Below are 72089 nucleotides of genomic sequence, written 5' to 3' on the forward strand. Positions count from 1 at the left end.
CCGCCCACCAAAACTCACGGACCAGGCAAGGAGGGCATTAATCAGAGAGGCAACAAAGAGACCAAAGATAACCCTGAAGGAGCTGCAAAGCTCCACAGCAGAGATTGGAGTATCTGTCCATAGGACCACTTTAAGCTGTACACTCCACAGAGCTGGGCTTTATGGAAAAGTGGCCAGAAAAAAGCCATTGCTTGAAGAAAAAAATAAGCAAACACGTTTGGTGTTCGCCAAGAGGCATGTGGGAGACTCCCCAAACATATGGAAGAAGGTACTCTGGTCAGATGAAATTGAGCTTTTTGGCCATCAAGGAAAACTATACGTCTGGCGCAAACCCAACACCTCTCATCACCCTGAGAACACCATCCCCACAGTGAAGCATGGTGGGGATGTTTTTCATCGGCAGGGACTGGGAAACTAGTCAGAATTGAAGGAATGATGGATGGTGCTAAATACAGGGAAATACTTGAGGGAAAGTCTTCCAGAGATTTGAGACTGGGACGGAGGTTCACCTTCCAGCAGGACAATGACCCTAAGCATACCGCTAAAGCAACACTCGAGTGGTTTATGGGGAAACATTTAAATGTCTTGGAATGGCCTAGTCAAAGCCCAGACCTCAATCTAATTGAGAATCTGTGGTATGACTTAAAGATTGCTGTACACCAGCAGAACCCATCCAACTTGAAGGAGCTGGAGCAATTTTTCCTTGAAGAATGGGCAAGAATCCCAGTAGCTAGATGTGCCAAGCTTATAGAGACATACCCCAAGAGACTTGCAGCTGTAAATGCTTCAAAAGGTGGCTCTACAAAGTATTGTCTTTGGGGGGGTGAATAGTTATGCACTCTCAAGTTTTCTGTTTTTTTGTCTTATTTCTCGTTTGTTTCACAAAAAAATATATTTTGCATCTTCAAAGTGGTAGGCATGTTGTGTAAATGAAATGATAGACATTTTAATTCCAGGTTGTAAGGCAACAAAATAGAAAAAATGCCAAGGGGGGTGAATACTTTCGCAAGCCACTGTACAGTGGGGAAAAAAAGTATTTAGTCAGCCACCAATTGTGCAAGTTTTCCCACTTAAAGAGATGAGAGAGGCCTGTAATTTTCATCATAGGTACACGTCAACTATGACAGACAAAATGAGGGAAAAAAATCCAGAAAATCACCGTAGGATTATTTATGAATTTATTTGCAAATGTGTGTGTGTGTGTGTGTGTGTGTGTGTGTGTGTGTGTGTGTGTGTGTGTGTGTGTGTGTGTGTGTGTGTGTGTGTGTGTGTGTGTGTGTGTGTGTGTGTGTGTGTGTGTGTGTGTGTGTGTGTGTGTCTGCCTGTCTGCCTGCCTGCCTGCCTGCCTGCCTGCCTGCCTGCCTGCCTGCCTGCCTGCCTGTTAGTTACAGAGACATGGTTGTTCAATTCATCAATTTTCAGTCCTATGGAGTTCACCAAGTGAGATCCTAAGCGAATATGTTATCATAATTTGTTTAAATGATTTAACACAATACCATGCATATTTCATAAAGTCTCATTTTGAGGGCCTAGTTTTACCCAACAGGGGCCTGAAGCTCATACACATCACCGCGAACCAAAACCACACTCATCATTATCGTATTTCCCAGCATGCTCAATGTTTTTTTTATTTGTTTTATTTTTGTATATCTATGTTTGTACATTAATTGATGACTTAATCTTATGCTACTGAAACATAAATGACATACATTTTCTAAAATAATCCAATATTGTACTTGGACGTATTGAACCCATTACTGAAATGGTTGTTCCAGTTTAGATGCTTTAGGTAGTCTCATATGTTAGTCTTCCCAATCCTGGCAGTCATTCAGAATGCAGGTTGCCGGGTGATAAGAAATGCCAAATGTTGGACATCCCCATTGGCTGGATTCCAATAGGAATTAAGCATCACTTTTGCAACCCTACCTGCAAGTCACATTATGCTGGTTTGCAAAGTGATGTGTAATTTCTGTTTGGAATCCACCCAGTTAGGATAGCCAACACCTGGAACTTTTATTCACCTGCAACTTGCACTCAGAATGACTGCCAGGGTTAGGAACATTATGAGAAGACTACGCAAGCCATTCAAACTGGAACCACCATTTCAGTAACAGGTGCAAAAAAAATCTCTAACTTGATTGGATTAGTTTAGAGAAATGTATGTTATTTATCTTTGTGTAGCATAAGATTAACCAATCAATCAACATTAATCAAGCAAAAACAATCACATGTTAATGTATTATTATTTTTTGATCTACCTGCAGTACAGCATGCTGGGAAATGTGATAATGATGGGTGTGGTTTTGGTTCAAAATGATGTGTATGAGTTTCAGGCCCCTTTATTACAGTAAAAGTAGGCCCTCAAAATAAGGCCTTATCAAATGTGTATGGTATTGTGTTAAAAATACAATACAATTATGATAGCATATTCACTTAGGATCTCACTTTGTGAGTTCCATAGGACTGAAAATGGATGAATTGAACAACCATGTCTCTGTCACTAACAAATACAGTCTGATCTCCATCACCTAGGACTTGACATAGGTTAATACAATTTCACGTTTTTGTCAATTTTTGCTCAATCTTGCATGCTTTCTCAAACAGCTGTAACTGTACATGCACTCGTAAATCAGGTCCTTTCTTGAGTTGGGCTCTGGGATGTAACAACCGTTGAGCATCTGAGCTTATGTTGATTGTGGAGGAAAAGGGTTGAGTGTGTTAGAGAATGTGTGTGTGTGTGTGTGTGTGTGTGTGTCCCACATTTGTTGTAAGGGGGTAAGGATGTTAGGGAGAATATAGGATGAGCCACAATAATGTAATGTAATACAATGGCAATCCGGGTTATAGTTAACAATCCTTCACATGAACTGCCGACATTATTACGCATATTAATTGATAATGATGGAAATTAAGATATGCAAGATATTTGAATAGATATATATTTTTAATAGCTATATATATATATTGAGATGAGATCATTGGAAATGCTTTTGGTGGTTGACCTGCTTCTGTTTTGTGGGTGGCACTGCGTGCTGTTTTCGAAGGATAGGTCCTGGCCTCTCGGGGGGCCTAGGGATCCGGGGGGACGGGGGTGGTAAGCCGATCACTGGGATGACAATCCAACTTGGGATGGGGAGAGTCTTTAGCGGAGGGAATAGTGGAGAACAATTGGAGGGTTACTTAGTAGCAATGCAAATATCATGGTACAGCTATATGGACACTCAATCACTATGGTATTTTTTTATTGGTAAATTTACAAACATATATTATGATAAATAGATTTGAAACTTGTATCTCATTATGGTAAGTGGTGAAATAAGTATAGCCAGTTATAATTGTAATGGCTTAGCAGATAATAACAAAAGAAGAACAAAATGTACATGGCTCAAAGAGAAGGACTATAATATATATTGTTTACAGGAAACTCATTCAACAATTCTAGATGAAGTTGTTTGGAAAAAGGAGGGGGGGCGAAATATACTTCTCCCATGGGCTAAGAAACTCAAAAGGGGTGATGATATTAATTAACAGTAATTTTGATCCGAATGTGCAAATTGTCCAAACAGATCCACAAGGAAGATGGATGATTTTAAATATGTTATTGGAACATAAACCGATATGGCTCATTAACCTTTACGGACCAAATAATGATGATCCACACTTCTTTGACAATATATATAATAAATTATCAACCCTGCAAGCAATACAATACTCTATTATCATGGTGGGAGATTATAATACTGTTTTAATGTAAAAAATGTAAATGTTTTAAATAGCTCAATGTTTTAAATAGCTCAATGGACCGTAAAGGAAATCACACTACAATCTATCACCCTCATGCTCTTAAGGAAATCATGAATGTCATGGATACATTAGAACTAGTAGATATATGGAGGCTTAAATATCCTGACCTAGTGAGACATACATGGCAGAGACTCAATCAAGCTAGCCGTCTTGACTTCTTTCTTATGTCATTCTCGTTGGCACCAAAAGTTTAAAAAGTGTTGATAGGGGACAGAATGCGGTCGGACCATCATATAATTGGCATGCACATTACCCTTACTGAATTTCCACGTGGGCGAGGATATTGGACATTTAATCAAAGCCTATTGGATGATAACATGTTTTTAACTAGGACAGAGGAATTTATAACAGATTTTTTCAGACATAACATAGGTACAGCAAATGCCCTTATTGTATGGGACACTTTTAAATGTGCCTTTAGAGGCCATGCAATTCAGTACTCATCTCGAAAACAAAAACAATTTAGGTCAAAAGAGTCCATACTAACAAAGGAAATAGTCTAACAGAACAGATAGATAGCAATAAAAACTGTAACATTGAGGCTCAGAATGAATTAGAGGAAAAACAAAAAGAATTGGAGAAAATTATTCAAGAAAGATCAAGTGTAATATATTATAAAAATAAAGCAAACTGGATGGAATATGGGGAAAAATGCACCACATTTTAATCTTCAACATAGAAATGCTACCAAAAAGAATTTACTGAAACTGGTTACAAATGACGGAGTCACCCATGATTCACCAAATTATATTTTGAAGGAGGAAGCAAAGTACTTTAAGCATTGTTTTCTTTTCAGTCGCCTCCATCTCCTCTAACTGAAGCTAATTGTAGGGATTTTTTTTCTATTGATAATGTAAAATTAACAGCCATAAAGAAAGAGGAGGAACTTCTGGATGCAATTAAGGACTTTAAGTCTTGGAAAACTCCAGGGTTGGATGGCGTACCAGTCGAGGTATACCAAACCTTTTTTGATATACTCAGAGGGCCGATATTTGCATGTTTTAACCACTCCTATGTAAATGGTAGATTATCAGACATGCAAGGAGGTCTGATTTCATTATTACTGAAACAGGATACAAGTGGGAAATATAAAGATCCAGTCCATTAAAAAAATTGGAGGCCCATTACACTTCAGTGTTGTGATGCAAAAATTCTACCAAAATGTATAGCGCATAGAATTAAAAAGGTATTGTCGGACATTATTCATTCTAATCAGATAGGTATTTTACATGGACGATACATTGGAGATAATATAAGGCAAGTACTGGAAACAATAGAACACTATGAAAAATCTGGTAAACCAGGCCTGCTATTCATAGCAGACTTTGAAAAGGCATTTGATAATGTACGACTGGAGTTTATATATAAATGCCTGGAACATTTCAATTTTGGAGAATCTCTTATAAAATGGGTTAAAATCATGTATAGTAACCCTAGGTGTAAAATAATAAATAATGGCTATTTCTCAGAAAGTTTTAAACTGTCAAGAGGAGTAAAACAAGGTTGTCCACTATCGGCATATCTATTTATTATGGCAATCGAAATGTTAGCTATTAAAATCATATCAAACAATAATATCAAGGGATTAGAAATCCAGGGCTTAAAAACAAAGGTGTAATTGTCCTCTGATGATTCATGTTTTCTTTTAAATCCACAACTTGAATCCCTCCACAGCCTCATAGAGGATCTAGATACATTTTCTAACCTCTCTGGATTACAACCGAATTATGATAAATGTACTATATTACGTATTGGATCACTAAAAAATAAAGATTTTACATTACCATGTAGTTTACCAATAAAATGGTCTGATGGTGATGTGGATATACTAGGAATACATATCCCAAATGAAATAAATGATCTCATTCCAATACATTTTAATAGAAAGATCTTGCTATCATGGAAAGGTAAATACCTGTCTATTTGTGGAAAAATCACCCTGATTAACTCTTTAGTATTATCCCAGTTTACCTATTTGCTTTTGGTCTTGCCTACGCCTAGCACACAGTTTTTTAAATTAAATTAGAAAAAAATATTCAATTTTATTTGGAACGGCAAGCCAGACCAAATTATATAATGAATTATATAAGAAATGTTAAATATTAAAGCATTAGACCCAGCACTAAAAGCTTCAGTCATACAAAAGTTATACTTAAATCCGAACTGGTTCTCTAGCAAATTAGTAAGATTGTCTCACCCAATGTTCAATAATGGCCTTTTCCCCTTTATTCAGATTACAACCTCTCACTTCCAGTTATTTGAAAAGGAAATAATCTCCCAAATATCACTATTTCTAAAACAAGCCATAGAAAGTTGGTTGCAATTTAAATGTAATCCTCCAGAAACGTCAGAACAAATAATGCAACAAATAGTGTGGTTAAACTCAACTATACTAACTGATAAAAAAAACATTATTATTTTGCCCAAAATAAACAATAGGTGTAATCTTCGTAAATTATATCAAAGGCAGGACTGGTGGAGTTATGTCGCACATGCAGCTAACAAAAACATATGGAAATGTCTGCTCTACCCAAAATTACAACCGAATAATTGCAGCATTACCGCAAAAATGGAAGAAGAAAGTGGAAGGGGGAAAAAGTAAGGAACTTGTCTGTCGGCCCTGCATTAAAGAACATAATTGGTTAAAGAAAATTGTGATAAATAAAAAAGTATACCTGTTTAATTTAAGGACCAAAGGATTGACAGCCGTCCCATATAGATTGCAAAATAGTTAGGAAGAGATTTTTGACGTACCGATTCCATGGCATAGTGTTTATGAACTGATACGCAAAACAACGCCGGATTCAAAACTTAGAATTTTTCAATTTAAATTGTTATACAAAATTCTTGCTACCAATAGAATGTTATTAATATGGGGGATACAATCTTCCCAGCTCTGCAGATTTTGCTGCGAAGAGACAGAATCATTAGATCATTTGTTTTGGTACTGTCCATTTGTAGCTTGTTTTTGGTCACAGGTCCAGGAATGGCTGAAGGATTGCAATATTTACCTGGAGCTAACCCTGCAGATAGCATTACTGGGTGATCTGAAAACTCATAGTCAATCAATCAATAATATAATAATACATTTAGCAAAAAAAAATATTTTCAATTTACAATCTGTAGAAACAATGAGAATAGAAGGGTTCAGAACTTTTGTGAAACATCACAGTACAGTTGAAAAATATATGGCAAATAGAAATCCAATATGGATGGTGTCTAGAGATAGATGGGAGGTGTTGAAGGATGGGACTAATAATAATAATAATATAATATGCCATTTAGCAGACGCTTTTATCCAAAGCGACTTACAGTCATGCGTGCATACATTTTTGTGTATGGGTGGTCCCGGGGATCGAACCCACTACCTTGGCGTTACAAGCGCCGTGCTCTACCAGCTGAGCTACAGAGGACCACTCTAAAAACAACTAACAACAACTAATAACAATAAGATAACTAATGTAAAGCATACTGTGTCCATAATAAGTATATAGGTTATAGGTTGAGAGCTTTTGTGAAAGAGCACAGTAAGAAAGATATGGCATATAGAAGCAAACCGGATGGACATCATGAAAATGATTGGAGAGGTTGAGGGTAGAGGAAGTTCAGGAGTAAAAACAAACAAAATATAATTATTGTCAAATTGACTGTGTCCATAAAATGTATATAGTATGTATAAGCTGGAAGTAGAGGCCTAAGCATTGTTGTTCACTAGTTTACTCCAATTAGGGAATGGGGGGTGGGGTTGGAAAGTAATAAAGGGAAATATATATATTTTTTAATTACATAGAAAAAAAAATACAGTTATGGGTGGTAACTCTACAAATCACTCGAAAGGAAAGGCACTCTGGGAAATATTCAAATAAGGTGTTACACTAAGTAGTGTGTTAATGTAACACTGGTTCCAGTGTGTATATGGTCCCACTCTTTCAGTGCTGATTTAACACTGGATAATTTGCTGTGTGTGTGTGTGTGTGTGTGTGTGTGTGTGTGTGTGTGTGTGTGTGCGCTTGCGTGTAACCCCAGCTCAGCCCCAGCCCTATGTCACCCCAGCTGTGGGTCATTTAGTCGGGATCGGTGGGGAATTGTGTTTATGTACTAATCTTTGGTCCCCATATCCACAGGCATGAAAAACACCTTAGAGTGAGAGAGAGAGGAGAGGAGAGGAGAGGAGAAGAGAAGAGAAGAGAAGAGAAGAGAAGAGAAGAGAAGAGAAGAGAAGAGAAGAGAAGAGAAGAGAAGAGAAGAGAAGAGAAGAGAAGAGAAGAGAAGAGAAGAGAAGAGAAGAGAAGAGAAGAGAAGAGAAGAGAAGAGAAGAGAAGAGAGAGAGAGAGAGAGAGAGAGAGAGAGAGAGAGAGAGAGAGAGAGAGAGAACGGACAGTGATGTCATCCCACAAGTATTCCCCTTCATTTCTGGGCAACAGGGTCAGCCATGATGTTTTCATTTCTGACAGAATTTTTGGGGGGCGGTTTGCATCAGCGCTCCTCTCCTACGGTGAGGAGAGACAGTAAGCAGAGAGACCTGTGAGCCGATGACCCCTGACCTCCAGATAAGAGACTTCAGGTGTCTCACTAAGGTATCCATGCTGCACATGTAGCTCCTTAGACCACGTGTCAATCTCATTCCACGGAGGGCCGAGTGTCTGCAGGTTTTTGTTTTTTCCTTTCAATTAAGACCTAGACAACCAGGTGAGGGGAGTTCCTTACTAATTAGTGACCTTAATTAATCAATCAAGCAAGGGAGGAGCGAGAACCCACAGCCACTCGGCCCTACGTGGAATGAGTTACAGGAGCTACATGTGCAGCATGGATACCTTAGTGAGTCACAATCAAATTGTCATAGCGGCTCATACATCATTTGACAGTGTATTCAACAAAATAAATGTATCCATGGCATATTGTGGGTATAAAAGAGGCTCAGCTGAAATATGAATGGTTATGCACCAAATCGTCAACATTAAGATGCCTCCTTTGAGATGAAGTCTCCTGATGGAGGTGTAAAGGAACACTTCGTTTCTTGGAGTGGACACTGCTCAGAACTGACCCCAACTCTGTATAACACACACACACAGGCACTGGATTAAAGCACTGGAGAGAAGGTCAACAATGAATGTGACCCAGCTGAGGGCTTCAAGTGCTACATGTTCCCTTTGAGGACCTGTGTGTGTGTGTGTGTGTGTGTGTGTGTGTGTGTGTGTGTGTGTTGGATCGTGTGTGTTTGTCATTTAGCTCTACTTGCATGATATCAATCACTCAACAAATCCCCCAGTAAGACATGGCTGGAATGTTCTCACCACCCAAACTTCTCTCTGTCTCAACCTCATGTTTACTCCAAGCATTGTGTCTGTTGAGTGTGAATGAAGGTCATGAAATCTCCCTACAGTCTTCTCTAAGTGGCAAGCGGCCTCTACACTGGTCTGCTGGGAGATTTCACTGCTCGTAAAACCTGCATTCTCAAGGGCTTATCACTGACCCCTCATGTTCCTCTCTCTCGCAGAGTTGACCTGGAGTTCACATACCATACGACGTCAACCCCTATTCCTTCACAATGGGGCTCAGATAGCTCACCTGGCCCTGCTGACAATAGCCCAGGTCTGACTCTGGTCAGCCCACACTGACCCCAGTCAGCCCCTCACATATCCCATTGTTCAGGAGCAGGAGCGAGGCCTAGACCTGCCTTTACAAACGTTTACCAACCGGCCCCTCTCTAAACTAACCAAACAAAGGATGCCTTTATTACTGCTGCTGTGCTTGAATGTAACCGCACACACACAGCGGTGGAAAAAGTACTAAATTGTCATACTGGAGTAAAAGTAAAGATATCTTAATAGAAAATGACTAATGTAAAAGTGAAAGTCACAGAGTAAAATACTACTTGAGTAAAAGTCTGAAAGTATCTGGTTTTAAATGTACTTGTAACGGAGACACAGGGAGTCAGGAAGCAGGTGCAGTCAGTGAGTTTAATAGCAACGAACATGGAGTGAATACAAAAACAGGAGTAGAGTCTAAACATGAAAACCGGAAACAATACTACCTAATGGGTGTTACAACGTCCTAGATATAGGGGAAGTAATCAGGGAGTGATGGAGTCCAGGTGTGCTTCATGATGGTTTGCCAGGTGTGCGTAATGATGGGTTGCCAGGTGTGCATAATGATGGGTTGCCAGGACCGGTGGTTAGTAGACCGGCGACGTCGAGCGTCGGAGCGGGGGAGCGGGATTTGATGAGATAGTACCCCCCCCCCCGACGCGTTGCTCCAGCCGCAGGACGAAGCCGGCCGGGGGGATGGCCCTGAGGGCGAGGAGCGGGCCACTCCCGTCGGCGAAGGTGGAAATCTCGGATGATGTTGGGATCTAGAATGTCGTCCACCAGAAGCCAACACCGCTACTCTGGGCCATACCCCTCCCAGTCCGCCAGGTACTGGTGCCGACCCCACGACGTCGGGAGTCCAGGATGGACCTCAATGTCCAGGGGAGGTGGAGGGGTGTCGTGTGGGACGGCATCAGCCAGGGGACCCGAAACCACCACCAAAGCACGGGGACAACGATTCGGGAGGGCAGTATGATGGGGGCACTCAGGACCGGAACCTTTCCCGAATCGTGGAGACGGGACGGGGCATCGGCTTTGATGTTCTTTAAACCTGGGCGGTATGACAGGGTGATGTTGAATCTGGTAAAGAAAAGGGCCCACCTTGCTTGGCACGGGTTTAGCCGCCTCGCTGTCCATATGTACTCCGGGTTCCGATGGTTGGTGAGGATGAGAAATGGGTCCTGGGCGCCCTCCAGCCAGTGTCTCCACTCCTCTAATGCCAACTTCACTGCCAGGAGCTCCCGAACACCAACGTCATAGTTCCTTTCTGCAGGAGACAGTTTTTTAGAGTAGTATGCCCATGGATACAATGTTTGTGGATTACCTTGATGTGTGACAGGACGGCCCCCACACTCGATATACACGACCACCTGATGCCCAAGCATGTCCCGAAACACCTCGTTAGCGAATGCCTGGAACACTGACGGAGCATTGGCTAATCCATAAGGCATCACCATGTACTAGTAGTGCCCAGACATCATGCTGAAGGCAGTCTTCCATTCATCCCCCTCCCGGATGTGGATCAAATTGTAGGCACTCCGCAGGTCCAGCTTGGTAAAGAAAACAGGCCCAGCGGAGCTGTTCAATGGCAGCCGGCACCAACGGGAGGGGATAGCGGACCTCCTTCCCTCAGCCAGGGCATTGAAAATGGGTTGTGGATGGGTATTCCAGCATGACAATGACCCAAAACACATGGCCAAGGCAACAAAGGAGTGGCTCAAGAAGAAGCACATTAAGGTCCTGGAGTGGCCTAGCCAGTCTCCAGACCTTAATCCCAGAGAAAATCTGTGGAGGGAGCTGAAGGTTCGAGTTGCCAAACGTCAGCCTCGAAACCTTAATGACTTGGTGATGATCTGCAAAGAGGAGTGGAACAAAATCCCTCCTGAGATGTGTGCAAACCTGGTGGCCAACTACAAGAAACGTCTGACCTCTGTGATTGCCAACAAGGGTTTTGCCACCAAGTACTAAGTCATGTTTTGCAGAGGGGTCAAATACTTATTTCCCTCATTAAAATGCAAATCAATTTATAACATTTTTGACATGCAATTGTTTTGTTTTGTTATTCTGTCTTCACTGTTCAAATAAACCTACCATTTAAATGATAGACTGATCATGTCTTTGTCAGTGGGCAAACTTACAAAATCAGCAAGGGATCAAATACTTTTTTCCCTCACTGTATCTATCCTCCCTTATTGTGACATCCGCCCCTAAAACCCTCCCCTGCATCCCTACCATAGTGCCCTCCACCTTCACCTCCCTATTCCCAGACAGAATCCCTACCCCCGATGAGTGCACCCCCACCCCTATACCCTAAACCCACTCTCCCTTGTCCCACTCCCTCTTAAATCTTAAAACATCCCCACTATCCCTTAGGTGAACCTCCTGTATAAAACAAACATCAAAACCCACCCCCTCTAAATACCCCAAAAACCCGCCCTTCTCTTAACATCCTCCCTTATCCCCCTCACATTTAAAGTAACAAAAATAATCCCTGCCATAATACATTTCCCAAATTAAAACCTGATGCTCCCCTGCTCCATCTCCTCCTGTAGAGACTCCGACTCCCCCCCAGATGCCCCCCACTTCCCTCCATCTCTCCAACCCAGGATGCAGGAATGGTGTTTGGCTCCTGGGTTCCCTGCATCCTGTGCTCACCACCATCCGGTTCCAAAACCCCAACCCCGAAACAGGTTGGGAACAGTGCAGGGGATCCTGAGTCCTCCCTCCCCTGTGCGTTGGGGGGTAGGGGGGGGCAGTGAGGACACAGGAGATTCTTCCCCCACAGCGCCCTTCTCCCCATGACACGCTTGGCACCCCCCCCCTCTCCCCCCACCACCCATTTCCCTCTTCCTGTCCGAGGATCTACCCCTCCTCTTCCCTCTCTTCTTTGGAGACGCCGGCAGTGGGGAGACCCAGCCCCCCTTGATTTCCAGCTCCTCCATCATCTCCCTCACCTCATCCCCCTGGGCACTCGACATCCCGCTTTCCCCCCACTCCGGCCCCCCCTCTCCCCCTTTCTGCTCTCCTCCCAGGGCTGTGGCTGGCTCCTCCCCGACCTCCTCTCCCTCCGCTGCCTCCGTCTCCGGCACCTCCTCTCCCACACTCCCCTTCATCTCCGTCTCCGACACCACCTCTCCTTCCGGACCTGCTACGGCAGTCCCCTGCCCGTCCCCCTCTCCTCCTGCGGCTGTCCTCGGCTCCTCCTCCGTTGTCGATGGTATTGCCTGTGCTTGTGTCTAGAAACTCTCCTCCTCTTCCTCCTCCATCCCCTTCTCCAGCCCCTGCTCCCCTACCAGCTGCAGCTGCATACGACTTGTGACGAGCCGCACATTCCCTCCACAGGTGTGCTGACGATCCACACCAGTGGCACTTCTTTGACTCGTCACAGTCCCTCGCCATAGGCCATGCATCGTCTGCAGAAAGGGGGCTGACGGGCATAATACAACGTCCCCCTGTCAGCCCCCCAGGGAGAACAGAGCTGGAGGATGAAGGTAACCTCCCAGGCCCTTTGGGTCTTCCCTCAACAGAGCCTGGAAGCTTCTCCTCCCCGTTCCAGAACCCTAGCGAGTCTTTGAGGAGCCTTGCCGAGGAGACATTGTCCATATACCTCACCATGAAAGCCCTCACCTCCTCGTCCTTAACATGCGGGCTGTACATGTTCACAGTCACTACCCTGAAATTGTTCCTCGCCAAACTCGTCACCTCCATAGTGACACATTGGTCTTGCCTTCTCCACCTCCCTCGCCCTTCTCATGACCTCTCTCATGTTTCCCCTCCGTGTGAAAAAACACATCATAAGCCCCTTCCAAGGGGTTCGCCTGGAGGCACATCACGTCCTTTACCGCCAGCTTTAACACTCCCATCAACAAAGTCCTCCCAAATGTTTCCCTTCCAAAAGGTCCTTCTCCTTCCACGCAAACCTAACTGCGTTCGTGATCCCAATCCTGGGAATCGCCCTAAAATGCACATTTTTCGCCATCTCCGCAAGGAGAATAGTGCCAGCACCACTGCTCCAACTCTTCTCTATATTAGTTACAAACAATTTTTTACTATTTTAATTTATTTAAACCACCGCTAGCTTCCTTCATAGACAGTCGTAGTACTGCTGAGCATAGAGAAACTAGCAGAGAAAATTGAGCAAAGGAACACAGGGAAGTGAGGGCATAAATACACAGGTGAACAGGTAGACACAGGTGACACCAATAGGATACTGATTAGACCAGACTGTGAGGAGGAGCCTAAGGTTGTCGGAGGATGACACCTAGTGGGTCACTACGGCACTGCGACCCCCTCTCTCTCTTCTCTCTCTCTCTCTCTCTCTCTCTCTCTCTCTCTCTCTCTCTCTCTCTCTCTCTCTCTCTCTCTCTCTCTCTCTCTCTCTCTCTCTCTCTCTCTCTCTCTCTCTCTCTCTCTCTCTCTCTCTCTCTGTGTGTGTGCACATGTAAAATGGTCACTGCATTCTCTCTTGACTTTTTCTTATATATTTTTGAAGGGATCAAAGCTTGTAAGTGAGAATTTGGTATTCCTGTGCATATCCAAATAAATGTATGTCCCATTTCCAACCCTTTCACCCACATGGCTCAGTTGTTGATTGGACTTGACTTCTCATCAATAAAGTGGCAGAAAAAAACATTGACCCTTTCTGCCACTACCGGACACGACTATGACCGTGAGAGCTAATGCAGTGCCATATCTGAAGTACATTGCATGAAACATTTATAACATCCTTATGATGCCTTGTTAAACATCAACATATTTATGATGCCTTATTAAACATTAATAACATATTTATGATGCCTTATTAAACGTTAATAACATAATTATTAAGCGTTAATTACACATGCTTCATGCTTCAGAGGGCCTGGTCCTGCAGATCAAATTGATCAGTGTTGATTATTCAGTGTAACATTTCTAGTGTTGATTCAAGAGTTAAATTAACTCTGTAAGAGTGACATTAGTGGTGTAAAAGAACCAGAGTTATTGTTTTACACTGTGGAGAGCCACCAGTGTTGACGTTAATAACCAGAGTTATTGTTTTACACTGTGGAGAGCCACCAGTGTTGACGTTAATAACCAGAGTTATTGTTTTACACTGTGGAGAGCCACCAGTGTTGACGTTAATAACCAGAGTTATTGTTTTACACTGTGGAGAGCCACCAGTGTTGACGTTAATAACCAGAGTTATTGTTTTGACTGTGGAGAACCACCAGTGTTGACATTAATAACCAGAGTTATTGTTTTACACTGTGGAGAGCCACCAGTGTTGACGTTAATAACCAGAGTTATTGTTTTACACTGTGGAGAGCCACCAGTGTTGACGTTAATAACCAGAGTTATTGTTTTACACTGTGGAGAGCCACCATTGTTGACGTTAATAACCAGAGTTATTGTTTTACACTGTGGAGAGCCACCAGTGTTGACGTTAATAACCAGAGTTATTGTTTTGACTGTGGAGAGCCACCAGTGTTGACGTTAATAACCAGAGTTATTGTTTTGACTGTGGAGAACCACCAGTGTTGACGTTAATAACCAGAGTTATTGTTTTACACTGTGGAGAACCCCCAGTGTTGACGTTAATAACCAGAGTTATTGTTTTACACTGTGGAGAGCCACCAGTGTTGACGTTAATAACCAGAGTTATTGTTTTACACTGTGGAGAGCCACCAGTGTTGACGTTAATAACCAGAGTTATTGTTTTACACTGTGGAGAGCCACCAGTGTTGACGTTAATAACCAGAGTTATTGTTTTACACTGTGGAGAGCCACCAGTGTTGACGTTAATAACCCGAGTTATTGTTTTACGCTGTGGAGAGCCACCAGTGTTGACGTTAATAACCAGAGTTATTGTTTTACACTGTGGAGAGCCACCAGTGTTGACGTTAATAACCAGAGTTATTGTTTTACACTGTGGAGAGTAAACCAGTCCAATGAAAACCACACCCATCATTATTATATTTCCCAGCATACTCGACAGCAGGTAGATCTTTTAGGATTGTTTTAATCTTATGCTACACAAAAATAAATAATATACATTTTTCTAAACTAATCCAATCAGTTAGTTAGATCTTATTTTCTTTATTCGGTTTAAATGTTTAAATGGTTTAAATGGTTGAGGTATTTCCTAACCCTGACAGTCATTCTGAATGCAGGTTGCAGTTTTACACTGTAGGTGTTGCGTATTACTAGAGCTATGCAAACACCACAATCAAGTTCCTTTGAACACTTTAAGAGGAAAATGGGGAACACTGCAACAGAGTTACATATTTAACACTTTCAAAAGTGTTATTTTAACACCAGTACAGTCAGACTCATATGTAAACAATATATAGTGTACATTTTATACTTTCAGAGTTAAATGTACACCATTGATTTTGCTGTGTGCTGTTCCCTGACTCTACCAGCCACTCTTCTAATAATTAAGGAGAGGTGAGGAGGATGTCACTAATAAATAGTTTTTTTACTTAGTAAAAAAGCAGTAATTGTAGGCAGAAATGACTGAACTGAGGTCAACCTACTCTTTAATTTCAATAAAAAAATAAACCTTGAATTCGAGTTTATTATACACAGAACAGACGAGTGAAACGTTGATGACAATGCTTGAAATGCTTGAAATAACTCTATAAAATGTTTGATGCAGAATTTACACAACTCAGTAGAAAATTGGTCTGTTGTCGTAATAAGGTGTAAATAAATATTGCCCTCTGGTGGTATGATTTAGAACTGGTCATTTATACAATATTACACTCCTGGACTGTAGGTGGCAGTATACACTTGTAGTTGGTCACCAAACGCCACTAATTAAGACAGAAGAAGACATATGAGGAAGTTTTGCCTTTTTTTTTCCTTTGTTTTGGATCTTCAAGTGCATATTTGTCATACTTCGGAAACCTTTAGCTAGCGTACAAATAACGAGCTTATAGTCTACAACGCAACTTCATGCAATTTTATGATTTTGTTTTGATTGAACACGTGAGTTAGTTTAGTATACATCATTTCTGTCGACTACTAACGTAACGGTAGCTAGCTAGTTAGCAAATACAGTCAGGAGCATTTCTTGATGTCAATCTCCGAAGGCTTGCTCAAATCATGACGGTGAGTGCCAGCTATCCATAACCCACTGCACTGCTGGAAAGTAAACCATTTATTAATCAATGTACATGTTGTATGGGTTGTGTCAGTTAACTCTTAATCATGACTCCAATTCCATTGCATTACGTTGAGCCATTGGACGTCCCCTAGGTGTTTTTAGTAACGCAGGTGTATTAACTAGTACACTAGCGTTGCTTTCAATTGTATTGGTTTGCACAAAAACCGTCTGTGGGAAGCCAGAAGTTAAATACAATTACATTTCAAGTTACTGTGCTGGTGGGCAGGACGGTTGGTCATTGAGACAAAATATCTAAAGGATCATATTATTAAACAGACTTTCCAAACATGAGTCTGATGTAGAACCACTTTCTCTCTTCTTACCTTGTGTCAAAATAAAAGTCCCCACAAGTTATTCATTTTTTGTCCAAATATGGCGCATATGCAGGACTTTTATTTTGACATGACGTAAGAAGAGAGGAAGTGGGTCTAAAACAGACCCACCTTTGGAAACAGTTTAATAATCGATCCTTTAGATATTTTGTATCAAATTCCCCTGTCATAATGACCAACTGTCCTGCCCACCAGCATTGAATCAGATGGCTCATTCATCACAAAACCAACTGATATTGCCAACTACTTTAATACTTTTTTCATTGGCAAGATTAGCAAACTTAGGCATGACATGCCAGCAACAATTGCTGACACTACACATCCATGTATATCTGACCAAATGATGAAAGACAAGGACTGTCATTTTAAATCCTGTAAAGTGAGTGTGGAAGAGGTGAAAAAAGTATTGTTGTCTATTAACAATGACAAGCCACCGGGGTCTGACAACTTGGATGGAAAATTGCTGAGGATAATAGCGGACGATATTGCCACTCCTATTTGCCATATTTTCAATTTAAGCCTACTAGAAAGTGTGTGCCCCCAGGCCTGGAGGGAAGCAAAAGTCATTCCGCCACCTAAGAATAGTAAAGCCCCCTTCACTGGCTCAAATAGCCGACCAATTAGCCTGTTACCAACCCTTAGTAAACTATTGGAAAAAAATTGTGTTTGACCAGATACAATGCTATTTTACTGTAAACAAATTGTCAACAAACTTCCAGCATGCTTATAGAGAAGGACATTCAACAAGCACAGCACTTACACAAATGACTGATGATTGGCTGAGAGAAATTGATGATAAAAAGATTGTGGGGGCTGTTTTGTTAGACTTCAGTGCGGCTTTTGACATTATCGATCATAGTCTGCTGCTGGAAAAACGTATGTGTTATGGCTTTACACCCCCTGCTATAATGAGGATAAAGAGTTACTTGTCTAACAGAACACAGAGTAGAGTCAGGCATTCCCCAAGGCAGCTGTCTAGGCCCCTTGCTTTTTTCCATCTTTACTAACGACATGCCACTGGCTTTGAGTAAAGCCAGTGTGTCTATGTATGCGGATGACTCAACACTATACACGTCAGCTACCACAGCGACTGAAATGACAGCAACACTTAACAAAGAGCTGCAGTTAGTTTCAGAATGGGTGGCAAGGAATAAGTTAGTCCTAAATATTTCTAAAACTAAAAGCAATGTATTTGGGACAAATCATTCACTAAACTCTAAACCTCAACTAAATCTTGTAATGAATAATGTGGAAATTGAGCATGTTGAGGAGACTAAACTGCTTGGAGTAACCCTGGATTGTAAACTGTCATGGTCAAAACATATTGATATAACAGTAGCTAGGATGGGGAGAAGTCTGTCTATAATAAAGCGCTGCTCTGCATTCTTAACAGCACTATCAACAAGGCAGGTCCTACAAGCCCTACTTTTGTCGCACCTGGACTACTGTTCAGTCGTGTGGTCAGATGCCACAAAGAGGGACTTAGGAAAATTGCAATTGACTCAGAACAGGGCAGCATGGCTGGCCCTTAAAAGTACATGGAGAACTAACATTAATGACATGCATGTTAGTCTCTCCTGGCTCAGAGTGGAAGAGAGATTGACTTCATCACTGCTTGTTTTTGTAAGAGGTGTTGACAAGCTGAATGTACCGAACTGTCTGTTTGGAATACTGGCACACAGCTCGGACACCCATGCACACCCCACAAGACATGCCACCAGAGGTCTCTTCACAGTCCCCAAGTCCAGAACAGACTATGGGAGGTGCACAGTACTACATAGAGCCATGACTACAGGGAACTCTGTTCCTCATCAGGTAACTGATGCAAGCAGTAGAATCAGATTTAAAAAAAAACCAGGTAAAAATACACCTTATGGAACAACAGGGACTGTGAAGAGACACACACAAGGGTATAGACACATGCATACGCACACATTGTGATATTGTTGTATGGTGGTATTAAACATTTTGTATTGTAGATAGGTAGTGGTGTAATAATGTCATATGATGTACTGTTTTATATTTTGTTTTATATGCAATGTAAGTGCTTTAATATGTTTGGACCCCAGGAAGAGCAGCAGCTAATGGGGATCCCTAATAAATACAAATACAGTAAGCTGAAATGGAATTGTATTTAACTTCTGGCTTCCTACAGACAGTTTTGTGCAACACAATACAATTGAAAGCGACTCTAGTGTATGTAAATACACCTGCGTTGCTAAGCACCTAGACATCCCCTTTAGCCTTGTGAGGATAAATGGCCCGACGCTGCCCAAATGCTCTGTCTAAAAGCAAATACGCCTAGTTTTGGAAACATTTGGAACTTAACTTTCATATAAGCAAGAAATCATTTTTCAAATACAAAACAATACACTTACTGTATGCAGTTTATGAAAGTTGCACCTGGCTGTATTTTGAAAACACATGCGATCCAGCTGGAAATGTGGAATGGAATGGTCCAATGGAAATGCGAGCACAAGGTGAGAGGAGGTGTCGAAGCCGAGGCAGTGTGTGAAAACAGCCGGGTACAACTTCGCTAAACTGCGCACAGTAAGTGTATATTTTGTATTTGAAATATTATTTGTTACAATTAAGTTCCAAAGGTTTCCAAAACCGTATCGCTAGTGATGATGAATAACATTTCTAAATGTTAAAACAGAGCGTTGGGATTGTAGTTCAGCTGTCCTCCATAACATCAGCTGAGAACCCAAGACGAGGACCTGCTGTAAGCCACCTTGAACCCCCTTGGGTTCTCGAGAGCTTGTTTGCAGTATGCCTGAAACCCTAAAATAGAAGCCATTAAAATCTGTTCAGTGTTCACACTTTTCTGATAGGCATATGTTTATATTCAGAGATTACCAGAGACATGTCCTCATGTCCAACATACCAGCTAATAGCAGCTATTTGAATTACATAATAGTCATACATTTCATATTTTTACTTGGGATGCGCGTCTGATCTTTATTTTAGGATGATGAGAACAAACCCGGCCTGCCGCTCTCCTTTACCGAACCCAAATCTGAGGGTTCTGATTGTAACAGTGGAGCCCAGAGTGAACAGCAGGCTCCAGAGATGGCGTCAGTGAAGCTGGAAGACTGCAGTCAAACACTGGAGCTGAATGTCAACGTTAAAGATGAAGTAAAGGAGGAAGAGATTGAAACATTTGTGTATCATGGTAAGAACAGAGCATAGCCTGTTTTCACAGTCTCAGAGTAGGACTGTAGGAGTGCTGATGTAGGGTCAGTTTAGCCTTTTAGATCATAATGGATACGATTATATGGACTGCAGGGACCTGACCCTAGATCAGCGCACCTATTCTGCTTCCCTTTAGGTCCAGGTAAAGTGACTAGGCTAATGCTCCTGTTTCAATGAGAGGTAGCCTAGATGGTATCTCATGCTGCTCACCTGATTTGCCGTCAACATTTTTATATTTGTCTTCTTCACTGTAATGTTTAAACGACATCGTTAACGTTTAGAAAAGATTCCGTAACCAAAAAAAATGTTTTTTTTTCTCTCACAAAATTCTAAATCACAATGCAGTTATCACAAAACCTATGATTTTCTGTGTTATAACCTAACTACAGTAGATGATTAGTGTAACTTAAATAAAACCAGAGAGGAAGAAGTGAACTTTAGACTGCTTTGGTGAATATTGTGAGATCCAGATGACCGAGACCTTTCTGCCTGCCCCATCCTCTCTGTCGTGGTTTAAACCATGTAGCTGCGCTTGTCATCCGGGGACAGTCCCGTATTTCAGCCCCCTTTCAGGTGTCTTCACTTCACTTCTTCACAAGACATTGTGAGATCCAGATGACCAAGACATTCTTTCTGCCTGGCCCCCTCCTCTCTCTCCCTCACGCTGGCTCACCTGCTCTTTATCCTTTGCTAATGTGAGTGTGTGTTCATGTACATTTTAGTCATTTAGCAGACGCTCTTATCCAGAGCGACTTACAGTTAGTGAGTGGATACATTTTCATACTGTCAGTCTTCGGTCTGTTGCATGTAGAATATCCTAGCCTATTCGTTGATGATGGGGTCCTGTTTTACTGAAGTTGCGAGAGACAGATTTTGATTACCGATAGATGGGCCTAGTGAACGGTTCTGACTGTCTGTCTGGTGGCTGACCTGCCTGTACTGATAGATGGGCCTAGTGAACAGTTCTGACTGTCTGTCTGGTGGCTGACCTGCCTATACTGATAGATGGGCCTAGTGAACAGTTCTGACTGTCTGTCTGGTGGCTGACCTGCCTATACTGATAGATGGGCCTAGTGAACAGTTCTGACTGTCTGTCTGGTGGCTGACCTGCCTATACTGTGCCCCTCCCCTCTCTCTCTGTCCCTCGCTAGCTCGCTATGAAAGATGTAAGTGTTTGTGTTCTCGGAAGTACGGCAACTAATCAGTCTCATCCAAAATACTGAATCTTAGGAGTCGAGGAGTCGATTCCTAGCTGAATCTAATCTTGACACTCAGAAATGGGAGTTGACAATGAGATTCGACATGCAAGGGAATCAATTATTTTGGAGTCGACTCTCCACCACTACGTCATCGTCGTTAACAGTTGGAAAAATGTCAGAGAAAGGCCAGCGACAGCAGAGAAGTCATGTATGGTGGCGATACTTTGAGAAGTTAAATGAGAAGGTGATGAAATGCAAATCTGAAAGGGACGCACCATTTGACCCAGGGACGAAGTAGCCGTGACTGCGGTGGATGGAACTGCATACGCAGGACCCTTTTGCCTTGTGAATTAACATGTAATTGTATTATTTTTGTTGTATCGTTTAAACCTGGAAAAATATATATACTGTTTAAACATGAAAAAAAAATAAAAAAATCACATCCCTATTCTTCACCATAGGGCCGCCTGGAGAGATCAAAGAAGAGATGGAAGAACAGAAAGTCTTACTACTCAAAGGTATGTGTTTTCTTTCTTGTCACACATGGAACATTTAAAGCAACAGTTCAGAGTCTGGCCAGAATTCAAACCAACATGGATAACCGACACCGCTCAGCAACTGCCCTTTAGAATGTTTGCTCCAGCCTGCCTTGTTTCATGGGGCTGGACACCCAATGACAAACAATACCTTGATACTATCAATGTTATGGAAAAGTACACATGATTTTATGATGCATGCAGAACCATCGGGCTAATGGCATTCACCTGGATGCTGTACTCCGTCCAAGAGATACACTGAGTGTACAAAACATTAGGAACACCTTCCTAATATTGAGTTACTGTCACTGGGGTATGCATTTTCTTTCTTTCTTGATTATGCCATGTTCAAATGATATCTGTGTGAGAGTGACTAACAAAAGTGATGGGGGCCCCCCTGGACGTCAGGGCACCTGAGCGCATGCCCTGCGGTCGGTAATTTGGTGATGATTACTACAAGGTTTAGATGGCTGGCTAGACTACCTTACCTAGCAATCTAAAACATTTTAGCTGACATGGGCTAATTGAGTGACTGACATAAGTGGGAAAACTGACGATGCACTACCAAATTTCGAAATAGCACCTTGCGTATTCTACTTTTATAAATCTCAACAGTAAGTTGTGACCCCGACTGAGTTCGTAAAAAACGGGGGCCCCCTGGTGGCTGCGGGGCCCTACGCGCAGCGTGTAGTCTGCGTGTAGGAAGAGGCGGCACTGAATGGGACCATTGGAGGAGAGCTGGCCATAATAGTCTCCAGGGAAAGATTGTCTGAAATGTATCGGACATTTAACTCTGAAACAGAACCAACCCCTCAAAGGACCAACAAGTTCAGATGGGATTCTATTCAACATGTTGCAGCAGGATTATTTCTGGAAAAAGTTACTGTGAAAAATCCAGACTAACTAGAAGCTAGGCTATCATTCTGGAGAGGATTTACTGGCTCATTTTGCTGTAGACTTTCATAGCAAAAGATGCCAGTTTTGACTGAGCAGTATTGTAAATCCTACTGTGCAATAGATTAGGTGCATTAACTTGAGTTATTAAGTAGGCAAATAACTTGCTTGTTGCAAATTACTTGTTTTTCTGTTGTCATTTACACAGGAGAAGGACCTGACTCCGCTGAACTTGAGGTTGAAACGTCCAGAGAGCAACACCAGGAAGAAAGCAAAGCTAAGGGGTCTAACCACTGTCCTCACTGTGAGAAGAGTTTCCCATTCCCATCATATCTTCAAAGACACCTGCGGAAACATACTGGAGAGAAGCCTTATTCCTGCCCTGAATGTGGGAAGTGCTTCAGAACGTCAACTCATTTAACCACTCACCGGGGAGTTCACACAGGGGAGAGACCTTACTCCTGCTCTGACTGTGGGAAGTGCTTCTCTCTTATAAGTAACTTTAAACAACATCAGCGAACACATTCTGGAGAGAAGCCTTACTCCTGCTCTGATTGTGGGGACAGTTTCTCACAACATGGTAACATGCGCCGTCACCAGAAAAGACATTCTGGAGAGAAGCCTTACTCCTGCTCTGATTGTGGCAAGAGTTTTATTACAACATCTGAATTAATCAGTCACCAGAGAGTGCACACAGGAGAGAAGCCTTTCCACTGTTCTGTCTGTGGGCAGAATTACTTTAGCCTGAGTAACTTAATACGCCACCAGAGAATACATACCTAGGAGAGAAGCCGTATTCCTGCTTGACTGTGTGAAGGGCTTCAAAACATAATCTGAGCTAGTGGTCTTCACAGATCAACCTGTACCCGAATACTGTTCCGGGGCCTGAACGGGCCTGGATCTAGAATTATAAATAATGTAATGGGTCTGGGTCGGATCTGATTTGATTGTCATGGGTCTCGAGTATGTGTAATTTTACTTTAAGTGACTTGTTCGGAAGGGCCTGTGAATGAATGAGTGAGTGAGAGAGAGAGAGAGAGAATCATTGATGCCGCTGCTCTTTGCTTTTCACCAGAGTGGAGAGTGGCGTGTGCAACTTGTTTTTGGCCAATCATAAGTCATAAAAGCGGCAATAGGCCCCAGTCATAGAGCCTCCATGTGTGGCAAAAGTTAAGAGATATCTAATCAATGGAAGATGGAATTAAAATGATGGAATTAAAAGTTAAAGGAGAAGGATAGGCTACAACGACCAAGAGCCAACAGGTAGGCTGCTACTTAATATTCTGAATGGAGTTGTTGTTATTTGTTAATAATCTGAATGAAGTTATTTGTAACTGTAGGATGAGAAAGCGCATGCAGCCTCAATTAGCCTAGCTAACGCTAGCTAGCTTAACTAGCTTCTTCTGGGTTTGCTGCAGTCCAAGACAGGAAGTAGTAATCATATTTGATGATAAATAACCTAGCTATGGCAGCTATTAGTCTACAATAGCGCGAGTCGGCTTGGTTGGTTGCTGTCTCTTGTCTCTCCCTCCTTCCTCCCCATTTCACTCGCTCACAGTATGGCCCCTCCCCCGCCTGCTAGAGCGGCACCTCTCACCCTCCTCTCACACTTTTATCAGCTCCGGTTAATAAAGTAGTTTAAAACATGTATTTTCTGCTGCTTCCATCACTGATCGGATCAGACCGTGTCTGGATCCAACCAGGTCTATACGGAATGGGCCTAGTTGTCCTCGTATCCGTTCGGAATAGGTCTCTATATTTGAACATTTGATTTATGCATATCGGGTCCGGGTGGGAAAGCCCCAGGTCCATTTAGGAATGGGTACAACTTTTTGGACCCTTGAAGACATCTAATCTGAACTAACCCTTCATCGGAAAATGCACACAGGGGAGAAATCTTCCTGCTGCTCTGACTGGGAGGGGATTCACTCAAATCGGTTAAGAATTCATTTGTGCGTACACAACACAAGCACAATTCATAGAGAATTAATTAATTCAGAAAAGGGTACAAGTTCTGCTTCCGGGTGATTGGGAGGTGCAATGGCGGCTCGCTGCTAAGATACCCCAAACCTTTGCGGCTGAGCCGTTGTTGCTTCTACACGTTTCCACTTCACAATAACAGCACTTACAGTTGACCGGGGCAGCTCTAGCAGGGCAGAAATTTGACGAACTGACTTGTTGGAAAGGTGGCATCCTATGACGGTGCCACGTTGAAAGTCACTGAGCTCTTCAGTAAGGCCATTCTACTGTCAATGTTTGTCTATGGAGATTGCATGGCTGTGTGCTCGATTTTATACGCCTGTCAGCAACGGGTGTGGCTGAAATAGCCGAATCCACTCATTTGAAGGGCGTCCACATACTTTTGACCATGTAGTGTAGCTTACATTCTCTTTTTTTGTTCTAGTATTTTGATTTTGAGTACTGCACTGTTGGGAAGGGCTTGTAAGTTAAGCATTTCACTGTATTTGACCCAATAAAACTTGAAAATCAACATTGTGCAATGGCCATCTCAGTCTCCGGACCCCGTTGAAAACCTGTGGTTTCGAATTGAAGAAGGCATTCTATAATTATGCGCAGACGAAGGATATCAAGGATCTGGAAAGATTATGTATGGAGGAATGGTCGAAGATTCTTCAATCTCATAAAATATTTTAGAAAAAGGCTCAGTGTCGTTCTCCTTGCAAGGTGAGGAGGTTGCTGGAGTATTGAAAACAGGGGATTCAATCATTTTGACCCGTATCTGTTTTAGATTTTTTTGTATTGTTAAACAGAGCATACAATATAGCTCTGTATTTGTATTATTTATTTTATAGTCTTTTTTTCTCATCTTTATCAAGGGATCCAATCAATTTGGACCCTGTGGTACATACAGTACAATGGGAGAGGGGTGTGGCACGTCCAGGAGGTTGAACTCAGACCACTATGGAGGACTGGGATTCTCTTATCTAGAGACTTCCACTTCCATGCCAAGGAACTTCTAGCCAGCAATCTTCAAGTGCAGTGGATTTCAAGAGTTTCATTCCATCTTTGTTTGAACCTCTCATGAGTTTATGCTATGGTGAGTCATGGAGCAACAGCTGTATTCTCATATTAGGTGTCTGTTTATTTGTTAAACAGAAGCAGATTAATTTACAGTTCATGGAAAAGCTTATCGTACTATTTTTCACCCAAATGAGCCTGTTGTAATCAGGTGTAAAGCAATATTGCCCTCTGGTGGTATGACTTGGAACTGGTAATTTACCCACATTACATGGCGCGTTCAAGTGCTAGTCAGACCTAGGGAACTCGGAAATGTACGATTTTCCATCTCAAAAATTAGGCAGAAGTGAAGGCTTTGATTTCTGGATAAACAGATGGAAAAGGGGTCTTAGAAAACCTCTACCATAAAGTCTTAAGGCATCAAATGCATCAAAACAATAATGTTGACGTAAAGACCGCTGCCAACTAATATCAACACTAAACTTGAGTTTTTTAGAAATTGTTTACCTTCTGTAAGTTTATGAAATTTTGCCTTGTAATTCCGTTACCAAAAACCGACATCTTTAAGATATTTTCAAATTTCTCTCCCTCATGAGGGGGGAGGATAATGAAAGTTCAAGTAACAAGTAATGGTAGACCTACCAATTAGTTATAGTGATTTTACTGATTTTAAATTTTTGAATTATTAAGTGTAACACAACAAAATGTGGAAAACGTCACTGAAAGCACTGTATTTGTATTACATAAGTCATACATTTCATTAATGTTTTACTTAGAATGTGTCTGATCTTTATTTTAGGATGATGAGAACAAACCCGGCCTGCCGCTCTCCTTTACCGAACCCAAATCTGAGGGTTCTGGTTGTAACCGTGGAGCCCAGAGTGTACAGCAGGCTCCAGAGATGGCGTCAGTGAAGCTGGAAGACTGCAGTCAAACACTGGAGCTGAATGTCAACGTTAAAGATGAAGTAAAGGAGGAAGAGATTGAAACATTTGTGTATCATGGTAAGAACAGAGCACAGCCTGTTTTCACAGTCTCCGAGTAGGACTGTAGGAGTGCTGATGTAGGGTCAGTTTAGCCTTTTAGATCATAATGGATACGATTATATGGACTGCAGGGACCTGACCCTAGATCAGCGCACCTAATCTGCTTCCCTTTAGGTCCAGGTAAAGTGACTAGGCTAATGCTCCTGTTTCAATGAGAGGTAGCCTAGATGGTATCTCATGCTACTCACCGGATTTTTTTTCTCTCCCATCAACATGTTATATTTCTCTTCTTCACCATAGAGCCGCTCAATAGAAGAGACGGAAGAACAGAAAGTCTTACTACTCAAAGGTATCAGGACCCGGGTGGGGGGGGGGATGACATCTCATCACAATTCAATGTCTGAAATTGAAATGAGAAGAACAGGAGAAAGTAAGTAAGCTATATACAGGGTCAGTTCCAATCAAATCAAATGTTATTTGCCACATGCACAAAATACAACAGGTGTAGACATTACAGTGAAATGCTTACTTACAAGCCCTTAACCAACAATGCAGTTTTTTAAAAGAAAAAAGTAAAAGAAAAAAAGTGTTAAGTAAAATAAAATAAAAGAAAATAACTAAAGAGCAGCAGTAAAATCAAATAACAGTAGGGAGGCTATATACAGGGGGGTACCGGTGTAGAGTCAATGTGCGGGGGCACCGGCTAGTCGAGGTAAATGAGGTAATATGTACATGTGGGTAGAGTTAAAGTGACTATGCATAAATAATAAACAGAGTAGCAGCAGCGTAAAAGAGGGGGGTGGGGTGGGGTGGGGGTCAGTGGAAATAGTCTGGGTAGCCATGATTAGCTGTTCAGTAGTCTTATGGCTTAGGGGTAGAAGCTGTTGAGAAGCCTTTTGGACCTAGACTTGGCGCTCCGGTACCGCTTGCCGTGTGGTAGCAGAGAGAACAGTCTATGACTAGGGTGGCTGGTGTCTTTGACAATTTTTAGGGCCTTCCTCTGACACCGCCTGGTATAGAGGTCCTGGATGGCAGGAAGCTTGGCCCCAGTGATGTACTGGGCCGTACGCACTACCCTCTGTAGTGCCTTGCGGTCGGAGTCCGAGCAGTTGCCATACCAGGCGGTGATGCAACCAGTCAGGATGCTCTCGATGGTGCAGCTGTAGAATTTTTTGAGGATCTGAGGACCCATGCCAAATCTTTTCAGTCTCCTTAGGGGGAATAGGTTTTGTCGTGCCCTCTTCACGACTGTCTTGGTGTGCTTGGACCATGTTAGTTTGTTGGTGATGTGGACACCAAGGAACTTGTAGCTCTCAACCTGCTCCACTACAGCCCCGTCGATGAGAATGGGGTTGTGCTCGGTACTCTTCTTTTTCCTGTAGTCCACAATCATCTCATTTGTCTATAGGGAGAGGTTGTTATCCTGGCACCACACGGCCAGGTCTCTGACGACCTCCCAATAGGCTGTCTCGTCGTTGTCGGTGATCAGGCCTACCACTGTTGTGTCATCGGCAAACTTAATGATGGTGTTGGAGTTGTGCCTGGCCATGCAGTCATGAGTGAACAGGGAGGACAGGAGGGGACTAAGCACGCACCCCTGAGGGGCCCCCGTGTTGAGGATCAGTGTGGCGGATGTGTTGTTACCTACCCTTACCACCTGGGGGCGGCCCGTCAGGAAGTCCAGGATCTAGTTGGGGGAGGTGTTTAGTCCCAGGGTCCTTAGCTTAGTGCTGAGCTTTGAGGGCACTATGGTGTTGAACACTGAGCTGTAGTCAATGAATAGCATTCTCACATAGGTGTTCCTTTTGTCCAGGTGTGAAAGGGCAGTGTGGAGCGCAATATAGATTGCATCATCTGTTGGGGCGATATGCAAATTGAGGTGGTTCTAGGGTTTCTGGGATAATGGTGTTGATGTGAGCCATGACCAGCCTTTCAAAGCACTTCATGGCTACAGACGTGAGTGCTACGGGTTGGTAGTCATTTAGGCAGGTTACCTTAGTGTTCTTGGGCACAGGGACTATGGTGGTCTGCTTGAAACATGTTGGTATTACAGACTCAGACAGGGAGAGGTTGAAAATGTCAGTGAAGACACTTGCCAGTTGGTCAGCACATGCTCGGAGTACACGTCCTGGTAGTCCGTGTGAATGTTGACCTGTTTAAAGGTCTTACTCACATTGACTACGGAGAGCATGATCACAAAGTCGTCCGGAACAGCTGATGCTCTCATGCATGTTTCAGTGTTACTTGTCTCGAAGCTAGCATAGAAGTAATTTAGCTCGTCTGGTAGGCTCGTGTCACTGGGCAGCTCACGGCTGTGCTTCCCTTTTGTAGTCTGTAATAGTTTGCAAGCCCTGCCACATCTGACGAGCGTCGGGGCGAATGTAGTACGATTCGATCTTAGTCCTATATTGACACTTTGCCTGTTCGGTGGTACCAATACCATATTTACAATGTGAAGGGATAGGGGCAGATACACTATACAGTGGGGAGAACAAGTATTTGATACACTGCACATTTTTTTCCTGTAGAAAAAAGATTTTTTTTGCATGTAGAGGTCTGTAATTTTTATCATAGGTACACTTCAACTGTGAGAGACTGAATCTAAAACAAAAATCCAGAAAATCACATTGTATGATTTTTAAGTAATTAATTTGCATTTAATTGCATGACATAAGTATTTGATACATCAGAAAAGCAGAAGTTAATATTTGGTTCATAAACCTTTCTTTGCAATTACAGAGATCTTACGTTTCCTGTAGGTCTTGACCAGGTTTGCACACACTGCAGCAGGGATTTTGGCCCACTCCTCCATACATACCTTCTCCAGATCCTTCAGGTTTCGGAGCTGTCGCTGGGCAATACGGACTTTCAGCTCCCTCCAAATTGGGTTCAGGTCTGGAGTCTGGCTAGGCCACTCCAGGACCTTGAGATGCTTCTTACAGAGCCACTCCTTAGTTGCCCTGGCTGTGTGTTTCGGGTCGTTGTCATGCTGGAAGACCCAGCCACGACCCATCTTCAATGCTCTTACTGACGGAAGGAGGTTGTTGGCCAAGATATAATAATAATAATAATAATATAATAATATGCCATTTAGCAGACGCTTTTATCCAAAGCGACTTACAGTCATGCGTGCATACATTTTTGTGTATGGGTGGTCCCGGGGATCGAACCCACTACCTTGGCGTTACAAGCGCCGTGCTCTACCAGCTGAGCTACAGAGGACCACAAGAGGACCACAAGATCTCGCGATACATGGCCCCATCCATCCTCCCCTCAATACGGTGCAGTCGTCCTGTCCCCTTTGCAGAAAAGCATCCCCAAAGAATGATGTTTCCACCTCCATGCTTCACGGTTGGGATGGTGTTCTTGGGGTTGTACTCATCCTTCTTCTTCCTCCAAACACGGCGAGTGGAGTTTAGACCAAAAAGCTCTGTTTTTGTCTCATCAGACCACATGACCTTCTCCCATTCCTCCTCTGGATCATCCAGATGGTCATTGGCGAACTTCAGATGGGCCTGGGCATGCACTGGCTTGAGCAGGGGGACCTTGCGTGCGCTGCAGGATTTTAATCCATGACAGCGTAGTGTGTTACTAATGGTTTTCTTTGAGACTGTGGTCCCAGCTCTCTTCAGGTCATTGACCAGGTCCTGCCGTGTAGTTCTGGGCTGATCCCTCACCTTCCTCATGATCATTGATGCCCCACGAGGTGAGATCTTGCATGGAGCCCCAGACCGAGGGTGATTGACCGTCATCTTGAACTTCTTCCATTTTCTAATAATTGCGCCAACAGTTGTTGCCTTCTCACCAAGCTGCTTGCCTATTGTCCTGTAGCCCATCCCAGCCTTGTGCAGGTCTACAATTTTATCCCTGATGTCCTTACACAGCTCTCTGGTCTTGGCCATTGTGGAGAGGTTGGAGTCTGTTTGATTGAGTGTGTGGACAGGTGTCTTTTATACAGGTAACGAGTTCAAACAGGTGCAGTTAATACAGGGAATGAGTGGAGAACAGGAGGGCTTCTTAAAGAAAAACTAACAGGTCTGTGAGAGCCGGAATTCTTACTGGTTGGTAGGTGATCAAATACTCATGTCATGCAATAAAATGCAAATTAATTACTTAAAAATGACAATGTGATTTTCTGGATTTTGTACGTTTGCCCACTGACAAAGAAATGATCAGTCTATAATTTTAATGGTAGGTTTATTTGAACAGTGAGAGACAGAATAACAACAACAAAATCCAGAAAAACGAATGTCAAAAATGTTATTAATTGATTTGCATTTTAATGAGGGGAATAAGTATTTGACCCCCTCTCAATCAGAAAGATTTCTGGCTCCCAGGTGTCTTTTTATACAGGTAATGAGCTGAGATTAGGAGCACACTCTTAAAGGGAGTGCTCCTAATCTCAGCTTGTTACCTGTATAAAAGACACCTGTCCACAGAAGCAATCAATCAATCAGATTCCAAACTCTCCACCATGGCCAAGACCAAAGAGCTCTCCAAGGATGTCAGGATCAAGATTGTAGACCTACCCAAGGCTGGAATGGGCTACAAGACCATCGCCAAGCAGCTTGGTGAGAAGGTGACAACAGTTGGTGCGATTATTCGCAAATGGAAGAAACACAAAAGAACTGTCAATCTCCCTCGGCCTGGGGCTCCATGCAAGATCTCACCTCGTGGAGTTGCAATGATCATGAGAACGGTGAGGAATCAGCCCAGAACTACACGGGAGGATCTTGTCAATGATCTCAAGGCAGCTGGGACCATAGTCACCAAGAAAACAATTTGTAACACACTATGCCGTGAAAGACTGAAATCCTGCAGCGCCTGCAAGGTCCCCCTGCTCAAGAAAGCACATATACATGCCCGTCTGAAGTTTGCCAATGAACATCTGAATGATTCAGAGCAGAAAGTGTTGTGGTCAGATGAGACCAAAATCGAGCTCTTTGGCATCAACTCAACTCGCTGTGTTTGGAGGAGGAGGAATGCTGCCTATGACCCCAAGAACACCATCCCCACCGTCAAACATGGAGGTGAAAACATTATGCTTTGGGGGTGGTTTTCTGCTAAGGGGACAGGACAACTTCACCGCATCAAAGGGACGATGGACGGGGCCATGTACCGTCAAATCTTGTGTGAGAACCTCCTTCCCTCAGCCAGGGCATTGAAAATGGGTCGTGGGTGGGTATTCCAGCATGACAATGACCCAAAACACACGGCCAAGGCAACAAAGGAGTGGCTCAAGAAGAAGCACATTAAGGTCCTGGAATGGCCTAGCCAGTCTCCAGACCTTAATCCCATAGAAAATCTGTGGAGGGAGCTGAAGGTTCGAGTTGCCAAACGTCAGCCTTGAAACCTTAATGACTTTTTTGACATGCGTTTTTCTGGATTTTTTTGTTGTTATTCTCTCTCACTGTTCAAATAAACCTACCATTAAAATTATAGACTGATCATTTCTTTGTCAGTGGGCAAATGTACAAAATCAGCAGGGGATCAAATACTTTTTTCCCTCACTGTATGTAAAAATAATCTGTTCTTATCTGCGCGTAAATTTGAGAATCTGGACATGCGCAGAAGCTTCAGATTTTTAGCTATTTGGAAGAGGCCTCCAGAAAATTAGGAAACGCCACTCCGTTTTTTGTATTTGTTTAATTACAACAAAAACGGAAATATTGAATAATAGCCTAAGACCTTATCTTGGGTTATGTAAGACCATTATAGAGGTAGACCATTGCGCTAAACTCGTAAAGCGTTCTTATATAGACGGGTTAGCTGACAACGTCATGAAAATGAAACGCACGCTTCAAAGGTGCCGTGTGTTGTTGTGATTCTGGATTCAGATCGCTAGCAACAATGACAAGAAACCGCCGTGTGGTGAATCGTAAATTGCTCGTTTGATCTTGTTCCTGATACTGATGGGTTCTGACTTATAAACTAGACATATCCTTAGTCATGTCACTGAGGGAGAGGGAGGAATGCAGGACGTGTAAGTACTGGCGGAACATGCTATTGTTAATTATCAAGTATCCTATGGAAATGAGGAGTGCCATAGTCTGGTTTCTACACCAGAAGTTAATGGTTATCTGTAGGAGGAATGCATATGGTGGAGGCAATCACATGGTTGCAGTCACTGATAAGGGTGGATATCTGTGGATCAGTGAGGAGTGAGGAATGAGGTCAAGTCACATTAAGGGAGAAGGAACAGTTTATTGCCCGCATCTCTGAACTTCCTGCCTAGCAACAAAGATGTAATGTTTTAGAGAAAAGGAGGCGACTCCACCTGAAGTGGGGTGTATATATACTTGTGCTGGTGGAAACATGTCTTTGTCTTATGCAGCTGTGTGACCCAGTGGTTTAATAAACTTGGTTGAGCTTTACTAATAATCCTTGAGTTTTACTCGGTTAGTTTAAAACCTAACAATACCATGTCTTGTTCTGAGATGTTTTGACTGATGTCACGTCTATGCTAATATGGCAAAAATGTGCTAGCTAGCTAACCAACAGCTGTAACGATGTATTTCAGATACAAGTGCTCATTGTGAAACTTTATTTGTTTTCCAATAAACTTCGGAGACTAACTATAGTTAAACATGATGTCAACAGTCTAAGCCAACCCCATCTGTTTTGCCCCATAGTTGCGCATGCGCCGGTTTTGTTGCTAAACAACCAACCCATCTATTCCTCAAGACTCAATGGAACCATCGGAGGAGAGCTGGCCATAATCGTCTCCAGTGAAAGGTTGTCTGAAATGTATCGTGAAACATTTAACTCTGAAACAGAACCAACCCCTCAAAGGACCAACTATTTGAAATGGGATTTTATTCAAAATATTGCAAGCAGGATTATTTCTTAAAAGGCTACTGTGATAAATCCAGATCTAAATAGAAGTGGGTCGCTATGAACAAATTGGTGTTAAACATTTCAAAGGCCAAATGTATTGTTTGGCCCCTAGAAATATGCTTGCTGGTGACCCGCAATTAAACTTGTAAGTGGATGGGGTGCCTGTAGAACATGAAAAAGACGAAACTACTTGCAGTCACATTGGAAGTATTGCTATCCTGGTCTGATCATATCGAAAACATAGTTATTAAAATGGGAAAAGGTATAGCTGTTTCAAGAAAATGCTCAGTGTATTTCTTTGCCATGTGATTCAATCATTGGTCCTGTAACACCTAGAGTTCTGTCCAGTCATGCTTGCATGCAGCAAAATAATATCTTTAAACTCCAGCTAGCTCAACACAAAGCTGGCAGACTAGATCTTCATTGCTCTACCCGTACAAATATCAACCGACTGCATCATAACCTCTCATGGCTTTCTGTTGAAAGTAAATTACTCTCCAGTCTTTAGATTTTTCTCAGAAATGCAATTCTGTTCAAGAAACCCCATTTATTTCTCAAACCTATTAGTCTACAGTATGTCGGCAATACACGATCACCAAACCAGACAGGCGCGTTTCTGATACCCCTCCAGACCTAGGACAAATCTCCTCAAATCAAGTTCTATACAGAGCCACCACTGAATGGAACTCCCTACCGACCGAAAAGTAAATTCACATTCAAGAAAACATTAAAAGTACATCTACTAAGAGTGGCCATATGACTGGACAGATACTGACCCCTGAATATATGGATTGACTGTTCAATGTTACCTTTCAGGTATTTTAAATGTCTGTAATGTCTACTTGTTAATGTTTTTCAAATGTATATAAATTGTAAAGTATTTTTGTCTGTAATGTATTTTTCTTTATGTCGGACCCCAAGAAGACTAGCCGTCGTCATGGCGTCAGCTAATGGTGATCCAAATCAAAGCTAGGCTATCATTCTGGGGAGGGTTCATTGGCTCATTTTGCTGTAGACTTTCATAGGAAAAGATGCCAGTTATGACTGAGCAGTATTGTAGATCCTACTGTGCAATAGATTAGGTGCATTAACTTGATGTATTAACTTGTTTTATGCATCAGGCAAATAACTTGCTTGTTGCAAATGCTGACTTGTTCTTTTTCGTTGTCATTTATGCAGGAGGAGGACCTGACTCCGCTGAACTTGAGGTTGAAGCGTCCAGAGAGCAACACCAGGAAGAAAGCAACGCTAAGGGGTCTCACCGCTGTCCTCACTGTGAGAAGAGTTTCCCATTCTTCTCACATCTTGAAAGACACCTGCTAATACATGCTGGAGAGAGACCTTACTCCTGCTGTTACTGTGGGAAGTGTTACTCCAAATCAAGTCATCTAACACTTCACCAGAGAGTGCACACAGGAGAGAAACCTTACTACTGCTCTGACCGTGGGAGGTGCTTCGCCTTATCCCATCATCTAACACGTCATAAGAGAGTGCACACAGGGGAGAAATTTTACTGCTGCTCTGACTGTGGTAAGTGCTTCTCTAAGGCCCAGACTCAATCAAATACGCGCTAGGCGTTAGCCGACACCTGCATAGCTGTTGTTTTGGTGTCGGAGGTGGATCTGCTTTAGAGCTGTCAAAGCAGCTCCTTGGATAGGCTATTGTGGACACCGCCATTGGATGCAATGAAACCACACCTGTCCTTTTGTAGCTCAGTTGGTAGAGCATGGCGCTTGTAACGTCATGGTAGTAGTTTCAATTCCCGGGACCACCCATACAGTCATGCGTGCATAAACTTTACGTAAGTCGCTTTGGATAAAAACATCTGCTAAAAGGCAGATATATTATAGGATATTTATTATAATCCAACAAATCCCATGCAGCCGTGTTACAAGTTCAAACACATGATGTTCTATTGTCTACACCTCGATGAGACAATATAAATCCCTCCATTCAAATTAAAATGAAAACTTGCATAATAACGTATATAGCAATACGAATAATAATTAATTAATAAATAACTATTAATTAATAAATAACTAATAATTAGCCTCCACACGTGAAATCGGTTGGCAAACTGCTATGGTCAATATACAAATAGAACACATATGCAAGTGTGTTTCTCAATGTCACCAGCAATGAGTAAGTAACGGGTAAGGTAATACAAAGTTTAGCCTATTTCCTAGGAATTAATCACATGCATTAACTACAACCTGATGCTGTTTCATATCGATTTCACATGTTGATAAAGGAAAAAGAAAACAGAAAGGAATGGAGGAAACTGAAAAAAAGAGGCACAGATTCACCCCTGGAGATGAGGATCGTATTATTTCGGGGGTTCTTGGGCACTGGGAGGACCTCTTCGGCGCCCAGGCCCACATTCGCCCCCGGGGGTCAAAGACTGCAACCTGGAACAGCATCGCGGGTACCTTGACCTCGGCTGTGGCGAGATGTGGCGACGATGTCCGGAAGAAGTACAATCTCATCAGGAACCAAATCAAGCAGAAGGTTTCATCTCTCCGGGCATTGTCCAGCCAGACTGGTGGGGGGCCCAACACTGTGCTGGAGCTGACCCACCTGGAGCAGCAACTGCTCTCCCGAATGGCAGAGACCGTAACAGGTGTAGGGCCTGCTGATCTGGGAATTGGTGAGTGCTAATGTGACAGCGTTTTAGCAACATTAAGTCTTGTTAAAATCTGTTCATAAACACCCCCAGGAAGAATTACACTTTTTAAAAAGTATTATTATATGTATTTATTTTTCATTTTCTGACAAGCAAGTGCTTAGATTATGGTCATTTTCACGTTTTCATAAATTCATTCATAGAATGTTTGGGAATGACGTATAGTAAGGCATTTGTGAAAATTCTATATCAATATAGAGTGGGAAAGGGGCTGTGCGTTTGGACAATTTTAATAGACACTGCAGTAAATAAAACCTAATAAAAACATCTGTCTTGTCCAGGACCGGAGTCTACGCAGGCCGGTGCGACATAGCCAATCAGAGCTACAGTAGGCCTATATGCAAATAAGCCATTTGCCACACAGGCCTGCCATCATTCACTTTGAACTGGACTGTGTGTTTACAGGCAGTTGCAACTGCGCAACTTTAGATCATTAGAACGCATTCGCCAAAAAATACACCTGAATAGATTTCTGCAAATACTACGGGAATTCTCTTACATTTGGGAACGTCGTGGTCCTATTGATCAAACAGCCATGAAAAGGTAGGCTCTCTCTCCCTCAGTTGTCTATGCACATCAACAAGATCAACAACTAATGCTAGCCAGAGCGAGATGAGCTAAAATCAAACGAGGGAACTTTAGATAAACCTTCTCAAACTTTTTCAGCTAGTTGGCCGTCAGAATTGCACTGATAAACCTATGGGGAATAGTAGCCTGCTCGTCCTTCTGCAGCTTGCCTGCCAATACATGGTTGTCCCAACCCACGTTTTGACAACTGAATGGGAACTTGCCTGCCTACCCGCCCATTTAATCGATGCCAAATTCTTCTTCTTCGGTGGGGTTTATCGGCGGTTGGTATCCAACGTTATGGTGCATTACCACCACCTACTGTACTGGAGTGTGGGCCAGAGACAGGGAGAAACTAAATCCTACCTGCCAGCCCTGTTGCTCTTAAAAAAAGATAACAAAATATATTTGAGGCTATATCTAATGACGTTCTACTCAATATACTGTAGCTCAACTGGTAGAGCACGGCGCTTGTAACGCCAAGGTAGTGGGTTCGATCCCCGGGACCACCCATACACAAAAATGTATGCACGCATGACTGTAAGTCGCTTTGGATAAAAGCGTCTGCTAAATGGCATATTATTATTATTATTATTATTATTATTATACTCTTTGAACTAATGTCCTGTATCCCCTTCTCCCTCATACTAGATCTCAGCCTCTCTCTTTCCCTCTGATACTGCCCACACTGTAGCAATACATGCCCAACTGATGCCAAATACATTTGATTAACAACTAAGAGATATGCTAACTGTGGAGAACAGTCGTTCCAGTTCAGCATTGCTAGCTAGCCAGCAAAACGACTCGCATTTCTTGCTAGCTAAACAAATGACACCTGCACCTCTAGCTGTAGCCACCGAAAAACGATATGAGGGGGAAAAGTCAGTCACTCACCCACTCCTCCAATGACATGACATCCTCCCAGCAGCTAGCTAGCTAGCTAACGTTTGGCTCCGTGTTTTTAGCTTGCTAAATAAATAGCTAGCTACATAAATAGATACGCTAGCCCAGGGGTGTCAAACTCAATCAGCGCACAGGCCATATTGAAAAAAAACGAAGAATTTGCCAGCCAGACATAGCCTATTTGTTGTTGTTTTTTAAACAAGCATCTGCGAACCAAAATGGCCATTTGTTTTATTTTATTTATAATTTCCACTTATGTACATATGATGCTGTATATAACATATTAAAACAAAAGAAGATAAATAATATTTGTCCAGCCTTTGCTGCTATGCTTGCAGACGTGCATAATATGCTATAACTCTTAGCTATACACAAGTTTTTGAGCCGTTTCCGCTCTACTTCCTGAACTCCTCCCGTCGATGCAATCCACTTCCGTTCTGCCGGGCTGGGTTTGTTTTTCTAGCTAGCTCCGTTGTGCCGACAAAGCACTGATATCGCAGTGACAAAGAGGATATAAAAATTACAATTACAACATGAAGAAAAGTGGTTCGGGAACGACGTGTGCGGTAGTTGGTTGCAAAAACTCGAGAAAGCACCTGAACGAGTGGTTAGATAGAGAGTGCTACGACCACAAACCAGCTACGAAGAGGCAATGTCCATGCGCTCCATTGTTTACATTTTTTCGCAAGCCTGATACCGACTCGGAATCAAGGACCTGGCTGAAGGCATTGAATCTAAAGAAACCACCCCTCAACGTTTTTGTTTGTTCCTATCACTTTGTTGACCAAAAACCTACCAAGGATAATCCTTTCCCAGAGTTGTGGTTGGGATACAATCGCCCTCCCCAGCCAAAGAGGCATCAACTCACCCAGCGGACCACTGCCTCCCCCCAGATAAAGAAACGCAGACTTGAATCTGAGGGTAAGTTCAGCAACTTTAGCTATGAAGCTGACAATACTGTTAATTATGAAGAAGTTGTCATACATTAACATTGCTACCGGTATTTTGCGAAGGCAGTTGATTGTTTTGGAGATGGGACAAACAATGCCCACGAATTAAAACACAAAATAGTTTTTATTTAAAATAAAAAATTGATGGATTTATAGCGTTTTGAAAAGAAGACATAGGCCTAGGCTACAATGGTCAAATAATTACCTTCCACAGGATCGCAGCTGAGTGGGAACAAGATCTCCCTGGTCCAGCAACACGCGTACATCCCGCAGTTTTGACTTCTCCAGCTTCAGTTACCAGCACCCAAGCATTATGCCATGCATTGTTCAAACACTGGCTAGGCTCTACATTTGCTTTCAGATAAACAAAACGATCATGTTTGTATGACATGACACAACCGACTTTGTTGCTGTGCAGATATTGATATGCCTCGGAGGCTTTCAGATTGTCCATTGCTTTTCCATCTATTGCCATGGATTGCACGAAGTAGCAAATCTTGCTGTACGTTATGTTGGGCCACGTCGTCATGTTATCCTCCCAGTTCTGCACTGAATTCGGGTGGAGGAGAGTAGCGCCATCTCCAGTCAAAGTAGTAGAACCGTGTTCCCAAGCTAGCGTCGACATCGCTGTGTTTGTGTTTACACCGGCAGACGTTGTGCAAACAACTTCCGGCGGAAATGAAATGCATTTGTGTAGAGTTATGGCGCCAACCGGGATACAGCGCGTAAACTTGTGTAATGCTCAAATGTTGCTGTAGGAAGCCTACATGTTTCTCCTTTGTCTGGTATTTTGTTGCAGCTTTAGTGAATTATATTAATCATGAATTTTGAGTCAAATATAACCTATTTTTAAAACCTCTTTATAAAGTCGGTTTTGAATCATGAACTGGGAATTTACATACCAAAGTCCAATATATCAAATATCCTTCCCCCAACTGACATTTTTGTGTATTACATTTCAGAACAATCCAGGATGTTTTTTTGTTGCAGTCAAACAGATCCGTCCATAAATGCAGGTAAAGTCATTGTTAGCTGCCCATCGCTGCAGACGTGTGTGTGGTCTTTAATGAGTAGCCTAAATGAGCCTAGTCAAGGCAAAGGTTTGATTTAACAATTCAGTGTATTCTTTATTTTAATGAAAAAGCATAATGCCATAATGGTAAACCAACAGAAAACATGACTAATATAACACATTACATTTTAAAGGAAGTCATTTCAACAAGAAGAGATAAGAAATAATATTGACCTAATCTTCTTTTCCAGGTCCCTCTCAGGGAGACATCTCCAGCTCTGGCCCCCCACCAGCAGCAGAAGAGAGCACTGTGGAGTCCGCTTTACCCTCTAATGTCACCATGGAGGAGGTACCCTCCACCTCACCATCAACACCTTGGCCAGCGCCAACAGTGCCACCCCATCCCATCACCTCCCGTCCTGCACCATCTCACTCCATCCACTCTGGCTCTGCTCCCCAACCCATCACCTCCCGTCCTGCACCATCTCACTCCATCCACTCTGGCTCTGCTCCCCAATCCATCACCTCCCGTCCTGCACCATCTCACCCCATCCACTCTGGCTCTGCTCCCCAATCCATCACCTCCTGTCCTGCACCATCTCACCCCATCCACTCTGGCTCTCCACCCCAACCCATCACGTCTGGCTGGACACCACAGGGCCCCCAAGCCAAACTGCTCCAACACATCCTGGACACACAAACACAACAAATCCATGTTACACAGACCTCCCAACACATCAACCAAGCTCTTTATGATTTATTAGAAAAAGCACATGAAACACAGAAGGCACACCTGGATGTGGAGAAGAACCGGCTCCAGCTGGATAGGGAGCGCTTGAGGGTGGAGACAGAGCGCCTGCAGGTGGAGAGGGAGCGCCTCCAGCTGGAGAAGGATCGCCTGGGGGAAGTGGAGGACCGGGAGGTGCGTCGGCAGCGCTCTGTCTCCAGGTCAGTCGCCCTAGAACACCAGACGCCTGTGAGTTCAAGAACTGCCAGTGCCTCCCCCACCCTTCCTCTGGGAACACCATCAGCCTCCATGTGCAGTCCCCTCGCATTAATATCACCCACTGCACCACACTTTTATTTCTTATTTGCCCCATTCCCATTACCGGTAATCCCAACCCATTCCACCCAGCCATCACAAACCAGCCCTGCCTACACCTCCCTTACCGTAACCAGCCCTGCACCAACCTCCCCTACCTTAACCATTTCTGCCCCAACCTTCCCTACCTTAACCAGCCCTGCACCAACCTCCCCTACCTTAACCAGCCCTGCCCCAACCTTCCCTACCTTAACCATTTCTGCCCCAACCTTCCCTACCTTAACCAGCCCTGCACCAACCTCCCCTACCTTAACCAGCCCTGCACCAACCTCCCCTACCTTAACCAGCCCTGCCCCAACCTTCCCTACCTTAACCAGCCCTGCCCCAACCTCCCCAACCTTAACCAGCCCTGCCCCAACCTTAACCAGCCCTGCCCCAACCTCCCCTACCTCAACCATTTCTGCACCAACCTCCCTTACCTTAACCATTTCTGCACCAACCTCCCCTACCTCAACCATTTCTGCACCAACCTCCCCAACCTCAACCATTTCTGCCCGCTCTCTCATCCCTCCAACCTCCGGATCTGTTAAACGGCGAGTCCAGGAGACAGTCAGGCCTTGGCCTGCACCCACTGCTAAGAATAAAAAACTTAAATAAACAAATAATGTCATAAAATACAACAAGTGTTATCTTGTTTTCTTACTCAGGCCAGGTCAAATGTTCCTCTGCCTTTGACCTCTTGACCCCAATCCCCTGCCCTTGACCTCTTGCCCCCAATCCCCTGCCCTCTTGCCCCCTATCCCCTGTTCAAATGGGATTAGAGTGAAGGAGTGTGCACCGGTACACACAACACATTGCCTGACGACTCAAACTGAATAATTCCGCTGTTCTATTGTTCGCTACATACTTCAGTGTGAGACTGCCATCATTGAAGTCATTTGTGGAGACGTCAAAATGAGGGATGTTGTACATTTTACATTTACATTTTAGTCATTTAGCAGACGCTCTTATCCAGAGCAACTTACAGTTAGTGAGTGCATACATTATTTAAAAAAAATAATAATTCATACCCCCGTGGGAATCGAACCCACAACCCTGGTGTTGCAAACGCCATGCTCTACCAACTGAGCTACATCCCTGCCGGCCATTCCCTCCCCTACCCTAGTTGACGCTGGGCCAATTGTGCGCCGCCCCATGGGTCTCCCGGTCATGGCCGGCTACGACAGAGTGCTTTTCACCACTGGGACTGGTAAGTGTGGAAAGCGATCTGTTGAAGTCGATAAATGACAAACTGGGCATACTAGATTTGGTCAGAAAGGATATAAAGGAGTTGAAGACGAGTCTTGAAATGAGTGACGAAAAAGCTGCGATAATGGAGAAAGATCCAAAAAAGCTAAAAGGGACAGTCACTAAGATAGAAACGGACGTTAAGGAACTTAAAAAGGAGAACAACTTTCTGAGAGAAGCCTTACTAGACATACAGACTAGATCGATGAGAGAAAATCTAGTACTTACGGGGATCCAAGAAAAAGGAGAGGCTACCGGAAAAAATTGTGAAGGACTTCTTTCCTACAGCGCTTCAAATCCCACTCGATGCTGTCGATAAAATCCAACTCGAACGTGTACACCGTTTCGGATAAAGAGGACAGAGATATGAGCGTCCAATCGTTGCCAAATTTGCTTACTTTAAGGATAAAGTAATGGTTAAAAGCCTAGGTAAAAGACCTGCTGGCACGGAAATAGGCATGAAGGATCAGTTCCCGAAGGAGATTGGGTACAGAACTTTGCACCGTTCTGCAATCTTCAAGGAAAATAGATTAAAAGGGAAGCGTTTTGCTCTCGTAGTCGATAAACTGTATATTGACAACCAAATGTTCCGCAACACAAAGACTACTCCATGGCTATTCTGAAATTTCTAATAGAGGAGTCGAATAATGGAACACTCAATGCTAGCCATGGTAGGGATTGTAATAATAAAACACATTTATAGTATTTATACTATTTTATATAGGGATAAGACGGTATTACAAGAAAGGATAACAAGCAAAATAATACATCTTCAAATATAACTAATTAGAACACAAGTACTCAATCACCGGAGGCAGAGTTGCAAAGAAAAAGCCATATCTCAGACTGGCCAATAAAAATAAAAGATTAAGATGGGCAGTCTGAGAAATGGCTTTTTCTTTGCTACTCTGCCTAGAAGATCAGCATCCCGGAGTCGCCTCTTCACTGTTGATGTTGAGACTGGTGTTTTTAATGAAGCTGCCAGTTGAGGACCTGTGAGGCGCCTGTTTCTCAAACTAGACACTCTAATGTATTTGTCCTCTTGCTCAGTTGTGCACCGGGGCCTCCCACTCCTCTTTCTATTCTGGTTAGAGACAGTTTGCGCTGTTCTGTGAAGAGAGTAGTACACACTAAAAAATAAAAAATGTACATTACCATGTAGTTTACCAATAAAATGGTCTGATGGTGATGTGGATATACTCAAAATACATATCCCAAATGAAATAAATGATCTCACTCCAATACATTTTAATAGAAAGTTAGCAAAAATAGATAAGATCTTGCTACCATGGAAAGGTAAATACCTGTCTATTTGTGGAAAAATCACCCTGATTTAACTCTTTAGTATTATCCCAGTTTACCTATTTGCTTATGGTCTTGCCTACGCCTAGCGAACAGTTTTTTAAATTATATGAGAAAAATGTTTTCCATTTTATTTGGAACGGCAAGCCAGACAAAATTAAACAGACCTATTTATATAATGAATATGAATTCGGAGGACAGAAATGATTAAATATTAAAGCATTAGACCTATCACTAAAGTTATACTTAGATCCAGACTGGTTCTCTAGCAAATTAGTAAGATTGTCTCATCCCATGTTCAAGAATGGCCTTTTTCCTTTTATTCAGATAACAACCTCTCACTTTCAGTTATTTGAAAAGGAAATAATCTCCCAAATATCACTATTTCTAAAACAAGCCATAGAAAGTTGGTTGCAATTTCAATTTAATCCTCCAGAAACGACAGAACAAATATTGAAACAAATATTGTGGTTAAACTCAAATATACTAATTGATAAAAAAAACATTATTTTCTGAATAAATAAAAATAATATGTCTAATCTTAGTAGGACTGGTGGAGTTATGTCGCACATGCAGCTAACAAAAACATATGGAAATGTCTGCTCTACCCAAATAATTGCAGCATTACCGCAAAAATGGAAGAGGAAAGTGGAAGGGGGAAAAAGTAAGGAACTTGTCTGTTGGCCCTGCATTACAGAATATAATTGGTTAAAGAAAATTGTGATAAATAAAAAAGTATACCAGTTTCATTTAAGGACCAAAGCATTGACAGCCGTCCCATATAGATTGCAAAATAGTTGGGAAGAGATTTTTGACGTACCAATGTTTACTGACACGCAAAACGACACCGGATTCAAAACTTAGAATTTTTCACTTTTTATTATTATACAAATTCTTGCTACCAATAGAATGTTATTTATATGGGGGATGTAATCTTCCCAGCGCTGCAGATTTTGCTACGAAGAGACAGAATCATTAGATAATCTGTTTTGGTACTGTCCATTTGTAGCTTGTTTTTGGTCACAGGTCCAGGAATGGCTGAATGATTGCAATATTTACCTGGAGCTAACCCTGCAGAAAGCACTACTGGGTGATTTGAAAAGTCATAGTTAATTGTTCAATAATATAATAATAGTTTATTTTTTTCGATTTACAATCTGTAGAAACAATGAGAATAGAATGGTTCAGAACTTTTGTGAAACATCACAGTACAGTTGAAAAATATATGGCAAATAGAAATCCAATATGGATGGTGTTAAGAGATAGATGGGAGGTGTTGAATGGAGCTGAAGGATGGGACTAATAACAACTAACAACAACTAATAACAACAAGATAACTAATGTAAAGCATAATAGGTTATAGGTTGAGAGCTTTTGTGAAAGAGCACAGTTAGAAGATGAATCGGCATACCGGATGGACATCATGAAAATGATCGGAGAGGTTGAGGGTAGAGGAAGTTCAGGAGTAAAAACAAACAAAATAGAATTATTGTAAAATTGACTGTGTCCATAAAATGTATATAGTATGCATAAGCTGGAAGTAGAGGCCTAAGCGTTGTTGTTCACTATTTTACTCCAATTAGGGAGGGGGTGGTGGGGGTGGAAAGTAATAAAGGGAAATATATATTTTTTAAGGATATGTATGTATATGTGTATATATATATATTAGCAAGAGAAAATAACATATGGGGGGATTGGAAGTGATGCAGACAATTAAATTGATGGAAGTTACAATCTATCTGCAATATTAAAGCTGTTTTTAAAAAAAAGGAGAAAAGAAACCGCTACAAAAGTTTATTTGTGAGACGCGGTGTGGGTGAACGGATGATCTCTGCATGTGTAGTTCCCACCGTAAAGCATGGAGGAGGTGTTATGGTGTGGGGGTGCTTTGCTGGTGACACTGTCAGTGATTTATTTAGAATTCAAGGCACACTTGACCAGCATGGCTACCACAGCATTCTGCAGCGACACGCCATCCCATCTGGTTGGGGCTTAGTGGGACTATCACTTGTTTTTCGACATGACAATGACCCAACACACCTCCAGGCGGTGTAAGTGCTATTTGACCAAGAAGGAGAGTGATGGAGTGCTGCATCAGATGACCTGGCCTCCACAATCCCCCAACCTCCACCCAATTGAGATGGTTTGGGATGAGTCGGACGGCAGACTGAAGGAAAAGCAGCCAACAAGTGCTAAGCATATGTGGGAACTCCTTCAAGACTGTTGGAAAACATTCCAAGTGAAGCTGGTTGAGAGAATGCCAAGCGTATGCAAAGCTGTCATCAAGGCAAAGGGTGGCTATTTATAGAATCTCAAATATAAAATATTTTGATTTGTTTTTACTACATGATTCCATATGTGTATTTCATAGTTTTGATGTCTTCGCTATTATTCTACAATGTAGAAAATAGTAAAAAATAAAGAAAAACCCTTGAATGAGTAGGTGTGTCCAAACTTTTGACTGGTACTGTACAGTCGTGGTCAAAAGTTTTGAGTGACACAAATACTCATTTTCACAAAGTCTGCTGCCTCAGTTTTAATGATGGCAATTTGCATATACTCCAGAATGTCATGGAGAGTGATCAGATGAATTGCAATTAATTGCAAAGTCCCTCTTTGCCATGAAAATTAACTTAATCCCCAAAAAACATTTCTGCTGCATTTCAGCGTGGACAAGGCTGGAGATCACTCTGTCATGCTGATTGAGTTAGAATAATAGACTGGAAGCTTTAAAAGGAGGGTGGTGCTTGAAAGCATTGTTCTTCCTCTGTTAGCCATGGTTACCTGCAAGGAAACACGTGCCGTCATCATTGCTTTGCACAAAAAGGGCTTCACAGGCAAGGATATTGCTGCTAGTAAGATTGCACCTAAATCAACCATTTATCGGATCATCAAGAACTTCAAGGAGAGAGGTTCAATTGTTGTGAAGAAGGCGTCAGGGCGCCTAAGAAAGTCCAGCAAGCGCCAGGACCGTCTCCTAAAGTTGATTCAGCTGTGGGATCGGGGCACCACCAGTGCAGAGCTTGCTCAGGAATGGCAGCAGGCAGGTGTGAGTGCATCTGCATGCACAGTGAGGCGAAGACTTTTGGAGGATGGCCTGGTGTCAAGAAGGGCAGCAAAGAAGCCACTTCTCTCCAGGAAAAACATCAGGGACAGACTGATATTCTGAAAAAGGTACAGGGATTGGACTGCTGAGGACTGCTCAGGATTGGACTGCTCAGGACTCCTGAGTGGCGCAGTGGTCTAAGGCACTGCATCGCAGTGCTAACTGTGCCACTAGAGATCCTGGTTCGAATCCAGGCTCTGTCGCAGCCGGCCGCGACCGGGAGACTCATGGGCGGCGCACAATTGGCCCAGCGTCGTCCAGGGTAGGGGAGGGAATGGCCGGCAGGGATGTAGCTCAGTTGATAGAGCATGGCTTTTGCAACGCCAGGGTTGTGGGTTCGATTCCCACGGGGGGGCCAGTATAAAAAAATATGTATTCACTAACTGTAAGTCGCTCTGGATAAGAGCGTCTGCTAAATGACGTAAATGTAAGTCATTTTCTCTGATGAATCCCCTTTCCGGTTGTTTGGGGCATCCGGAAAACACCTTGTCCGGAGAAGACAAGGTGAGCGCCACCATCAGTCCTGTGTCATGCCAACAGTAAAGCATCCTGAGACCATTCATGTGTGGGGTTGCTTCTCAGCCAAGGGAGTGGGCTCACTCACAATTTTGCCTAAGAACACAGCCATGAATAAAGAATGGTACCAACACATCCTCCGAGAGCAACTTCTCCCAACCATCCAAGAACAGTTTGGTGACGACCAATGCCTTTTCCAGCATGATGGAGCACCTTGCCATAAGGCAAAAGTGATAACTAAGTGTCTCAGGGAACAAAACATTGACATTTTGGGTCCATGGCCAGGAAACTCCCCAGACCATAATCCCATGGAGAACTTGTGGTCGATCCTCAAGAGGCGGGTGGACAAACAAAAACCCACAAACTCCAAGCATTGATTATGCAAGAATGGGCTGCCATCAGTCAGGATGTGGCCCAGAAGTTAATTGACAGCATGCCAGGGCGGATTGCAGAGGTCTTGAAAAAGAAGGGTCAAAACTGCAAATATTGACTCTTTGCATAAAGTTCATGTAATTGTCAATAAAAGCCTTTGACACTTATGGAATGCTTGTAATTATACTTCAGTATACCATAGTAACATCTGACAAAAATATCTCATAACACTGAAGTAGCGAACTTTGTGAAGACCAATACTTGTGTCATTCTCAAAACTTTTGACCACGACTGTATATACAAAAGTATGTGGACACTCTTTTAAATGAGTGGATTCCAACAAGTCAATTCACAACAACAGCACTTACAGTTGACCGGGGCAGCTTTAGCAGGGCAGAAATGTGACGAACTGGAAACATCTAGTAGCAACAACGGCTCAGCCGCGAAGTGGTAGTTCACAGAAGATCACAGAACGGGACCGCCAAATGCTGAGGCGCGTAGCGTGTAAAAAATAATCTGTCCTCAACAGAAAATGGGCCTGTTGTCCTAGTAAGGTGTAAATCAATTTTGTCCTCTGGTGGTAGGATTTGGAACTGGTCATTTACCCACATTACACTCCCGGGCGGTAGGTGACAGTATACACTTGTAGTTGGTCACCGAACGTCACTTATGAAGACAGAAGAAGACATTTGAGGAAGTTTTGCCTTGTTTCTTTGTTTTTTCACGTTTCGATACTTCAGAAACCGTTAGTTCGTGTACGAATAACGAGCTTCATCTAGTCGACAACACAACTTCATGCAATTTAATGATTATGTGTTGATTGAACGCATTTGAGCTAATTTAGTATACAGCATCTCTGTCGATTACCAACGTCAGCTAGCTAGCTAGCAAACACAGTCAGGAGCATTTGTTGATGTCAATCGCTAACGTTAAGGCTTGCTCAAATCAAGATGGTGAGTGCCAGTTATCCACAGCCCATTGCACTGCTGGAAAGTAAATCATGTATTGATCAATTTACATGTTGTATGGGTTGTGCACAGTATGTTCACACTTTTCTGATAGGCATATGTTTATATTCAGAGATTACCAGAGACATGTCCTCATGTCCAACATACCAGCTAATAGCATCTATTTGAATTACATAATAGTCATACATTCCATATTTTTACTTGGGATGCGCGTCTGATCTTTATTTTAGGATGATGAGAACAAACCCGGCCTGCCGCTCTCCTTTACCGAACCCAAATCTGAGGGTTCTGATTGTAACCGTGGAGCCCAGAGTGAACAGCAGGCTCCAGAGATGGCGTCAGTGAAGCTGGAAGACTGCAGTCAAACACTGGAGCTGAATGTCAACGTTAAAGATGAAGTAAAGGAGGAAGAGATTGAAACATTTGTGTATCATGGTAAGAACAGAGCACAGCCTGTTTTCACAGTCTCCGAGTAGGACTGTAGGAGTGCTGATGTAGGGTCAGTTTTGCCTTTAAGATCATAATGAATAAGATTATATGGACTGCAGGGACCTGCTCTTAACCCAGCACCCACATTTGGATCCTATGGAAGTTGTGGGAATGTACGTTTTTGGTTTCCCATTGGTTCTGGGAAAGAAGCCAAAAGCTTCCTGACTGGTAAAACGTAACTTTTTTTAACGTTCTGAGAACAGAAGTGAACATTTCGCCTGTTCTAGGTTGCAGGGACGTTCTGAGAACGTTTTACTATGGTTCCCAGAAAGTTTTGATTGGAGGTTTTATTAACATTATGAGAACGGAAATTATAGGTTATTTGAAGGTCCCCTGTAGCTCAGTTGGTAGAGCATGGCCCTTGCAACGCCAGGGTTGTGGGTTCGTTTCCCACGGGGGCCAGTATGAAAATGTATGCACACACTAACTGTAAGTCGCTCTGGATAAGAGTGTCTGCTAAATGACTTAATTGTAATTAATGTTCTGAGAAATGTTTCAAGACTTGATAACACTGCTAGCTTAGTTTGGGTTACATGTTGTGAACTCCAAGCACAGACAGGACACTTGGAAATTAATTTGCTTAGGCATTAAACATGTATATATATTTTTTATTGTGGCACGGCATCAGTGCAATTCGAACCTATGATCTTCTGCTCTCTATTCATTGAATTAGTCCACTGCACCACCAGGATGGAGCTAGCATGCCATATATATATATATTTGTGTATATATATGTATATGTGCATATATACATATATATGTAATATATATGAATATATACATGTGTGTATATATATATATATATATATATATATTATTATGTGTGTAAATATTTACTTGTACAAAGCTGTTCATTTTAGTCTATTCAAACAGACCTCATTTCAAAGGAAACAAACACTCATTAAGATTGGGTGTGGCCGATTAGTGGGCGCGGCCAACACACCTGAACACACTTAACAAAATAGAGGATAGAGTTTTGTTGATGGGAGATTCAGAAGTGCGTTGAATGAGGTTTAGTGAGACGAAAGAAGCGGAGATGTGAAGGTTTTTCAGCGCGACAGGAGTAGAACAGAGTTGAGTTTGGGGGTGTTTTTTCAGTGTGGCCACTTGCTCTCTCAGTGTTGGCGCCCGGAGGTGAGCAGGACGATTATGAGATGGAGTTACGTCTGAATGCCACCGGGCCGGGAGAAGAGGATTATTGGTACAGGGACACAGAGAGGTTGATTTCTGAGGAGGAGGAAGAAGAGGAAGAAGAAGAGAATGAGGAAAGCAGAGGTTGGATTTGAATTTGAGGAAGATTGTGATAAAAATTGAGATTGGGTTTTGAAGAAGATTGGTGTCCAGTGCAAACAGAGTGAGCCGTACGCCAGACTGAGTTCTGGAGGTGAAATGGAAGTGAATGAGGGCGAGTTAAGTGAGGTGGAAGGTGTGGTGAAAAGCTCAGAACCAGAGCCTGGCATCAATGGACATGATAAAGAAGAATCTGGTCCAGTAGGAGTTACATTTTGGGAGAAAGAGGATCCTTGCCTTTTGGCAGAACCATTTGTGGTTTCAGGGTGGGTGGGAAAGGAGTTGGGTGCAGTTGAATTAGTGAAGGTAACCTGTAGTGGACTTGTGATATTTGTTTGTGTTTCTTCTGACCAGAGGGAGCAGGCGCTCCGTGTCACGCAACTTGGGTCAAGATCTGTTTCTTGCTTTGCTCTTAGGAACAGGGCACCATTGAAAATAGGAATTTCTGGGGTAGCGTTAAGTGTGGAGGTGGAGCAATTGAAGTTGAAGATTACTGCTGTTTGTGATGCCTGCCGTTTGGTGTGAATCAGACCCGGTGGTGAAACAGAGGATTCACTGTCAGTCCTTTTGAGTCAGTCTTTACCCGACAAAGTCATGTTAGGATATATCAGTTATCCTGTTAAGAGCTTTTGTGCCGAATCCACTGAGCTGTTTCAGGTGCAACATTTATGGTAATGTCACAGCAGTTTGTAGGAGGGAGATTCCAAGATAAGGGAATGGGATAGAGGATTGTGTAGTTTCGGTGGATAAAGTTGTGTGTGCCAACTGTAGGGATAGCCATGTTGCTGGTGATCAGAAGTGTCCGGTGCGAGAGAGGCAGGTTGAGGTGGCTAGAGCCAAGAGTAGTGCAGAAGGTGTCGTATGCTGAGGCAGTGAAGAAGGTAGAGGAGGGTGGATCAAGGGTGAGGGTTCTGAGAGGATCCCTGTGAATAGTAGATCTGTGCCAGCGCAGAGGGATAGGCCAATGAGTGATATATGCTTCAGTAAGGTTGACTTCTTAGCTTTCAAAGCAATGGTTATCAACTGTACCACAGAAATGGAATGTAAATCACAGAAAATAGATGCTGCAATGAAGTATTTGAGCATATGAGATTTGACTTCAGAAGAGTTACAGGGTGTGTTGAGTGGTGGTGTCCCATCTTCCCAGGCCGTTGGCATGGTGCAGGAGCAGATAGGGTCAAAGTAGTAAAATGGGGTAGTGGGTTTTTAATGAGTGTTGGGTTAGTTGGCAGGGTGTTTTTTTTAAAATTTAATTTGAGTTTTTCTTTTTCCCATTTTGTATCACAAACTATATTGGATTGATATTATAGTCCTGTTGGGGGTGGTTATGCAACATATTGGATGTCAAGAAGTAGTTTTGATGCTGAGAACGGAACGTTTGTTTTTAAATAGCCTTCTTAGAATGTTCTTTGAACATTACTAATGTTTTCTTGTGAGAACGTTACTTTAAATCAGGGGTGTCAAACTCATTCCTCAGAGGACCTAGTGTCTGCTGGTTTTAGTTTTTTCCTTTCAATTAAGCCCTAGACATTCAGGTGAAGGGAGTCCCTTACTAATTACTGACTTTAATTCATCAATCAAGTACAAGGGAGGAGCGAAAACCCGCAGACACTCGGCCCTCCGTGGAATGAGTTTGACACGTGCTTTTAATAGAACCATGAGGAAAACTGTAGAAAACATTATGCTGAAGTACTGAAATTTCCACCTAAGAAACATATGGTTCTCAGAACGTTATGTGCTAGCTGGGTATCCTGCACCATTCCCAGAACATTGTGGGAAGGTTATATGCAAAATAACTATAGAAAACCACTCTCACCAAGCTCTAAAAAACATATCGCTCTCAGAATGTTATGCGTTAGCTGGGAAATCAGCACGCCTAGTCTTTAAGGTAAATTGATTAGGCTAACTCCTGTTTTAAATGTTTTGAATCCTCTAGCAATACGCTTTTGGAAACCTTTGGAACTTAACTGTCATATATAAATAAGAAATAATCCTTCAAATACAAAACATACACATACTCTGCACAGTTTAGCGAAGCTGTACCCGGCTGTTTTCACACACCGCCTCTGCTACGACACATCCTCTCGCCTTGTGCTTGCATTTCCATTGGACTATTCCATTCCACATATCCGGCTGGATCGCATGTGTTTCTCAAAATACAGTCGGGTGCAACTTTCCTAGACTGCGTACTGTAAGTAATCATTTTGTATTTGAGAAGAAATGTCTTGCTTATATGAAAGTTAAGCTCCAAATGTTTCCAAAACCGTATCGCAAGTGAGGTGTATTTGCGTTTAGACAGAGCATTTGGGTAACGTAGGGCATCGTTGGAGATCCAGGGACATTTCCCTCACTAGGCAAAATGGGACGTGGAATGGCTCCACTATAATGTAATTGGAGTGATAATAATAATAATAATATGCCATTTAGCAGACGCTTTTATCCAAAGCGACTTACAGTCATGCGTGCATACATTTTTTTTGTGTATGGGTGGTCCCGGGGATCGAACCCACTACCTTGGCGTTACAAGCGCCGTGCTCTACCAGCTGAGCTACAGAGGACCAGAGAAGGGTAAGCTACTCACCTGATTTGCCATCAACATTTTATATTTGTCTTCAACTTAGCGCCGCCTGAAGGGCTCAAAGAAGAGATGGAAGAACAGAAAGTCTTACTACTCAAAGGTATGTGTTTTCTTTCTTGTCACACATGGAACATTTAAAGCAACAGTTCAGAGTCTGGCCAGAATTCAAACCAACATGGATAACCGACACCGCTCAGCAACTGCCCTTTAGAATGTTTGCTCCAGCCTGCCTTGTTTCATGGGGCTGGACACCCAATGACAAACAATACCTTGATTCTATCAATGTTATGGAAAAGTACACATGATTTTATGATGCATGCAGACCCATCAGGCTAATGGCATTCACCTGGATGCTGTACTCCGTCCAAGAGATACACTTGATTGAGTTGCACCCTCTTTTGCCTTCAGAACAGCTTTAATTCATCGGGTCCTGGGCTCTACAAGGTGTTGAAAGCGTTCCACAGGGATGCTGGCCCATGTTGACTCCAATGCTTCCCACATTTGTCAAGTTGGCTGGATGTCCTTTGGGTGGTGGACCATTCTTGATACACACGGAAAACTGTTGAGTGTGAAAAGTACAGCAGAAAAACACAAATAGTTGTGTAATAGCCTACAACCTTATGTTGTGTTATGTAGGTCCATGATAGAGGTGGACAATTTTGCTAAACTCGTAATGCATTTGTTATATTCCTCAAGAATCAATGGAACCTTTGGATGAGAGCTGGACATAAGTCTCTAGTGAAAGGTTGTCTGAAATGTATAGGACAACTAATTCTGAAACAGAACCAACCCCTCAAAGGACCAACAAGTTGAAATGTCAATTCAACATGTTACTGTGAAAGATCCAGACTAAATAGAAGCTAGGCTATCATTCTGGAGAGGGTTTACTGGCTAATTTTGCTGTAGACTTTCATAGCAAGATATGCCAGTTATGACTGAGTAGTATTGTAAATCCTACTCTGCAATAGATTAGGTGCATTAACTTGATTTAGCATTCAGGACCCAAAGTAGCGGTTTATAACGGCTAATATACCACGCCCCGTTGAGCCTTATGGCTTAAATAGAACAGTTGCAAGTGTGTTTCTCAATGTCACCAGCAATGAGTAAGTAACTGGTAAGGTAATAAAAAGTTTAGCCTATTTCCTAGGAATTAATCACATGCATTAACTACAACCTGATGCTGTTTCATATCCATTTCACATGTTGTTAAAGGAAAAAGAAAACAGAAAGGAATGGAGGAAACTGAAAAAAAGAGGCACAGATTCACCCCTGGAGATGAGGATCGTATTATTTCGGGGGTTCTTGGGCACTGGGAGGATCTCTTCGGCGCCCAGGCCCACATTCGCCCCCGGGGGTCAAAGACTGCAACCTGGAACAGCATCGCGGGTACCTTGACCTCGGCTGTGGCGAGATGTGGCGACGATGTCCGGAAGAAGTACAATCTCATCAGGAACCAAATCAAGCAGAAGGTTTCATCTCTCCGGGCATTGTCCAGCCAGACTGGTGGGGGGCCCAACACAGTGCTGGAGCTGACCCACCTGGAGCAGCAACTGCTCTCCCGAATGGCAGAGACCGTAACAGGTGTAGGGCCTGCTGATCTGGGAATTGGTGAGTGCTAATGTTGTAATTATATCTTAATGTTATATTAAATTATAATTACATCATAGTATTAATATATTATATATTAGGCCTATATACGGTATATACGGAATTCCCTGATCGGTTTCCTTCCACTCTGGCAACTGATTTAGGAAGGACTTTATCCTGTGGTTGAATCTGTGTTTGAAATGAAATGCTTGACTGTTGGACCTTTTGAGATATTTGTATGTGTGGGGTACATAAATGAGGTAGTCATAAAAAAATCATGTTAAACACCATTATTACACACAGTGAGTCCATGTGACTTGTTAAGCATATTTTTACTCCTGAACTTATTTAGGCTTGCCATAACAAGGGGGTTGAATACTTATTGACTCAAGACATTTCAACTTTTCATTTTTAATTAATTTGTAAACATTTTGAAAAAACATTATTCCACTTTGAAATTATGGGGTATTGTGTATAGGCCAGTGATAAAAAAAGCACAATTGAATCCGTTTTAAGTTCAGGGGGTGTGTATGCTTTCTGAAGGCACTGTATATACAAATGTGCCAAATCTGAGGGTTTTTGAATTGATCATGTTTACAATGTTCAATATTCATCAAACAATTGTTATTGAAATCTAAACACTGCTCATGTTACAGAGCATTCAGTAAAGCTTCAAATTACATCACTTCCTGCTTTGTAGCGTTTACAGACTGAAGGTTATAGTGTCGTAGAGGAGGCCTGGGTAAGCCCAAAATGTCAGCCACATCCCCACTTTCATTAATTATTTTTAAACTATGTTTTTACATACAAAAGTCATATATATATATATACCTGACATTTTCGTGTATTACATTTCGGAACAATCCAGGATATTGTGATATTTTTGCAGTCAAACAGATCCGTCCATAAATGCAGGTAATAGTTTTTTTTTTACTTTTTTTTTTTTTTACCATTTAAAAATACATAAAGAAGCCACACCAGGCATCCAATACATGTACCGAAATGACAGAGGACTATACACACAGGAAGTCAGACTTGTTTCCATTGTGGACCTCTATTGCTAGGCAAGTGGCTGCAATACTCAATCACACACAATGTCCACATATTTAGATTTATGCAAAAATTAAAGCAAATTTACACATCTAACAAATCAGTCCACTAGCGCAGAGTGGCTTTACACTTGGCTAGGAGGCTATCTCAACATTAACCAAGCTTTGAAGGAGTGTTTGAACCTATGACTAGCAGAAAGTTTATATCGCGTCAGACGTGTGTGTGTGTGGTCTTTAATGAGTAGCCTAAATGAGCCTAGTCAAGGCAAAGGTTTGATTTAACAATATCACTGTGAGCAACACAAACTTTATTAAATTCCATAAGTATTAAATCAGCATCAGTACCTGATGAATGGAAAGGACGGAAAACACTCCAGGAATAATTTAAGTGTATTCTTTATTTTAATGAAAAAGCATAATGCCATAATGGTAAACCAACAGAAAACATGACTAATATAACACATTACATTTTAAAGGAAGTAATTTCAACAAGAAGTGATAAGAAATCATATTAACCTAATCTTCTTTTCCAGGTCCCTCTCAGGGAGACATCTCCAGCTCTGGCCCCCCACCAGCAGCAGAAGAGAGCACTGTGGAGTCCGCTTTACCCTCTAATGTCACCATGGAGGAGGTACCCTCCACCTCACCATCAACACCTTGGCCAGCGCCAACAGTGTCACCCCAACCCATCACCTCCCGTCCTGCACCAGCTCACTCAATCCACTCTCAATCAATCAATCAAATTTATTTTATAAAGCCCTTTTTACATCAGCAGTTGTCACAAAGTGCTTTACAGATACCCAGCCTAAAACCCCAAAGAGCAAGCTCTGCACCTCAACCCATCACCTCCTGTCCTGCACCATCTCACTCCATCCACTCTGGCTCTGCTCCCCAACCCATCACCTCCCGTCCTGCACCAGCTCACTCAATCCACTCTGGCTCTCCACCCCATCCCATCACCTCCTGTCCAGCACCATCTCACTCCATCCACTCTGGCTCTGCTCCCCAACCCATCACCTCCTGTCCTGCACCATCTCACTCCATCCACTCTGGCTCTCCACCCCAACCCATCACGTCTGGCTGGACACCACAGGGCCCCCAAGCCAAACTGCTCCAACACATCCTGGACACACAAACACAACAAATCCATGTTACACAGACCTCCCAACACATCCACCAAGCTCTTTATGATTTATTAGAAAAAGCACATGAAACACAGAAGGCACACCTGGATGTGGAGAAGAACCGGCTCCAGCTGGATAGGGAGCGCTTGAGGGTGGAGACAGAGCGCCTGCAGGTGGAGAGGGAGCGCCTCCAGCTGGAGAAGGATCGCCTGGGGGAATTGGAGGCCCGGGAGGTGCTTCGGCAGCGCTCTGTCTCCGGGTCAGTCGCCCTAGAACACCAGACGCCTGTGAGTTCAAGAACTGCCAGTGCCTCCCCCACCCTTCCTCTGGGAACACCATCAGCCTCCATGTGCAGTCCCCTCGCATTAATATCACCCACTGCACCACACTTTGATTTCTTATTTGCCCCATTCCCATTACCGGTAATCCCAACCCATTCCACCCAGCCATCACAAACCAGCCCTGCCCCAACCTCCCCTACCTTAACCAGTTCTGCACCAACCTCCCCTACCTCAACCATTTCTGCACCAACCTCCCCTACCTTAACCACTCCTGCCCCAACCTCCCCTACCTCAACCATTTCTGCCCGCTCTCTCATCCCTCCAACCTCCGGATCTGTTAAACGGCGAGTCCAGGAGACAGTCAGGCCTTGGCCTGCACCCACTGCTAAGAATAAAAAACTTCAATAAACAAATAATGTCATAAAATACAACAAGTATCTTGTTTTCTTACAGCCTCTTCACTACACTATACATATTACTCACATGTAAACTTGCGTACTTACCATGGAAGAGGAGGTAGAGAGGAGGGAGTGGTCCGAATGTTTAGTTTTCTTCCAGTTCCGCGCAACTGTTCTGTTAAGCGCGTAGTGAGTCACTCAGCCACGGAACGGGAGAGGAGGATCAGGCCGCCCCAGAAGGGGACAGTTAGTCAAAGGATGCGGAAAGGGAGGAGAGTAGGGTCGACAAGGCAGAGTTAGGAGGGAGAAGGATTTAGCAAAAGGAGGAGAGAAGAGAAAGTAGCGGGAGAGACCGAAGATTGCAGCAGCGCATGGCCATCTGGGTAGGGCTGGAGTAGAGATGGAGAGAAAAGGAAACAAAGTAGTGATCAGAGACATGGAGTGGGGTTGCAGTGAGATTAGTAGGCGAACAGACTAGTGAAGATGCGATCCAGCGTATTGTCTGCCTTTTGAGTGGGAGGTGACTGGGAAAGGGTGAGGTCAAAAGAGGAAAGTAGTAGAAAGAAAGAGGTGGAAGAAAAATTAATTGAAGTCAGGCATCTGGAGGTTAAAGTCGCCCAATACGATGAGTGGTGAGCCACCTTGTCAAGCTCATTAAGGAACTCTCCAATGACACCTGGTGGGCGATACCAAGTTAGTTGATGTGAGCCATGACCAGCCTTTCAAAGCACTTCATGGCTACAGACGTGAGTGCTACGGGTCGGTAGTCATTTAGGCAGGTTACCTTAGTGTTCTTGGGCACAGGGACTATGGTGGTCTGCTTGAAACATGTTGGTATTACAGACTCAGACAGAGAGAGGTTCAAAATGTCAGTGAAGGCACTTCCAGTTGGTCAGCGCATGCTCGAATTGGAGTGGGTCCAGGGTTTCCAGATTAAGCCCTCTTAATCTGAACTCTTAATCTTAGATCAGCACTCCACTAAAACGTGCCCCTATTTCAGTCATATTGGAAATGATGATGCAGCTGTGATAAGCCAAATTGATAGCTTATTCATATCAATCAATCAATTTTATTTTATATAGCCCTTCTTACATCAGCTAATATCTCGAAGTGCTGTACAGAAACCCAGCCTAAAACCCCAAACAGCTAGTAATGCAGGTGTAGAAGCACGGTGGCTAGGAAAAACTCCCTAGAAAGGCAAAACCTAGGAAGAAACCTAGAGAGGAACCAGGCTATGAGGGGTGGCCAGTCCTCTTCTGGCTGTGCCGGGTGGAGATTATAACAGAACCATGCCAAGATGTTCAAAAATGTTCATAAGTGACAAGCATGGTCAAATAATAATCAGGAATAAATCTCAGTTGGCTTTTCATAGCCGATCATTAGCCGATCATTACACTGATAATGATCATCAGCATGGTGTCTAGAAATAAAACACAGTATGCAGTACCTTTAAACCAAATACATAAAAAATACACTTATTTTTGTAATGGTAAAACATCTGGTTGACAAGTTTCTACAGTAAAGTCTGTCAGATTATTCCATGCATTCACTGCTCTAAAATGTATATTACCCGGCTCTAGAAGGTCTATTACGCAGCTCTAGAAGATATATTACGCAGCTCTAGAAGGTCTATTACGCAGCTCTAGAAGGTCTATTACGCAGCTCTAGAAGGTCTATTACGCAGCTCTAAAGGGTCTATTACGCAGCTCTAGAAGGTCTATTACGCAGCTCTAGAAGGTCTATTACGCAGCTCTAAAGGGTCTATTACGCAGCTCTAAAGGGTCTATTACACAGCTCTAGAAGGTCTATTACGCAGCTCTAAAGGGTCTATTACGCAGCTCTATAAGGTATATTACGCAGCTCTAGAAGGTCTATTACGCAGCTCTAAAGGGTATATTACGCAGCTCTAGAAGGTCTATTACGCAGCTCTAGAAGGTATATTACGCAGCTCTAGAAGGTCTATTACGCAGCTCTAGAAGGTCTATTACGCAGCTCTAACTTATGTTCTGTTCTTTGGTAAACTAGAAAGAAGGATCTATGTGGCCTGCACCCAACTAAGACTTCCTGAACCAAATACAAATCACCACACAAATGATAATCAAAACCGATCTAGGCTAACCTGGACGTCTGGATTTACAGAAGAAAAGAAAACCATTGAAGTCAATGGGGCACAGGATGCTGAGATGATGTCCAACAGGAATGAGCTCATTATACACGGTTCACAGTAAAACGGTAGAACAATCTAGGTGATGGGTTCATCTTTCAATCAACATCTAGCAAGAGTGAGTGGGTTTACCTTGGTTACAGAGAAATGACTGCCAGCTATTGGTCCCTGGACAACAAATGGCACTAATTTTACATTTACGTCATTTAGCAGACGCTCTTATCCAGAGCGACTTACAAATTGGTGCATTCACCTTATAGCCAGTGGGATAACCACTTTACAATTAGTATTATTATTATTAGTATTATTATTATTATTATTTATTTATTTATTTGGGGGGTTAGAAAGATTACTTTATCCTGTCCCAGGTGTTCCTTAAAGAGGTGGGGTTTCAAATGTCTCCGGAAGGTGGTGATTAACTCCGCTGTCCTGGCGTCGTGAGGAAGCTTGTTCCACCATTGGGGTGCCAGAGCAGCGAACAGTTTTGACTGGGCTGAGCGGGAACTGTGCTTCAGCAGAGGTAGGGGAGCCAGCAGGCCAGAGGTGGATGAACGCAATGCCCTCGTTTGGGTGTAGGTGTAACTGATCAGAGCCTGAAGGTACGGAGGTGCCGTTCCCCTCACAGCTCCGTAGGCAAGCACCATGGTCTTGTAGCAGATGCGAGCTTCAACTGGAAGCCAGTGTAGGGGTGGGGTGACGTGAGAGAACTTGGGAAGGTTGAACACCAGACGGGTTGCGGCATTCTGGATGAGTTGTAGGGGTTTAATGGCACAGGCAGGGAGCCCAATCGATGCTAAGGAACTATTAAAAGTTCTCATCATGTAGAAAACACTGGCTAAACTCACTGCTGGCTCTTTGTGTGTGCGCAAAATCTTGTTCTATTTGCGGACCTCACAGGAATGAGAAGAATCCCATATTAAATAAAATTACTACAGCCTGAGTAATTATATTATGACATGTGATTCACACTCCCGCACAACAGGTGGCGTACGTCTACGTCTGTGGAAAAATAAAATGCGGAAGTTGCCATCGCGTTTGTTATGGTTATTTATTTTAGTAGAGATACCAAGGAATAAATTACACAGTACTCGTTAAACAAATAACTTCCCCCAGTCTACAAAAAGCATTTCTGGTTCCGTTTTAGCGCAGCAAGGCCTCAGGTAATAACCCCATCCTCGAATAGTGTTGCAGTGCAAATGGCCAGGCAAGGCCTCGATAGCTAGCTAAAAGTTAACAAGCAATACATTGAAAATATCACCACATACTGTTTTTGTTTTGCTCACAAGTAAGCAAAATATGTTAATGTCTAACTAGCTAAACTAAGTATTCAGTAGCTAGGGGGAAATATATGCTAAAATATAGTCGCGACGTGACGATGTTATCCCTGGATAGCGTCGGGACTAGCTAAACGCACGTAGAACTTACATTCGCTACCTTGCCATTTATTTCGTAGCTTAGCCAGCCAAGGCCCGGGATATGGTACTAAATTAGCGTAACAACATTGATTAAGGGCGACTCCAGCGTTATGGACGTTACATTAGCATACAAAAGTATAACTTTTAATGTCTCCCAGAATTGCCCAGTATCTGTGCTTTATGCCACGTTCACAACCACTGGGAATTCGGGAAGAATTACGAGGTCAAATCATGACGTCGGAGCTCGAGAAAGAGGCCGGAGTTCCCGAGTTGGATGACCGTTAAAATCGATTTTTAATCGTCGGAGCTCGTCTCTTTCCGAGTTCCCAGTTGTTTTGAACGCGGCGTTAGAGATGACGACGACGAGTATGACGCGTCTCCTGGCAGTGCTATCGGGATCATTGGGACGTCCCTACCCTCAACCCCTAACCAAAACCCTTGCCTAACCTTAACATTACCATTTAAAATGGCAACTTCAATGGGGGGTCTGGACGTCCAAGGACCCCGGATATCACGGAGCAACTTTGACATAAACCGCGTGAGAGAGGAATGTGCACAGCACAACGACGAGAGAGGGGGATAGAGTTAGTGAAAGGATGCCTTATCTACTTTGAAGAACTAGTACAATTATTTTGTAGACAGCTCTACAACATACTTAGGCAGGCTAGCCTAGCTAAATTGGATGACTAAAGACTACCGTATGGGGAGCAGAGAGAACGTTGTCTGGCTGTCTGTATGCTACTGCCTGGCAGAGATGAGATGATGACTTTAAGGAATGAAAAATAACAGTCATCAAATAAAAGCTAAGTAATATACACAACTGAAATATTGTATTATTTCATAGTCATTTCCTATTTTTCTATTGATGTCTACCCAATGTGGAAGTGACAGAGACAATGGAATATTTTCAATGTTTTGGCAATTGAATGTACACTATTTTTGGCTTTGGGATTTCCATTAAAAAGCTCTAGAATAATTGTCATTATTTCATAATGTATTTAAATAATCTAAATCGAAAACCGGGATTCTTTTTTAATAATCGAACCGAAACCAAACTGACCTCAAAAAGCACTAATCGCTCAGCACTACTTATTAGACAGCTCTCAAATAAAATAAAATAAAATTATATTTGCCACATGCGCCGAATACAACAGGTGTAGACATTACCGTGAAATGATTACTTACAGCCCTTAACCAACAATGCATTTATTTTTTAATAAAAAGGTTAAATAAAACAACAACAACAAAAAAGTGTTGAGAAAAAAAGAGCAGAAGTAAAATAAAATAACAGTAGGGAGGCTATATACAGGGGGGTACCGGTGCAGAGTCAATGTGCGGGGGCACCGGCTAGTTGAGGTAATATGTACATGTGGGTAGAGTTAAAGTGACTATACATAAATAATTAACAGAGTAGCAGCAGCGTAAAAAGAATGGGTGGGGGGGCAGTGCAAATAGTCTGGGTAGCCATGATTAGCTGTTCAGGAGTCTTATGGCTTGGGGGTAGAAGCTGTTGAGAAGCCTTTTGGACCTAGACTTGGCGCTCCGGTACCGCTTGCCGTGCGGTAGCAGAGAGAACAGTCTATGACTAGGGTGGCTGGAGTCTGACAATTTTGAGGGCCTTCCTCTGACACCGCCTGGTATAGAGGTCCTGGATGGCAGGAAGCTTGGCCCCAGTGATGTACTGGGCCGTATGCACTACCCTCTGTAGTGCCTTGCGGTCGGAGGCCGAGCAGTTGCCATACCAGGCGGTGATGCAACCAGTCAGGATGATCTCGATGGTGCAGCTGTATAACTTTTTGAGGATCTGAGGACCCATGCCAAATCTTTTCAGTCTCCTGAGGGGGAATAGGCTTTGTCGTGCCCTCTTCACGACTGTCTTGGTGTGTTTGGACCATGATAGTTCGTTGGTGATGTGGACACCAAGGAACTTGAAGCTCTCAACCTGTTCCACTACAGCCCCGTCGATGAGAATGGGGGCGTGCTCAGTCCTCTTTTTTTTCCTGTAGTCCACAATCATCTCCTTTGTCTTGGTCGCGTTGAGGGAGAGGTTGTTATCCTGGCACCACACGGCAAGCAGTATAATGTCAAAATACTTTTGTTACTCACCAAATATGGAGTTTCGCTGAGCTACCATCTTCATTTTTTATTTTTTATGCAAGCAACCAAAAAAATGCCTGTTCGGCACCTCCAATCACTCATTACTGCCATGCACAGGTCGGAAGTCTACAACAGATCAATACATTGAGGTGCCGAAGAGGCATTTTTATTTAGACCTTTTTTGGAAGTACACTGAACAAAAATATAACAACAATTTCAAAGATTTTACTGAGTTACAGTTTATATAAGAAAATCAGTCAATTGAAATACATTCATTAGGCCCTAATCTATGGATTTCACATGACTGGGAATACAGATATGCATCTGTTGTTCACAGATACCTTCAAATAAAAGTAGGGGCGTGGATCAGAAAAGCAGGCAGCATCTGGTGTGACCACCATTTGCCTCATGCAGCGCAACATATCTCCTTCGCATAGAGTTGGTCAGGCTGTTGATTGTGGCCTGTGGAATGTTGTCCCACTCCTCTTCAATGGCTGTGCGAAGTTGCTGGATATTGGCGGGAACTGGAACTCGCTGTTGATCCAGAGCATCCCAAACATGCTTAATGGGTGACATGCCTAGTGAGTATGCAGGCCATGGAAGAACTGGGACGTTTTCAACTTCCAGGAATTGTGTATAGATCCTTGCACCATGGGGCCATGCATTATCATGCTGGAACATGAGGTGATGGCGGCGGATGAATGGCACGACAATGGGCCTCGGGATCTTTACATGTTGCGTTTTAATATTTTTGTTCAACATAATTTACTTTTGTGTGGCTGCTGATGAAAATGACTTTCTGCCGAATGTGTTGCACTAATGTATTTTGTGTGAAGAAAAACTAGAGATACACGCCCCTTATCACTCTATTGAAGCAAAAAACAAATCAATATGAAACGCAGGTGAAATGGTTTTAAATGCAGATTTCTGAAAGCTAATGCTACCCCTGGTGACGGAATGACCCAGTGGTGGGTTTGGCGTCGAAATGAGAATGCATGAGCAGAAAATAACCCCATATCTACTGTAAAAGATGGCGGTGGCTCTTTGATGTTATGGTGCTATTTTGTTTCCACTGGCCCTGGGGCCCTTGTTAAGGTCAACGGCATCATTAACTTTACCCAGTACCAGGACATTTTAGCCAAAAACCTGCTTGCCTCTGCCAAGCTAACTAGCTAGCAAGCCACCAAATAGTCCCAGTAGATAAGGTTTACAAAAATACCATATTGTTCGATTTGGTATAAAGGAGGGAAAATTGGCACACTTTGTATCATTTTTCACGCTGAACAAAACCTGATATAGTGCCATTTCAGCAAAGCCCCAGTTCGGCATGTAATATAACTAGGTCTTTACAATGAAATACATTTAGGAGACATTTTGGGGATAAGTGGGTTAAAATCTTCTTAGAAGTCACAGAGGGTGCACGGAGGGACATGTCAAAATGCTTGAGGCTGTAATCGCTGCCAAAGATGCTTCAACAAAGTACTGAGTAAAGGGTCTGAATACTTACACTACCAGTCAAAAGTTTGGACACACCTACTCATTCAAGGGTTGTTTTTCTTTATTTTTAAATTTTTTTTACATTGTAGAATAATAGTGAAGACATCAGAACTATGAAATAACACATATGGAATCATGTAGTAACCAAAGAAGTGTTAAACAAATCAAAATATATTTTATTTTTGAGATTCTTCAAATAGCCACCCTTTGCCTTGATGACAGTTTTGCACACTCTTGGCATTCTCTCAACCAGCTTCATGAGGTAGTCACCTGGAATGCATTTCAATTAACAGGTGTGCCTTCTTAAAAGTTAATTTGTGGAATTTATTTCCTTCTTAATGCATTTGAGCCTATCAGTTGTGTTGTGACAAGGTAGTGGGGTATACAGAAGATAGTGAAGACATCAAAACTATGTAATAACACACATGGAATCATGTAGAAACCAAATAGTGTTAAACAAATCTAAATGCATTCCAGGTGAATACCTCATGAAGCTGGTTGAGAGAATGCCAAGAGTGTGCAAACTGTCATCAAGGCAAATGGTGGTTATTTGAAGAATCTCAAATCTCAAATATATTTTGATTTGTTTAAACATTTTTTGTTTACTACATGATTCCAAAAGTGTTATTTCATAGTTTTGATGTCTTCACTATTATTCTACAATGTAAAAAATAGTAAAAATAAAGAAAAAACCCTTGAATGAGTAGGTGTGTCCAAACTTTTGACAGATATATATATATACACTGCTCAAAAAAATAAAGGGAACACTTAAACAACACAATGTAACTCCAAGTCAATCACACTTCTGTGAAATCAAACTGTCCACTTAGGAAGCAACACTGATTGACAATACATTTCACATGCTGTTGTGCAAATGGAATAGACAACAGGTGGAAATTATAGGCAATTAGTAAGACACCCCCAATAAAGGACTGGTTTTGCAGGTGGTGACCACAGACCACTTCTCAGTTCCTATGCTTCCTGGCTGATGTTTTGGTCACTTTTGAATGCTGGCGGTGCTTTAACTCTAGTGGTAGCATGAGACGGAGTCTACAACCCATACAAGTGGCTCAGGTAGTGCAGCTCATCCAGGATGGCACATCAATGCGAGCTGTGGCAAGAAAGTTTGCTGTGTCTGTCAGCGTAGTGTCCAGAGCATGGAGGCGCTACCAGGAGACAGGCCAGTACATCAGGAGACGTGGAGGAGGCCGTAGGAGGGCAACAACCCAGCAGCAGGACTGCTACCTCCGCCTTTGTGCAAGGAGGAGCAGGAGGAGCACTGCCAGAGCCCTGCAAAATGACCTCCAGCAGGCCACAAATGTGCATGTGTCTGCTCAAACGGTCAGAAACAGACTCCATGAGGGTGGTATGAGGGCCCGACGTCCACAGGTGGGGGTTGTGCTTACAGCCCAACACCGTGCAGGACGTTTGTCATTTGCCAGAGAACACCAAGATTGGCAAATTCGCCACTGGCGCCCTGTGCTCTTCACAGATGAAAGCAGGTTCACACTGAGCACATGTGACAGATGTGACAGAGTCTGGAGACGCCGTGGAGAACGTTCTGCTTCCTGCAACATCCTCCAGCATGACCGGTTTGGCGGTGGGTCAGTCATGGTGTGGGGTGGCATTTCTTTGGGGGGCCGCACAGCCCTCCATGTGCTCACCAGAGGTAGCCTGACTGCCATTAGGTACCGAGATGAGATCCTCAGACCCCTTGTGAGACCATATGCTGGTGCGGTTGGCCCTGGGTTCCTCCTAATGCAAGACAATGCTAGACCTAATGTGGCTGGAGTGTGTCAGCAGTTCCTGCTAGAGGAAGGCATTGATGCTATGGACTGGCCCGCCCGTTCCCCAGACCTGAATCCAATTGAGCACATCTGGGACATCATGTCTCGCTCCAGGTCTGGGAGGAGATCCCTCAGGAGACCATCCGCCACCTCATCAGGAGCATGCCCAGGCGTTGTAGGGAGGTCATACAGGCACGTGGAGGCCACACACACTACTGAGCCTCATTTTGACTTGTTTTAAGGACATTACATCAAAGTTGGATCAGCCTGTAGTGTGGTTTTCCACTTTAATTTTGAGGGTGACTCCAAATCCAGACCTCCATGGGTTGATAAATTTGATTTCCATTGATAATTGTTGTGTGATTGTGTTGTCAGCACATTCAACTACTGTGGGGAAAAAAAGTATTTGGATGCGTAAGCAGAAAAGAACCCCATACTGTAAAATATAGTGGTAGATTTTTGGTGTTATGAGGCTGTTTTGCTTCCACTGGTCCTGGGGCCCTTGTTAAAGGGATACTTAGAGACTTTGGTCATTTGTATTTAATTTGTATTTTACCTTTATTTAACTAGGCAAGTCAGTTAAGAACAAATTCTTATTTACAATGACGGCCTACACCGGGCAAACCCGGACGACGCTGGGCCAATTGTGTGCCACCCTATGGGACTCCCAATCACGGCCGGTTGTGATACAGCCTGGAATCGAACCAGGGGGTCTGTAGTGACGCCTCAAGCACTGAGATGCAGTGCCTTAGACCGCTGCTCCACTCGGTCTGTAGTGACGCCTCAAGCACTGAGATGCAGTGCCTTAGACCGCTGCGCCACTCGGTCTGTAGTACCATTTTTATGTCTCTGTGTCCAGTATGAAGGAAGTTAGGTAGTTTCATGAGCCAATGCTAACTAGAGTTTTTTTTTTTTTTTTTGTCTTTTAATTAGTCGTTTGATGTATCTTTTTTTTTGTTTGTCCTCTTTTTTTTATATATATCTTTTTTAGCTTTAATATCACTTCCAATCCACCATTTGGTTTATTTCCGCAAAATATATATACAGTGGGGAGAACAAGTATTTGATACACTGCCGATTTTGCAGGTTTTCCTACTTACAAAGCATGTAGAGGTCTGTAATTTTTTATCATAGGTACACTTCAACTGTGAGAGACGGAATCTAAAACAAAAATCCAGAAAATCACATTGTATGATTTTTAAGTAATTCATTTGCTTTTTATTGCATGACATAAGTATTTGATACATCAGAAAAGCAGAACTTAATATTTGGTACAGAAACCTTTGTTTGCAATTACAGAGATCATACGTTTCCTGTAGGTCTTGACCAGGTTTGCACACACTGCAGCAGGGATTTTGGCCCACTCCTCCATACAGACCTTCTCCAGATCCTTCAGGTTTCGGGGCTGTTGCTGGGCAATACAGACTTTCAGCTCCCTCCAAAGATTTTCTATTGGGTTCAGGTCTGGAGACTGGCTAGGCCACTCCAGGACCTTGAGATGCTTCTTACGGAGCCACTCCTTAGTTGCCCTGGCTGTGTGTTTCGGGTCGTTGTCATGCTGGAAGACCCAGCCACGACCCATCTTCAATGCTCTTACTGAGGGAAGGAGGTTGTTGGCCAAGATCTCGCGATACATGGCCCCATCTATCCTCCCTTCAATACGGTGCAGTCGTCCTGTCCCCTTTGCAAAAAAGCATCCCCAAAGAATGATGTTTCAACCTCCATGCTTCACAGTTGGGATGGTGTTCTTGGGGTTGTACTCATCCTTCTTCTTCCTCCAAACACAGCGAGTGGAGTTTAGACCAAAAAGCTATATTTTTGTCTTATCAGACCACATTACCTTCTCCCATTCCTCCTCTGGATCATCCAGATGGTCATTGGCAAACTTCAGACGGGCCTGGACATGCGCTGGCTTGAGCAGGGGGACCTTGCGTGCGCTGCAGGATTTTAATCCATGACAGCGTAGTGTGTTACTAATGGTTTTCTTTGAGACTGTGGTCCCAGCTCTCTTCAGGTCATTGACCAGGTCCTGCCGTGTAGCTCTGGGCTGATCCCTCACCTTCCTCATGATCATTGATGCCCCACGAGGTGAGATCTTGCATGGAGCCCCAGACCGAGGGTGATTGACCGTCATCTTGAACTTCTTCCATTTTCTAATAATTGCGCCAACAGTTGTTGCCTTCTCACCAAGCTGCTTGCCTATTGTCCTGTAGCCCATCCCAGCCTTGTGCAGGTCTACAATTTTATCCCTGATGTCCTTACACAGCTCTCTGGTCTTGGCCATTGTGGAGAGGTTGGAGTCTGTTTGATTGAGTGTGTGGACAGGTGTCTTTTATACAGGTAACGAGTTCAAACAGGTGCAGTTAATACAGGTAATGAGTGGAGAACAGGAGGGCTTCTTAAAGAAAAACTAACAGGTCTGTGAGAGCCGGAATTCTTACTCGTTGGTAGGTGATCAAATACTTACAGTGGGGGAAAAAAGTATTTAGTCAGCCACCAATTGTGCAAGTTCTCCCACTTAAAAAGATGAGAGAGGCCTGTCATTTTCATCATAGGTACACGTCAACTATGACAGACAAATTGAGAATTTTTTTTCCAGAAAATCACATTGTAGGATTTTTTATGAATTTATTTGCAAATTATGGTGGAAAATAAGTATTTGGTCACCTACAAACAAGCAAGATTTATGGCTCTCACAGACCTGTAACTTCTTCTTTAAGAGGCTCCTCTGTCCTCCACTCGTTACCTGTATTAATGGCACCTGTTTGAACTTGTTATCAGTATAAAAGACACCTGTCCACAACCTCAAACAGTCACACTCCAAACTCCACTATGGCCAAGACCAAAGAGCTGTCAAAGGACACCAGAAACAAAATTGTAGACCTGCACCAGGCTGGGAAGACTGAATCTGCAATAGGTAAGCAGCTTTGTTTGAAGAAATCAACTGTGGGAACAATTATTAGGAAATGGAAGACATACAAGACCACTGATAATCTCCTTCGATCTGAGGCTCCACGCAAGATCTCACCCCGTGGGGTCAAAATGATCACAAGAACGGTGAGCAAAAATCCCAGAACCACACGGGGGGACCTAGTGAATGACCTGCAGAGAGCTGGGACCAAAGTAATAAAGCCTATCATCAGTAACACACTATGCTGCCAGGGACTCAAATCCTGCAGTGCCAGACTTGTCCCCCTGCTTAAGCCAGTACATGTCCAGGCCCGTCTGAAGTTTGCTAGAGTGCATTTGGAAGATCCAGAAGAGGATTGGGAGAATGTCATATGGTCAGATGAAACCAAAATAGAACTTTTTGGTAAAAACTCAACTCGTCGTGTTTGGAGGACAAAGAATGCTGAGTTGCATCCAAAGAACACCATACCTACTGTGAAGCATGAAACATCATGCTTTGGGGCTGTTTTTCTGCAAAGGGACCAGGACGACTGATCCGTGTAAAGGAAAGAATGAATGGGGCCATGTATCGTGAGATTTTGAGTGAAAACCTCCTTCCATCAGCAAGGGCATTGAAGATGAAACGTGGCTGGGTCTTTCAGCATGACAATGATCCCAAACACACTGCCCAGGCAACGAAGGAGTGGCTTCGTAAGAAGCATTTCAAGGTCCTGGAGTGGCCTAGCCAGTCTCCAGATCTCAACCCCATAGAAAATCTTTGGAGGGAGTTGAAAGTCCGTGTTGCCCAGCGACAGCCCCAAAACATCACTGCTCTAGAGGAGATCTGCATGGAGGAATGGGCCAAAATACCAGCAACAGTGTTTGAAAACCTTGTGAAGACTTACAGAAAACGTTTGACCTGTGTCATTGCCAACAAAGGGAATATAACAAAGTATTGAGAAACTTTTGTTATTGACCAAATACTTATTTTCCACCATAATTTGCAAATAAATTCATAATAAATCCTACAATGTGATATTCTGGATTTTTTTTCCTCATCTTGTCTGTCATAGTTGACGTGTACCTATGATGAAAATTACAGGCCTCTCTCATCTTTTTAAGTGGGAGAACTTGCACAATTGGTGGCTGACTAAATACTTTTTATCCCCACTGTATGTCATGCAATAAAATGCAAATTAATTACTTAAAAATCATACAATGTGATTTTCTGGATTTTTGTTTTAGATTCCGTCTCTCACAGTTGAAGTGTACCTATGATATAAATTACACACCTCTACATGCTTTGTAAGTAGGAAAACCTGCAAAATCGGCAGTGTATCAAATACTTGTTCTCCCACTTAAAAAGATGAGAGAGGCCTGTAATTTTCATCATAGGTACACATCAACTATGACAGACAAATTGAGGAAAAAAAATCCAGAAAATCACAATGTAGGATTTTTTATGAATTTATTTGCAAAATATGGTGGAAAATAAGTATTTGGTCACCTACAAACAAGATTTCTGGCTCTCACAGACCTGTAACTTCTTCTTTAAGAGGCTCCTCTGTCCTCCACTCGTTACCTGTATTAATGGCACCTGTTTGAACTTGTTATCAGTATAAAAGACACCTGTCCACAACCTCAAACAGTCACACTCCAAACTCCACTATGGCCAAGACCAAAGAGCTGTCAAAGGACACCAGAAACAAAATTGTAGACCTGCACCAGGCTGGGAAGACTGAATCTGCAATAGGTAAGCAGCTTTGTTTGAAGAAATCAACTGTGGGAACAATTATTAGGAAATGGAAGACATACAAGACCACTGATAATCTCCTTCGATCTGAGGCTCCACGCAAGATCTCACCCCGTGGGGTCAAAATGATCACAAGAACGGTGAGCAAAAATCCCAGAACCACACGGGGGGACCTAGTGAATGACCTGCAGAGAGCTGGGACCAAAGTAATAAAGCCTATCATCAGTAACACACTATGCTGCCAGGGACTCAAATCCTGCAGTGCCAGACTTGTCCCCCTGCTTAAGCCAGTACATGTCCAGGCCCGTCTGAAGTTTGCTAGAGTGCATTTGGAAGATCCAGAAGAGGATTGGGAGAATGTCATATGGTCAGATGAAACCAAAATAGAACTTTTTGGTAAAAACTCAACTCGTCGTGTTTGGAGGACAAAGAATGCTGAGTTGCATCCAAAGAACCTATTGTCCTGTAGCCCATCCCTTCAATACGGTGCAGTCGTCCTGTCCCCTTTGCAGAAAAGCATCCCCAAAGAATGATGTTTCAACCTCCAAAGCATGGGGGTGGAAACATCATGCTTTGGGGCTGTTTTTCTGCAAAGGGACCAGGACGACTGATCCGTGTAAAGGAAAGAATGAATGGGGCCATGTATCGTGAGATTTTGAGTGAAAACCTCCTTCCATCAGCAAGGGCATTGAAGATGAAACGTGGCTGGGTATTTCAGCATGACAATGATCCCAAACACACCGCCCGGGCAACGAAGGAGTGGCTTCATAAGAAGCATTTCAAGGTCCTGGAGTGGCCTAGCCAGTCTCCAGATCTCAACCCCATAGAAAATCTTTGGAGGGAGTTGAAAGTCCGTGCTGCCCAGCGACAGCCCCAAAACATCACTGCTCTAGAGGAGATCTGCATGGAGGAATGGGTCAAAATACCAGCAACAGTGTGTGAAAACCTTGTGAAGACTTACAGAAAACGTTTGACCTGTGTCATTGCCAACAAAGGGTATATAACAAAGTATTGAGAAACCTTTGTTATTGACCAAATACTTATTTTCCACCATAATTTGCAAATAAATTCATAATAAATCCTACAATGTGATTTTCTTGATTTTCTTTCCTCATTTTGTCTGTCATAGTTGACATGTACCTATGATGAAAATTACAGGCCTCTCTCATCTTTTTAAGTGGGAGAACTTGCACAATTGGTGGCTGACTAAATACTTTTTTTCCCCACTGTATATACACGTTACCGTTCAAAAGTTTGGGGTCACTTAGAAATGTCCTTGTTTTCCATGAAAACATACATGAAATGAGTTTGAATAGGAAATATAGCAAAATGAATAGGACATATAGTCATTGACATGGTTAGAAATAATGATTTTTAATTGTAATAATAATTGTGTCCTTCAAACTTTGCTTTCGTCAAATAATCCTCAATTTGCAGCAATTCCAGCCTTGCAGACCTTCGGCATTCTAGTTGTCAATTTGTTGAG

The 72089-nt window shown here is 42.9% G+C and overlaps 3 protein-coding genes across 3 annotated transcripts; all 3 read left to right on the forward strand.

Annotated features, from left to right (window-relative positions):
- The first annotated feature begins 16206 nt into the window (after nucleotides 1–16206).
- On the forward strand, nucleotides 16207–23562 carry LOC121544604 (gastrula zinc finger protein XlCGF71.1). The gene is made up of 4 exons (XM_041854580.2): nucleotides 16207–16484; nucleotides 19842–20046; nucleotides 21727–21783; nucleotides 22904–23562. Exons 1-4 carry the CDS (start codon nucleotides 16479–16481, stop codon nucleotides 23476–23478), a joined length of 843 nt encoding a protein of 280 aa, XP_041710514.1. The 5' UTR covers nucleotides 16207–16478; the 3' UTR covers nucleotides 23479–23562.
- Nucleotides 23563–26501: 2939 nt separating this feature from the next.
- LOC121544240 (flocculation protein FLO11-like) lies at nucleotides 26502–41311 on the forward strand. The gene is made up of 4 exons (XM_041854156.2): nucleotides 26502–26678; nucleotides 26961–27009; nucleotides 35749–36144; nucleotides 39864–41311. Exons 1-4 carry the CDS (start codon nucleotides 26676–26678, stop codon nucleotides 41309–41311), a joined length of 1896 nt encoding a protein of 631 aa, XP_041710090.2. The 5' UTR covers nucleotides 26502–26675.
- Nucleotides 41312–47899: 6588 nt separating this feature from the next.
- Nucleotides 47900–57034, forward strand: LOC121544602 (mucin-20). Its single transcript, XM_041854576.2, has 5 exons — nucleotides 47900–48190; nucleotides 48436–48640; nucleotides 52606–52662; nucleotides 53775–54170; nucleotides 55732–57034. The coding sequence occupies exons 1-5, from the start codon at nucleotides 48188–48190 to the stop codon at nucleotides 57009–57011; spliced, it is 1941 nt and encodes a 646-aa protein (XP_041710510.2). The 5' UTR covers nucleotides 47900–48187; the 3' UTR covers nucleotides 57012–57034.
- Nucleotides 57035–72089: the final 15055 nt, after the last annotated feature.

The sequence above is a fragment of the Coregonus clupeaformis genome, chromosome 29 (assembly GCF_020615455.1).
Source record: "Coregonus clupeaformis isolate EN_2021a chromosome 29, ASM2061545v1, whole genome shotgun sequence".
In the NCBI taxonomy this organism is placed as follows: domain Eukaryota; kingdom Metazoa; phylum Chordata; class Actinopteri; order Salmoniformes; family Salmonidae; genus Coregonus; species Coregonus clupeaformis.

Bases quoted from the DNA above. Each gene is read 5' to 3' on its own strand.
- LOC121544240 (XM_041854156.2), top strand. The intron at 27,010-35,748 runs GTATCAGGACCC...ATGTTGATAAAG, and splicing joins GAAAGTCTTACTACTCAAAG to GAAAAAGAAAACAGAAAGGA. The intron at 36,145-39,863 runs GTGAGTGCTAAT...CTTCTTTTCCAG, and splicing joins GCCTGCTGATCTGGGAATTG to GTCCCTCTCAGGGAGACATC.
- LOC121544604 (XM_041854580.2), top strand. The intron at 20,047-21,726 runs GTAAGAACAGAG...TCTTCACCATAG, and splicing joins TGAAACATTTGTGTATCATG to GGCCGCCTGGAGAGATCAAA. The intron at 21,784-22,903 runs GTATGTGTTTTC...TCATTTACACAG, and splicing joins GAAAGTCTTACTACTCAAAG to GAGAAGGACCTGACTCCGCT.
- LOC121544602 (XM_041854576.2), top strand. The intron at 52,663-53,774 runs GTATGTGTTTTC...ATGTTGTTAAAG, and splicing joins GAAAGTCTTACTACTCAAAG to GAAAAAGAAAACAGAAAGGA. The intron at 54,171-55,731 runs GTGAGTGCTAAT...CTTCTTTTCCAG, and splicing joins GCCTGCTGATCTGGGAATTG to GTCCCTCTCAGGGAGACATC.